At 41.3% G+C, this 72089-nt stretch overlaps 5 protein-coding genes and 2 long non-coding RNA genes across 7 annotated transcripts in view; 4 read left to right on the top strand and 3 right to left on the bottom strand.

Moving 5' to 3' along the window:
* The window catches only part of LOC119661024 (adult cuticle protein 1-like), a 693-nt gene extending 512 nt beyond the window's left edge, over positions 1-181 (top strand). The window contains exon 2 of the mRNA XM_038070181.1: positions 1-181. This exon is cut by the window's left edge and continues 283 nt beyond it. Coding sequence (XP_037926109.1) covers positions 1-59 — 59 coding nt within the window. The 3' untranslated portion in view covers positions 60-181.
* A 2683-nt stretch (positions 182-2864) lies between these two features.
* Positions 2865-3859, top strand: LOC119661221 (adult cuticle protein 1-like). Its single transcript, XM_038070446.1, has 2 exons — positions 2865-2907; positions 2973-3859. Exons 1-2 carry the CDS (start codon positions 2902-2904, stop codon positions 3759-3761), a joined length of 795 nt encoding a protein of 264 aa, XP_037926374.1. The 5' UTR covers positions 2865-2901; the 3' UTR covers positions 3762-3859.
* A 12660-nt stretch (positions 3860-16519) lies between these two features.
* LOC119646128 (adult cuticle protein 1-like) lies at positions 16520-17076 on the bottom strand. Its single transcript, XM_038046478.1, has 2 exons — positions 16953-17076; positions 16520-16835 (listed from the first exon to the last, which is right to left on the bottom strand). Exons 1-2 carry the CDS (start codon positions 16956-16958, stop codon positions 16587-16589), a joined length of 255 nt encoding a protein of 84 aa, XP_037902406.1. The 5' UTR covers positions 16959-17076; the 3' UTR covers positions 16520-16586.
* Positions 17077-29567: 12491 nt separating this feature from the next.
* Positions 29568-30159, top strand: LOC119661240 (adult cuticle protein 1-like). The gene is made up of 2 exons (XM_038070469.1): positions 29568-29727; positions 29845-30159. The coding sequence occupies exons 1-2, from the start codon at positions 29722-29724 to the stop codon at positions 30031-30033; spliced, it is 195 nt and encodes a 64-aa protein (XP_037926397.1). The 5' UTR covers positions 29568-29721; the 3' UTR covers positions 30034-30159.
* A 15691-nt stretch (positions 30160-45850) lies between these two features.
* LOC119661591 lies at positions 45851-46413 on the bottom strand. The gene is made up of 2 exons (XM_038070994.1): positions 46262-46413; positions 45851-46203 (listed from the first exon to the last, which is right to left on the bottom strand). The coding sequence occupies exons 1-2, from the start codon at positions 46265-46267 to the stop codon at positions 45967-45969; spliced, it is 243 nt and encodes an 80-aa protein (XP_037926922.1). The 5' UTR covers positions 46268-46413; the 3' UTR covers positions 45851-45966.
* Positions 46414-57681: 11268 nt separating this feature from the next.
* On the bottom strand, positions 57682-58272 carry LOC119661169. Its single transcript, XR_005250560.1, has 2 exons — positions 58125-58272; positions 57682-58047 (listed from the first exon to the last, which is right to left on the bottom strand). It is a non-coding gene; the product is annotated as an uncharacterized LOC119661169 (long non-coding RNA).
* Positions 58273-66755: 8483 nt separating this feature from the next.
* Positions 66756-67686, top strand: LOC119661545. The gene is made up of 2 exons (XR_005250590.1): positions 66756-67378; positions 67441-67686. It is a non-coding gene; the product is annotated as an uncharacterized LOC119661545 (long non-coding RNA).
* The last annotated feature ends 4403 nt before the right edge of the window (positions 67687-72089 follow it).

Here is a 72089-nt window from a genome sequence, read left to right as displayed (position 1 = left end):
CAGGACACCTCAACTCTGCCGCTTCAGTCAACTTGGAACCCGCACCAGGAACCTTGTAAATATTTGCCAGAGACTTGATGAATGGTTGATACCAAATATGTACAATATTGCTGCCTGCCTTCTTTAAATTCGGTATTCCGATATTCTGTGTTTGTGAAATAAAGATGTCTTCAACTGAAAAGAACGCAATTTGATTTAGAGAACTGCTAATACCTGACAGGTTTTTGCGGCATCTAAAAAAATCACTTTAATTTGTCATTACTGAAATAATCTTTGTTAATTTCTTATGAGTTTTGTCAAAAATTATTTTATTTATTGTTTTTTCCAATGGCAAAATCTTCGGCAAATTAGAACTCGTCTGAAGAAGACCAAGGTGCTTCAGGTAAGCACAGAAGGATCAGGTGAAGACAATTGTGTTTGTCCATACCAAAAATACTGAAACTATGAATAGTGAGTTTCTAAGTAATAAGAATAGAAAGATAGACTTCAAATCTATCTGTGACTTAAAGAGTTCAAGTCCTGGTCGAGGCACGGGTTTTATTCCCCTATGGAGAAGTCTGTGAAAGGTACCATATACTCTCCAATTCAGAAAGCTTGCATTTACTGCTTAAGGCGCAATAAGCCTATAAGGACATTGCAGCAACTCCCATAATGATAGGAACTGTAAACCTGACAATCACCAGTCTGTCCCTGACATTGTTCCAAGAAACGGAAGAGGATGGTCTGGTCCTTTTGGAATGCTACCATGAGCCCACCGACCAAGATTATGTGTCCTAATATCAAAGTTGGTAGAGGAACCACGCTCTTAGTTGTCCAAGTTGTCTGGTGAAACCAGGAATTAAAAAAAACACAAAAGGTCAACCCGACGATTTCTGCACTGCGCTTATTAAAGTATTAACAAGTCGGGAAACCGGAAGCTGGACGCTTCAGGTACGAAAGGTTTTGTGTATTTCTTAGTATGTAGCACGTAATATATCCATATATTATGTGAGAGTATCCACTTTCGGGTGATATTGACATTCATAGTCTTCAATTTTCAAAGAAGGAACAAATTTGAGGTATTATAACTTTGTTAGTAATAGTGCGATTTCCACCAAACTTGGTAAGATCATGCTCTATATTATAGCCTATATCACTGCAAAATTTCATTTTTGACGGAAGAGATGCGAAGATTATATAACTGAACAGCACGCAGTGACCATAATCGAGGACGGAAAGAGAGAACGTGCGCTTCGTCCTGAATCTCTAAACGAATACGGGAACTCGAAGCATATACGCTTCGTATGTTCGTGATTTGCAAATAAGAGGGAACAGATTCAACTTCTTTTGACGAGACACTTTCAAGTGGAGACAATCGTTCCGCAAATGCTCGAATCCCAAGAAGTGTGGAATGTAGTTAGGGGCACCATAAGTTATATTCAAGGGAAGCTTCGAAGGTTAGAGCGCTTACGAGAAGGGAGGGAACAATTCTCGCCGTAGAAGTACGCCGGTAGGGCTTTAACCGCGCCACAATGTAATATCCCTAGGTTTTCCGTGGCGCTATACCCCACGGAACTCCCTAGAGATGTTGCATCGTACACCTCCACGATGAGGGGAGATGGTTTTAGTAAGCTAGTAGTAGAATATAATATTGGGTATATTCAACGTATATGCACTACGAGCTATGTGTGTATAAATGGAACCATCGTGTACCCAAATATTCTTAGATCAAAGGTCAGGAAGACCTTTAATACCTGAAGCTCCGAGCTTCCTACTACCGACTTGCTTAATATACAATCAATGACCAATTGTGGTGATTATTTACTTCTTTCAGGGATAGTTCCGAGAAATTACCGCTTTAATTGACCTGCAGACCACCTACTATTTTTTGAGTTTCCCAATAAAAGGTCTAATTTCTACTCCCTAGTTCCTGAACGAAATTTCCAGTTCAAGATTATTGAATCATAGGACCTCTAAATGAAGTTTCAGAGAGCAGTAGGCAGTGTGCAGAACTAAAGTACGAGTATATCATAGAGACGTAATGATAAGCCGAGCCGACCCCGCTTGTGAACGGGACAAAGGCTGAAGAAAAAGAAGAAGAGACGTAATGATAAGTGTGTTGAAAACATTAAATTGGTACTCAAGACATCAATGTTCGGATGAACAGCATTCGCTTCAAGGTTTAGGGGATATTAAAGACGTTTGAAATATTTTTTATGTAAATGGTTAAAAACCTTACATTGCCCTTAATCGCATGATTTACTTCTTATAGGAAAAACCTTCCAGGATGTTAAATGTAATCCTTATATTTGAATGAATTCAATATAATTGCCTAATTTTAACAATCTATTTCTAAAAAACTTCCGCTCAATCAATCACTATTAACTATTTGAATATGTACACACCGTAAAATAACTTCACTCAAAGCTGCTGGCGGGTGGTAAGGTCAATGTCTGCAAAATTGCAAAAGTGTTATCAGCATACATAATAACGAGTTGGGTGCAATATGTTGCAAACTATGACTAACAAGTTTCAAATTCCTAACAAGGCCGTTGCGCCGCATTTGATTGACTCCAAACAAGCTGTTTGGGTACACATTATTACGTACGTGAACGCGCACCTCAAAATTGTGAGCACGCATGACTTAAGCACGGAAAACGGGTTCTGATCAATCAGTTGATTAGATATGTAGACGCACATATTCTCTTGAACTTGCACCGAAACATGTTAAATTATGATTAAAAAATTGCAAGCATTGCGAATTGAAAGCCTCTCGACAAATAATGCATATTTCGTGAATGAAGGTTAGGAGCCGGTACTCCCAAATTTTTGCGCCGCTAATTTTGATATAAAAACGTACTCCACGTTTCAGTAATTATCATTCACATCACAGTCGTGGAGTAATTTACTAACTCAAGCAACATGAAGGTGAGTTTTCCATTCGAACCCCTTATAAATAAGAAACTCTAAAAACGTGTCATCTTTTCAATTAGTTCGCCGTTGTCGTAGTCGTGTTGGGCCTAGCCGCTGGTATTCAATCACATGCCTTGCCATGGGCTGTTCCCGCCGTTCCAGTCGAAGGTAGCTATGTTGCCAAAACCCAAGGTGCCGTTCACGTAGCGCCATTGTCTGGACATGCAAACTCCGCTGCTGCCATCAATCTTGAATCTGCTCCTGGTACTGTTTCCGCCCATGAGCTCCAAGGAGAATATGTTGCCAAAACTCAAGGAGCGGTTCATGTCGCTCCTCTTGCAGGACATGCCAAATCGGTGATTGCTGATAACGATCGTGCTGCTCCTGGCACTGCTGGTCAATGGATCGCCCCAGCTGTTGTCCCAGCATATACCCCAGCTGTAGCTCATACTCCAGTTATTGCTCCTGTTGTTCAAGCTGAGGGAGAATATGTTGCCAAAACCCAAGGTGCGGTTCATGTAGCTCCACTTGCAGGTCACGCCAAATCGGTCGCTTCAATCAATGATGACGCTGCTCCAGGTACCATCCATGGATGGGCTGCTCCTGTCGTTCCTGCTGTAGCTCCAGTTTATACTCCAGCCGTTGCTCCAGTTCATACTCCAATTATTGCTCCTGCATACACTCCAGCTGTAGCATATTCCTCAATTGCTACTCACCCTGCCGTAGTTCCCCATGCTGCAGTCTTACCATCTGTTGAAGGAAGTTATGTAGCTCAAACTCGTGGAGCCGCTCATATTGCTCCATTGGCAGGACACGCTCACTCTGCTGCTTCTATTAACTTGCAACCAGCTCCAGGAACTGTTTACTAAATTATTTGGGAGTAGTTAATTTATTTAAATTATTTTGTATGTATTGACACTGATTTTGAATTATGATAACGAAATAGTAAAATGCATCAAAGAACATATATTGAATCTTTATTTTGACACCTTGATTGGCGTCGTATTACATAGGAGCTAAGGGTCCGAAGTCGATGATAACCTTCCGTGTTCTCCTTTACTTTGTTCATCAATAGTACTTTGAAAGAAAAGATCGCTATCTATGGTGTCGCATTTAAAATCTTTTTGCTTGTACCATTGTAATGAAAGATACCTTATTTGATGCATTTGCAATGATTGACATTTTTTGAAATTCGTAATCCTTGCTCGAAGCAATGATAAATATTTGGCTTTTCAGTACGAACGAAATACCGAGAAACCGGTATTGATTGCCATATAGCAACATATTATTCTTAACTAATAAATTATTGCTAGATCTTTTTTCTTTTTCTTCAGCCTTTGTCCTGTGCACAAGCGGGGACGGCTTGTCGTGATCGGTTTTGCCATTAGGCTCTATCGAATGCCTGATCTGGGTGCAATTTCGAGGCTTTTAAATCTCCATCTAGCGTATCAAGCCACCGTTGTTTTGGCCGGCCTTTTGGTTGCATACCATCGACCTCGATGTTCAGACCAATCTTGGGAAGTGAATTCTCGTTAGCGCGAATTATGTGACCATTCCCTCAAAGACGCTTCTCTCGCAGTTTTTCCACGATCGTTGCGTTCATGCGTGAAAAAATTTCATAACACAGTTCTCCATTGGCTGATAACCTTGGCCCGAGATATTTAAATCGTTCACTTATGGGCAGGTGACTGCCGCTAACAGTGATTGTGCCCGTTTCGTGGGGATCGGTCGTCAAAAACTCACTTTTATTCAGATTCAATCTGAGACCGTGTTGCATAAGGCGATCATTTTTGGACAAGTTGCTCAATATCATGTTTGCTATTAGATGCTAGGAAAACATCATCTGCATAAAGCAGTGTATATTGCGCTAGACGTTTGATGTCCGTGTGACGGTGTCAATAACAAGAACAAAGAGGAGTGGTGAGAGAGCGCTTCCTTGATGAACACCAACAGAGACAGGAAGTGGTTTTGATACACCCGCCACACTTCAAACTTTACTTTTCGGAACATGGTAGAGCAGTTGGAGCTAGCGCATGAGTTCTTCAGGCACTAAGTGTTGTCGCAGAACATACTAGATGAGTTCGTGTGGCACAAGGTCAAATGTTTTCTCCAGATCCAGAAATGCAATGTAAAGAGAGCGATGCTTTTAACGGTGTTTCTCGTTGAGTGTATTGCGTCAGTAGTTTCGCAGTTCTTGACAAATCCAGCCTGATTCACGGTTATTTCAATGATTTTGCGAATACGGTTGTCATGAATGTGTTCAAAAATTTTCAAGGTATGGCATATTCCATATTGGAACTGTGGTACTTTCTTACCCATCAAATGGTGTTCTACCTTCCTGAATACCCCGATTAATGAATTCACTGAGCCGCAGTGTTGGGTACCAACTCTTCGCTTTCCAGAGCTCAGATGCGATGTCGTCAAATCCTACGGCTTTTCCCGATTTCATTCGTTTTATTGCTTCCTCGACTTCAGTTGCGCTGGAAGTGGAGGATGAACAAATTCCTCAGTTGAAATCTTCTCGATCTTATCATTAATGCAACAGAAGCGTTCGATTTCCTGTGTGCGTTAGTTTGGGTTTTTGGCAAGTCGATACATGTCAATCTCTCTGGCCATCGCTGGAAGCGTTTTTTCCACGGGCCTTTATTTCAACATCGTCATTCCAAAGTCAAATATCTTAATTAATGTGCCGCTTATCTGGCTTGGTGACCCCGAGGGTTACAGAGGCCGCTTTGTGGATCGTGGATTTCATTTGGTTCCACGATTCTTCCATATTCGTAATGGTTGTCAGTCGCGGGGTAAGCGAAATCATTTCTGCTTTCTTCTCACGAAATCGCCACCATTTCTTAATGTGCGGCGGGCCAGTACATTTTGCATACTGTTTCATCGGTGGCTTAATTCGCATGACGGCAATCAACCGCCGATGTTGAGGTGCGGTGGTCTCATGGGGAACAGCTTTGCAATCAAGGACGGTGGTAAATGTCGGCGTCTTATGAGTATATAATCTACATATTTGCGTTTTACTATTTCCACTATAAAATGTAGGAAGATGAGACAATCGTTTGAGGACCCATATATTGATAAGTACAAGGTCATGGGTGTCCGCAAATTCGATTACACGCTTGCCACCCTTATTGCGCGCTCCAAACCTCTTGCCTCCATGATACCTGTTACCGTTTGCCTTTTCACCCACATGACCATTAAGGTCGCCACGATGGCGGCAATGATTATATAGTCGTAATCAGGCACGCGACAAGTCTTTTCATCGAGATACGTTCATGTTCGCGTTTTATGTCGTAGCTTCTGGCACCAGACCATCGGGTTTCTTGCAAAGCAGAGATATCAATGCGCCTTTTCCGAAGAGCTCTTGCGAGTTGCTCGGTCTTTCCAGTTAGGGTGCTAACATTTAGTGTGCAGACACGTATTTGTTTTGCTTTTTCTCGGACTAACTTACTTACGTCCTGACGCCGTCCATGCATCAAGAACCCTTGCCCATCTCTCTTTCCCTGATCTCACCATTTTATTTTTGATTTACTAAGGATAGTACAAGTACGTTGCCTCAAATCCTCCTTCTTTACCTGGGCTTGGAGTCAGCATACTATGTTAATATAATAGCATGGCGGAATTTAATAAATTATTGCTAGATGAACCCTGAAAAACATTAATCTAAGCACTGACTCAAGGTAAAGCCATCGTTCGGGTTTGTACTCGAGCCTGTAGTCGGATGCCGTTCCAAAACCAGAGTTCAGCGCCATCTGAAAAGTCGAGCTATCATGTAACTGGGTCTTTGTGCTGGTACTTTTGTCGTCGGCCTTTACCTCGGTATGTTCTATGCTGATTTATACGACGCGGATCATGTTAATTGCGTCCTAGCCCTTTCCAGGTCCGCTTTAAAAGCCGGATACCATCACGAACCCCAAATATGTGCAAGGCTCACACTAACCTACTACGATCGGTGCAGGGAAAACAGCCTTTTTCATCTTCGCATGCATCTACGGAATACAGTTCTCTTGTCAGATCCCTGTCAGGTTGTAAACGTGCTCATATTCTGAACACCTGTAATGCTTTGTAAGGTTTGGCTGCAGTCGTATTTTATCTATAATATTACCCTACCAATCCTGATTTAAGAAAACTGTTAAGAAGTTTCCTCCCGATTCTAGATAAGGAACTAGAGCCCTCCTTCTTAGTAGACATTCCCTTTGCAAATCTTTCCTTATGTCAACTTGAATATGGCTTGTACTACTTGTTTAAACTCTACTGGTCTAAATCACCGTGGTTACACTTTCATATCTGAACCGTGTCTGTCTTCAATTTTCAAGTCGACAGATCTATATAGGTTATAAAGACGTTGCAACTGAATGAAACCTTCAAACATTTCTGGTTTAAAATATGTTTTATTCGGCTGCGCAATCATCACGTAATTAAGAGGTATCTACATTTTATTTACCTATTTATTTCTTTATTTAAAAAGGAAATTATATAGAGAGAATTCAATGTTTAAAATTATTTCATAATTGGAAGAGGTGTATAACGAACCAAAGTGTAGTGTGCTATAATATGGATATGTCTTCGAAATCATACAGTGGGAATTGAGTTCGAGTTTCGCAAAGGATACTCTAGAAGTTTCTTATTTATATATACTATACAAAGTTGTGTAGTGGGTGAACTAACTAAAGGCAACCTGATCCCGTGGCATCTAACGCTACAAGTGTTTAAGATTTGAAGGCGGAGGTTTCTCGAGTGAAATACCACTCTACCGATAACATGAGTAAAAACCCAAAGAAAGAAGAGTTAAAGGCAGACCACTGGACGACAAAAACGGGAATAACAGCCCCGCATTTGTTCAAGCGGAACGGCAGCAGTAGCCACTCCAGGATCAAGTGAAAGACATTTAAGAAAAGCTTGTCCACTATTAGATTTCCATTAATGCCAAAGATCGTAAAAGGTGAAGCCAATGAATGGCTCAGGTGAAGGACTATATAAAGACAGTCCGTCGTTATTCATGAAAGCAAACGCTCTCATCCGGAGGGATTATCCTTTATCCATTTTAGAGCGAAAATAATTGAGCTGGCTGAGTTTGTGAAGGACAAGCGGAACGTGGACCAAACTATAAAAGCTATGGTAAAGGCTATTAGGGTCTTCTACATATAACAGAAAAAAGAAGGAAATTTCAAAGACCAACCGAAATCTATTGCGCCAACAGTGTGACAAGCGACCAAATGTCATGAACCTGCTACCAAACTAGAGAGTACAGGGAAAAGATGTGGATCCTATAGGAAATCAGCGGCTACCTAAAAGGAAAAAAAGGAATACTATCAGCGCTGAAAATGGAATTAAAAGTGCGGAAGGGAAAAAGCGAGCTCTAGCAATCGAAGCGAAATCCAAGGAGAACGAAAATCGTTTATGAACCAAGATCACAAATTACAAAAAGGCAAAGAAGGAAGCAAAGGAAAGAATTCACCCTGAGGCAATTGTGATCTGCAGAAAGCGCAATCTATCCTAGACGGAGATATTGGAAAAGATCCCAAACTAAAAGATGTAGGTCGAAACATCAACAAAATCCAGAAGAGTGACGCCATGTTTGAGCTGAAAAAGTCCAGTCAGGCAAAACAGATGGCTTGTGCAACCAAATTAAGAACTTACTAGAGAAGGATGCCACAGAAGATTCCTAAAAACATAAAATCTATATATAGTACAGCATCTCGACGAAGTGGCATCGAAAGGTGAAATTTGCACCGCATTGAAGGAACAATTCAAGTTGGAGGACCTTGCCGACTACTGTCATAAATCCGACCGATGCATCCAACCAACAACAGACCTATATGTATTTGGTATACTGTGATGAAAATGGTAAAGCGTGTTATCTACGATAGGTTATTCCCGCTTCTTGAGAATCAAGTAGCCCTCTTATATCGTCAGGATGGATTCCGTAAAGTCCAATTATTGATACTATCAAATTGGTTGATGGGTTGCCTATATATGCAATTCGCGGAAAGGATAGTACCAGCGACTATTGCATAGTGGGACCCTGGACGTGAGATATGCTTTCGATTGGACCAACTGGAACCTAATACGGGAATCGCTGGCGAAGATTGATATTCCTGCCTATCTCGCAGCTTTCGTCAACTATTTGCAAGAGCAGAGGCTCTGGTATGACACCGATGACTGGCCTCAGAAGTACGGGGGTGGCTTGTGTCGACGATAATGTGCTGGTTTTGTTCACAGAGAGATGCTGACTTTTACTTATACGAAGCAAACAGTGCTTTTAAGGGTTGGCTAGAGAGTTCTGATCTGACGATTGCGGAGGAACAAACAGGAAGCGATTCTGATCACCAAGCGCTGGAAAAGATATTAAGCCTGTATTCAAATTGAGAATCATATCATCACTTTTAAGCCCGCCATCAAATAGGGGAGTGATGATAGACGTCTTCTATGCTCCCACCAATTTTCGCAAATGATTTCTCGTCTGCTTGAATTATATACCATCGAGGAGGCCTATCTCGTAATTTTTCCACGATGGATGCAACCCTATATCGAGAAGAGAAATTTAACCACGTGCATGATATTAGGTATTACCATAAAGTATACCAGCTAAGTTTATGTAGAACACGACTAAACGCGCTCTCTAGAAGTAGTAAAGCAACGTAGAATAGGGCATGCTTTTCATGGTGTTTTTAGATGAGAATGATTTATCCGTCGCGCGTCGTTGGTCAGTAAGAAAGGTATCATCCTTTTCTAAAACGTAAGGGAAGAAACTTAGAGTAATAAGAAGGTTACTCGCAGGTTACCACAGGCTAAATTATCATCTGAGGAAGCTATGGATATTTGCGGACACGATCTGCAGATTCTGTGCTGGGAGCGGTGAAAACTCCACACATATTCTGGGGCAATGTCCAGCTTTTGTGCAAAGTTGGTTAATGCACCTGGGAAAATACTTAATTACAGATGCCCTGCCAAAACGCTTAAAAGTAGGAAACATCGTAAAATTGATAGACAAGGATAGCTTCCTAAAAACTACAATTTTTAGTTTTCAATGTCTTGTATACATTTTATCAATCAATTTTAGGCTAGGCTACAAATACCAGACAAAAATCTTATCTTTTAGAAATCGTAAAATATTCTTTGGGTCGCGGTGACACTCTTCTCGATACTACTCACTTGATGCTGTCATTATTTCCGAGTTGTCAGCATCTCGGCAGCTGCTGCTAAGCTTCAAGCATTTCGGGGTTATTATTTGCTTACAAGTTGGCCCAATCTCGGCAGATGCCGGAGTTTACTTAATACTAGCAGTAAGTGACAGGCATTTTAGCTCGGACGACCCTACCTACTTAAAAGATAAAGGGTCGCTGGTGATGGTGGTCGGTGGTAGGCGTGTGAGAGAATCCGTCGAGAACTCTTCGCAACATCGAGCAAGTTACGTATCCGTCTGCATCTGACCCAATAGAATATGAAACCGCAATGTGCAACATTAGACAATTTCTGGAAAACGTGGGAAATGCAAAATGCACATCAGCAAATAGTTCATTCCAAAGTCCAGACGCAAGATCAGCAAATTATTTATAATAAATATAGGTGCAACGTAACCTCCGGTGACCAGTCTCTAAAATCCATTTGGATGAGTTACGTGTGGTTGAATTTAGTGTGTCAAATAAAGTTTTATAGTGTATAATAAATCTTGTGTTTTTTAAAAACCTTCCCGCTCGGTCCGAACACGTAATTAGCACGTATACAGAATGGTGTACTTTTGCTTGGTTTTGAACTATGTGAAAGTCCCAGGACATCAAAGGAAGCCGTGAGGGATTTGGTTATAATAACTGTAGTTCCCAATATTATGGGAACCACAACCAATTTTTCGAGATGACAAGTTTCTTTGGCTCATAGTTCACCTCCTTCCCTATGTATTTCCATTCAATGTTGCTATTATGGGAGATAGCAATATCAATAATGTATGCGGAGCGACCCATCTTGTCAACAAACAGCATGCCAGGCTTGTTATGTAATATGTGACGATCAGTTAGAACTTGCCGTTCCCAATACACACTGTAAGCAGAACTATCAAGTATTGCCTGTGGCTCATATCGGTAAACTGGGCATGTTCCCGTGATTAGCCCATGCTTGTATGCAAGGTTTTGGTGAATCACTTTACATACAGCATTGTACCTATTCGTATATTGCATACAGTGCATACAGAAATGAGATGGTCCAACGACGCCGCTGGACATTTTCTAGATCTGATTTCGTCCGAATGCAAAAGCCAGTGAAGGGATAGCGATCCATTCAACGCGCTTATTTTATTCTTCCTCATGCAGCACCACAACTACGTCGCACGAATTCGGACAGCAGAGCATCCTTCAGATTACTTACTTGAGCATGTGTTCTTTTCAGCAATCCTAGCTACTTGTAGAAGTTGGTCTCGATTATAACTTGGATGTGGAGATCACCAATGCTATTTCCGACATGCGGCTCGTTATGACTTTTGTGAATGGCTTGGATTCGACACTTGTTTAATACAAATTCCAGCCGAATATCACGCCCGAACATGTATACTATTCGCAACTGACTTCTAAGTTGGTAGTCAGTGCCAGCATACAACTTGATATCATCTAAGTACACCAAGTGTGTCACTTCGCACTTATCACGTAGGCCACACTTTATTGCAAAACCATGCATCATTCAGTAGCCAAGAGGTCAAGTGCCATGCAAACCAAAGGAGACTCAATGAATCCCCTGTAAGATGCCCCTCCTCGTATTCTTCTCAGGGATAGGGAAGGTAATCCCGCAGTGAGGAGAGGTGCAAAATTTCTCAGGGCAACTAATGACCTAGTTTCTACTACGTGCCAGTCAACCGTGTATACAAGTTAACCTTCTGTACCAGACCAGAGCTCTCCAGTTCTTCGAGCTGTTTATGGCTTATTGAACCTAGTGGCATGGTGGGTGCCGTCGGCGGTGATCTACTCAGCATGCTCAACATGCTGGACGGGTAACCCCCAAGGTCCACCTCAATATTATTTCGCTTCTGTTACCGAAAACTGTATTGTCTAGGAGCTCTGTTAGGATTAATTGAGTAATCTGAAAAGGCTCCGCTGATTCCTCGCGTATGTTGCAATATTTACACGTCTAAAGTAACTTTGGCCATACCGTCGTAAACGACAGCATACGACAGGAAATTTCTGTTTTAGTGAGTGCTCAAATTCCACTACGGGTATCTCACTGGAGATGGTATAGTTGCTGTAATTTTTATTGCCTTTTATTTTCCACTCGCCTGCTGGCATTACCAGTGGTGATTTGAATCAGCCTAGCAGTTATTCAAACAAATAACGCAAAAGCTAACCTTCTGACCGTGCAATCTGAAATTCGCAACTGCACCACAATACACAAGTGATTGCCGTTGCCGCAGCGACAATATCATTATTAAGTTGAGATAGAATTCTCGGAGTTGCTGGGAATGCATCGAGCCTGGAATACCTGGTTTATGCAAAGGATCCATTTCCAAGAGTTTTATGCACACTTTTTGGAATTCGTCCCAAACCTCAGCGGGGACTACAGTCGGACGGTGAACGAGGGTGCTTCGGCGAATAATAAAACTGTTTCCTACAGTGCGGCGTGGTGTTGTTAATGCAACGGCCGGGATTGTGTTGCTGCGGGTAACGAAGTGGTACTGGCTTGCGCTCCACTGCATAGTCAGGTGCAATAATGGAACCAGACTGTGCGAAAGTCCCAGGACATCAAGGGAAGTCGTGAGGGATTTAGGTACAATACCTATAGTTGACAATATTATGCGAACTACAACCACCCGTTCGAGATGCCAAATTTCGTTGATTTCCCGAGTCAGTGGCTAATAGTTTACATTCTTCTCCATGTATTTCCATTCAATGCTGCTATTAACAGTAGTCTTGTCAACTAACAGTACGTCAGGCTTGTCACCAATGCTATGTCCGGCATGCAGCTCGTGATGACCTTTGCGGATTGCTTTGATTCGACTTTTGTCTAATCCAAACTCCATCCGAATATCACGGCTGAACATGGCTATTATCCGCAATAGACTTCTAAGAGAGTCGTCATTACCAGCATGCAACTTGATGTCATCTAAGTACATCAAGTGTGTCAGTTCGCACTTAGCACGTAGGCCATACTTTATTGTAAAACCATGCCCTCTAGCTTCATTCAGTAGCCATGAAAGGGGGTTCGGTGCCATACAAAACCAAAGGGGACTCAACGAATTCCCTTGGAAGATGCCCCTCCGTATACGGATGGGCTCTGAGATATTAGCACCCTCAGATGTGATAACGTGGTATGCTACCCTTCCATGACTGTCGCCAAAAACTTTATTAGTTTCGGATCAATGCGATACAGATGTAGGATATCGATTAGCTAGGTATGCGGGACGATATCAAAAGCCTTGGCATAATCGATATAGCAACTGAAGAGGTTTCTTTGCCCTTTAGTTGCTTGTCCTACAACTAACGAGTCGATAATGGGTTGCTCATTGCATCCCCTTGAACCAACTCGGCAGCCCTTCTGCTCTGCGTTATGAATTTGTAGAGGGTTGGTAAGCAAGTAATCGGTCTTGTGTCTGCAGGGTCCTGCACCATCTCCTTCTTCGGCATAAGGTAAGTAATCCCCGCAGTGAGGAAGGGTGAAATTCCTCTGGTCGACTCTTGACCTGATTTACACTGTTTCCCAACCGTAACTGTAAATTTACGCTGGTAAATTTCTTATACCAGAAATTCTGCACCCGATCCAGATCTGAGCCTCTCCAGTTCTTCGAGCTGTTTATGGCTCGTCGAACTTCCTTCTCGGTAACATCGTCCCGAACCTCAGCGGAAACATCGGCTGGACGGTGGAGAAGGGTGCTTCGGCGAGTATTGAAACTATTGCCTGCAGTGCGGCGGGGTGTTGTTGGTGTCACCGCCTCTGCCCCCATCGACTCTCGATCACTAGTTTTCCCGATGACCTCAAGTCGAAAACGCTCTCTAATGGTGGCCAGGGTTGTGTCACTGCGAGTAATAAAGCGGCACTGGTCTGCGACTCGCTGCACAGTCACGTGCGCAAATTGCAGGAAACGCTCGATGAGTCTCTGGTGCAACAAAAAGCGGTAAGATGTTGTACCCGCCAACGCCGTTATTTCGTAGTAGAAGCGGATGATGAAGAAGTTCATTTCTTCAGTCCACTTCATCCGCTGGCTACGCGAACCTGCTGAAGTGGTCGCCATAGATTGTGGCGAAACAGCTGCAGCAGGCAAAGCAATGCTCCTGGTCGTCGTGGCGCCTAGGTGTCGAACCGCCCCACGAATAGCGGTTTCCCAGTCACCAAGTCAGACGACTCCCGCCGGTTATCCGTACCGGACCTCAAATTTCTTCTTCTTCTCAATTTTGGTGGTGCATTTTATCCCAAGCTGCCAAATGTGGGGATAGCTTCCTTAGTGAGTAATCTGCAAGACTGTAAAGTTCCTGCACTTTCCTCACCTACCCTCTGAGAGACACTGCGGTGGCGTACAGTGTTTCAGACTGAAGCCATCCATCCCTCCTCCTTTCACAACTGGGCTTGGGACCGACTACGGCGTAGTTATTACTATTATTATTTTATTCCACTGTTGAAAATCCATTCGGAAAACTGCCTGGAGAAAAAGTTTAGGGTAGCAAGTAAGGGTAAGTGAGGAGAGAAGGAAGGTCAGTGATGGTCGTTATGGTACGCTGGAATAGAATATACCAGCATCAAAATAAGGAAGAAGGCTGTACATAAAATGAGTGAGAGATAATGTTAAGTAACGCGAATGGGGGCAGAAATGTCATGTGATTTAAAAGGTCAAAGGAAGTTTCACGTAAAAAGCATTACCCTCGACAATTTTGTTACCTAATATGAGCTTTGCTATTTTAGAGCAATTGTAAAGTTTCGCCATCAAAACTAGCTCTTAAAGCTAGTGGAGGATATGGACGCGGCTATCAATCTCGAAAACCCTGATGATCGTTCAATCACCTAAAAACCAGCTATTTTCCTAAAAACATAAGAACGAAAACCGCTGCTATTGGAAGCAAAACCTGCAATGCATACATTCATGTGACATCGAAAAGGGTTCTCTTGTGATGATTAGAATAGAGTATCTTGTCTCTAGGAAGAATGTGGACATCATTAGGCAAATTAGACGTATCGAGTGATTTGGAGAGTGGAATGTCTGAAAGAAATTCATGCAAATAAGGTGTCCTTCATATCGAGATTCTAGAGATTCGGCCCTGAACTTGAACTGATTGCCGCTTTCGTGTGTAGAGATGGTGCGGGCCTCTTTCCAGAGGTGATCGGTCTTCAACAAAAAGGGGTTAGGGAGAGTATCGGCTGTCAAAGTTTATCGAAGATATAGGTGTTGAATTAAGGACACCCAGCCGTGGGGAGACGAAGAATAAGAAGAGCAGTTGCCTATGAAGGAAAAAAAATTCCAGAGTAAGTCTCCCGATAATTGAGGAGAAAAGCTTTTGTAGTTTAAGCTTGGTGTCTTTTCATGTCTTCCCTAAGACCAGTCCTTACTTGACCCCCATTTCGATATTTGCACAGGAGTTTCAAATGACTTGATGCATACTATCTTAGCTGCTCTCCATCTCACCTCAAAAAGTGGAAACGTCTATATTCGCTTCTCATGAATGGAAAGGGTCGAACATAAAGAGTTGGTGAAATATTCTGAAACTTTGTAGCAGAAGTGGAGTGATTTGAAGCGATGTAAAAACATAGCTTCTATTTATGGATGAAGAAAACGATCAATTTTAGAGAACCAGATCAAAGGCGGTCTGTCGTTTTGAAGCAAATACCAAGTCCAAATAAAGCTATTTTACCATTCTATCCGTACTACTTATAAAATTTACCGCTTTCACCTGAGGGTATTTCGTTGTTAAACGTAAATATTGTTTCGCTTTTGTTATCCTGTGTTATCCTTGTCCGGCGGTAGAGCTATCTCGATTATTGATGTTAATATTGCCAATTTTGTGTCCACTGCTATCTTAGTTCCGTTAATTTCATTGACCAGTAAGTAAGGCTGAATCGTTACACATTTCAGCTCCCCTCTAGGCTTTCTTCTTTTCCCGCACTGCTCCACATATCTCTAGGACTGCTCACTCGCCGACCATCCTGACATATTGGACTCAACAGCATGCCATATAGCGCAATAGAGCTGTCAACCACTTTTTAAGGTTTGCAATTCCACTATCATCTTCTATTCAACACGTCTACGGATATCTTGGCTGCACACGGCGTTACCTTCGGTTCAAAATTATGCCAGACTAGAGAACCTTAATGACAGGGGAAGTATTGGCGACGGTTTGACACGGTCAAATAGCAACGGAGTTAATTTTCTATATACGGCTTTTATTTGCCAGCGCAAAGAAAACATTGGCTGGAAACGACCGCAATGCGATGTTGATGCTGAGAAACCTACCTGTGGAAAATAAGGTTAGAAGCAAGTCAATATTTCCTCTACGCTATAAAGGATATTAATGAAATTTTAAGACCGACTATGATTTTGTTACCAATTCTTTTGGAACATACTAAGTGTGTAAGCAAATAAGCTTGCCCTACGCCCCGTGGGAGCTGAGTGATGAATTGAGAAGCTTTATCGTGGAAGTAAGTTGAAAGCCATAAAATGATTGCAATATTCATTTTATTTCAAATAAGAACATTCTCGATGTAATTAACACGAAAATCCCCATATCTTACTTGGTTCCTGGAGCTGGCTCCAAATTTACTGAGGCTGCCGAATTAACATGACCTTCTAACGGGGCGACATGTACAGCTCCACGTGTTTGAGCTACATACGTTCCTTGGGCAGCAACAATGGTTATGGGAGGAGCAGCAACAACCGTGGGACCACTCACTGCAGTATAAGAAAGTGACGGTACAATTGGGAGTACCAACGATTCCGAATGCATTACCAGGAGTGCAAGAACAGTAACAATGATAAGCTGTAAGAATTGGGAATGTATTTATATAACACTTCGAAAAAAATTGTTATTTAAATAAAGCAGTTTCGCGGCCCTCGAAGGTTCTACCCAAACAAAAAGTAGATAGCATCTTCATACCTTCATCTTCGCTGTTGGATACTGAGGCTCTATCTAAACTGTTTACTTCTAACATCATTTTCCAATCGTGCTCCTTTTATATACATAGGTTTATGTTGCTACGAGCTACATCAATCAATACTCATCCATTAAATAAAGCAATAAAGCAAAAGAATGCAGTCTTCGCGCTAATTAAATCACCAGGTTCCATTTTCTGGTATGTAGGCAGACATTTATGCACCAAATGAGGATCATTGATTGAAAGAACAAAAAAACTCAGTAATTGAATTGTAAATTTTTTAACGATAGAACAAAGCAACCTACTCGATAGCGTATTTGTAATTCATGGTAATTAATAATAATAGTTACCTGGACAGCTATATCAAGTGGCGAATTATGTACTTATGCGAATACAATGGAATAATTACCACTTGCTAGGTGTGAACCCTTTTATTTAATTCTTTCATGATAGTTTTGATTCACTCATTCGTTATTCTTTTAAAATTAGGCTTCCTTGGAATAAACACGAGAATTTATTTTTTGCAGGAGACGCCGCGAATTAGCCTCTATACGTGGATGAAATAAAATCTTAAATGGAGAATAGTGCTCCAAATATGTATGTCTAAAGTTACGGCCGGTAGCCTAGGTTCCTTATCAAAAGCTTTTGAAAATTGCTCTGTTAATGCAACTTCTAACTAATCTACCTAATGAAGGCCAATGTTCCTGAAAGCAACTAAACATCGATATTACGGTCAGTATATTGTTGTGTTAACAATTAAATCTTTACTAAAAATAAAACTTCCTGGATAAATTCGAACCTTCCACCCCCAAATACTAAGCGACTCCGGAAGTTTGATTGCCTACATTTGGTGAAAAAAAAATTCTATCTCCTACTTTAACTCAACCTAGAACGATGATATTCACTGCTTTTGTGTTCATAACCTTCTCACCGAATTCCTTGTCGATAGATGCAATTGATTTTAAAGAAACTGCATTTGACAGACAGACAGGCGGATAGTAAACCGATTTTAATCAGGTTTTCTTTACATAAATGTGTTACCTCGAATGAGACCAATATTATTAGGTGAGAGCGAAAACGGGAGCCAACCAAAACAGAGGCCTCCGAACAATTATAACGGGGATGGATAAGGTAAGAACCGCAGCTAACAGAGGTACTGGAGATAAAGCATCAACAAATGATCTTCACATTCACCTGAAGATCGTTATCATTGATACGGCTACAAGCACACTTGAGCTAAGCAGCAACAATTTTGGAACGGCTGGTTCAACGATGATTGTAAGCTAGGAACAGAACGGGAAAGGGCTCCATACCTCCCAAAGAACGCCGACACGCGCTGATACCTATCATGGACTCGTCGTTGAGTGGTTTTCCGAGACTTCCATCTTTTTTCTCTGAAGTCGCTTCTCCAACTTCAGAGAAAAAAGATGGAACTCTCGGAGAACCAACAAGTCTGTAAATTCGAAAAGAACAGGGAGCAACCGAAGCAGACGCAGAAGCTTTACTAACAAGTCATCATCTTGCCCAACCAAAGAGGGAAATTTTGTTTCCGATCGTATGGTCATATTGGAGCGATGGGTTGAGTACTTTGATGAAATAGTCAACAACCAAAATATCGACGAGTTGGTGGTCCCGCCTGAAGATGACGGACAAATGCTGCCACCGCCAAGCATGGAAGAAACAGTCAGTGCAATTCATCGGTTTAAAAACCATAAGTCGCCAGGAGCCGATGGAATTATAGCCGAAATTAAATATTGCGGCGATCATTATCAACAGAGGTTCAAGGTATAGGACTGCGAATCAATGCCAGACGAGATATCACGCAGTGCCAGGGTAAAATTGTATATGGCCATGAGAGACTTCCGTAAGACTGACTAGGCTGATCCTCCTCAATGTGCGAGGTCATACAAACGCAGCAACATATCTTTTGTGGCCATTCAACATCAACAACGGTCTAAGACAAGGGGATGGCCTATCAATGCGTCCCAATGCTACCCCAAAAGTACCTGGCTCGACATAGAGATGACAGTAGTTGTTAGAAAAATGTCACTATATCAAAAAGGACATAATATCCATACATATGTTCCAAGTTTTAAGACGCCACGTTGTTTAGTGTTTTTTTGACAACCAACAATAATGCATGTCATCAGTCAATTTGTGAAATGAAGAAAATTGGTCATCGTTGTGTGACACAATTCTCTTATTTGAAAACATAAAACATAAAACATTGGTTAGCAGAATTTAGAGTAGACCGTACGAGCCCCCAAGATAAGGACCGCAATTGCCGATCAACTAATGTGATGATTACAGAAATGGCGAAGAAAATCCACGAAGCGGTACCGGATGATCGTCGACTGAAAGTGCACGAGTTAGTTGACATAGTAGACATTTCAAAAAATGCGATACATCGCATATTATCTGAAAATTTGGACAAGAAAAAGTTGTGTGCATGATGCAAGGAGACTATAGACAGGAAGAGCAACTTCAACGGCAAAGGGGTACGGAATCTCATCGTGCAGCTTTCGGGTAGGGACGAGGCTGGTAAGTGGTATTGGTGTATCGATGTCGCCTAGATGGTTTTTTTGTGAATCTTCCTTCATCCCATCCCAGCAGGAAACGGAAGCATTCCAAAGATTAATCTTGGATGCATCTATTTATTTCTTCTCCACTTTTTAGGAGAGCAAAGGGATCCTTTGCCGAGAATATTGCGGTTGTTTGCTTCCACCAAACTTACCACAAGGGAATTTTGAAGCGTGATCCATCAAGATCCATTACCATTAATTTTTGGTTCCGTTGGGATGTGGCAAGCCATAATCAGCATTACAATGCCCGTTGTTATAAAAAATTCAGCCACGTGCTCGGAACAACTCGTAGCCAGGTGTTCGCAACCATTTGGGCGAATACCAATGCCCTGTATCACATACACGATACTGAAACCAGCCCTTATGGTGGCGCAACTTCCATCGAGGACGAACTTCCAAGACTTTTTCGTTTCCATACAATTTCAAAGAATGTACTGGGTGTTGAATCTCCTGCGTATAGTTTTTTTGGCAAAATGGTTCCCGCGTTTTCTCGAACTTTAAAAAGAAAGTCCGGTTTCACCGGGACAAAGCACCAGCTGACGAATCCGTTATTGCAGTAGTCAAAATGAATGAGTTGATGATTGAATTGCTTTCTCATGCACAAAATTCACCCGATTTGGCCCCTTCGGATTATTTTAGATCAGTGGTCAAACGATGAAGAAGTGCTGCCGGTTAATGGCTATTTTGAGGAGCAATGCAGTTCGTATTATAAAAAGGGCATCGAACTTTATGAACATCGCTGGGGAAAGTGCATAAAGCTAAAAGTATATGACGTTGAAAAATAAATAATTTCTTTCTCAAAAGTTTTGTGTTTTCTCTGTTAGGCCGGGTACTTTTGAGACAACCGCCTATTCCTCGGAAAACTGGGTTCTTCTTAGAAAAATTGTAAACTTTCGACGTGTTCGAGAACATTTCGTAGCCGCTACAACGATGCAATTTATGAACAATATTATGACCGCCTAGTTGGTGTTGCGGCTCAATAGGTTGCGGTGCACGGGTCACCGTAACCGTGTGAGTGAGGATGATCCAGGTGAGAAAGTTTATAAGAGTCTATCTGCGGTAGAAAACGAAGAAGTGGCAGAGCCTTCTTCAGATGGAGTGAATGCGTAGGCCAGCACGCCAGGCAGCTTTTAGAGATATTGAATTAGTGGACCTCGGAACAAAATTGGTATTACTGAAATGTCTTACTAAGGCAAACGTAAATCACATGCCGGTTGTTGGGCCGTTCATAATGACGATGAATCTTATTACACATACTTTATTATTTTTCAACTTCTATTTGGAATCTAAAGTTAAGTGCTTGTTTAATATACTCCGCCATAGACCTCCCTAAGTCCATTTCAGAGAGAGAAGGGGGAAAGTCACTAACGTTTGAATAGCTTTGTAACAGCTAGGCGTCTCAAGGAGTAGGTTAACTCCGATGAGAGCTGGGCTTTAAGAATGCACTCAGATTGTTTCCTTTTTTTTACAAAAGGCAACAAAAAAGGATAAGAATTTGTGATTTTTTTACTACAGAAACGTTAACAGCGGCTCAGGTAGAGACTAAACTATAGACTACAACTTTTGACCCTAGTCGCGGCGAGATAGAGGGCTTGTGGAGAGTTTCACTCTTCTTTTTTCGCCTCACTGTGCCTTTGCACTCAATAAGCCTGTTGGGCTTCTGACATACACCGTAAGGCGTACTCACTTGACTTGCGAACCGCTTTGTACAGGGTCTTCATTCATTCTTCGTGCGATATATATAACAAACACGTTTTCATTGGGCACCTGTACGCAGTAAAATTTTGAAAAGTGAGCTCTAAAAACATTTTGCCCGATCGTGTGACGGGAAGGAAGGATCCTGGTGATCCTAACGACAACATTGAAAGGTTTATAGATTTCTGGAACCTTCATCGTCTCGGAATCGGACGCAAATTCTTCAGAACAGGGTTTGAAACATAGTTAATTGGGAATCCGCTAACCATTGTATCAACTACATCGCGATCAGCAGTAGGAGTGAAGATGCATAAGAAAAATAATGCTAACATTGATCAAGAGAGGGGCAATATTTCGATAGCTCCATACTTTCTCTTACGTGTCACTACAGTTTGTGCGCGCCTCGAAAATTAAGTACGAGCCGTTTCGTGAATCGGATATCGACCAGCAGTAGGAGAATTTGCTTATTGCGGAAATGGTGCAAGTTTGAACTGATCAGCCCTTCATCCTTGTCGCAGCTAAGGTTATGGTTATATATAAAACCTGGCTGACTTCGGAAAGGTGGAGACGAACCAATGGACGTGCATTGATGCTGCATTGATGACAGCGAACGGGGGTAAATGTAAGGCGCTGGAGCTAGTCTACCAAGTGAAGACACGGGTAGTACAGCGTAGTGTACACGACTACAAAAGGAATTCTACCATTGGGCTGTTCGTAAATAGCAACGAAGTGTATACCACATTACGAAAGAACTTGCAGATAGTCGTAAGTTTTTCGATTGCAATGTGAAAACATTTAAGGCGGCTTCTCATCTGCAATGGTGGGCGGATTTAAGATAAGCATTTCACCTGATTCTTAATTGTATAACTACTCCTGAAGTTGAACTTCCTGCGGATGTTATGGCGAGCGTATGCAAATTACTCCTTCAAACATAAGCGAAATTATGTTTGCTATCAACGTGTCCAAGCGGTGTAAAGCCCCCGGCTTTGGTGGTCTCCCTGTGAAACTATTCAGCGCACCCACTATTATCTCTTCTGAGTTGATTCTTCGTAAATCCAGAGAAACTGCGTGTTTTTCTGGTGAGTTGATGAAGGGGACTATCATTAAGGTTCCCCTACTTGTACTAAATACAGGGATATTTTTAAACTTTCCGAAACACTAACATTCAATTAAATATTCCTAATGGTAACAAAGAAATTTTCAAATATTTCAAACATGATCACTAACCTTTTTTGTTGTTTCCACCATAGACCTGATAATCCGTGTGTCCGGATAGCTCAGTGGTTAGAGCACTAGGCTGTCATACGGAAGCTCGCGGTTCAAATCTCACTGGTGGCAGTAGAATTTGCATCGTGATTTGACGTCGGATACCAGTCGACTCAGCTGTGAATGAGTACCTGAGTCAAATCAGGGTAATAATCTCGGGCGAGCGCAATGCTGACCACATTGCCTCCTACAGTGTACCGTTACGGTCTTGAATGAAGTGCTCTAACACACTTCAAGGCCCTGATCCAATATGGATTGTTGCGCCAACGATTATTATTATTATTATATATTAATAAATGCATTCCTAGCGTTTGGTTCACGTTAAGGCGAAATGCTATGCAGGAAAATGGAAATGCAATTGCGAGGATTTTGCTTTTGTAAAGCGTTCGGTAGAACAGTTCAACGCAAAATATAAAGAATTGAAAAATAAACAAAAGATATTATGTGTGCACTATCAAACTCACCAAATTTCTAATGGTATTGGGGAAGCTCTCTAGTCGTTCAAACCAGTCCTCATTACAACCACATCAGGAAACATGTTGAAAGTTTAATCATCAAAGAGAAAACTGGCATCGTTCAGGATCCACCTGCATCAACCACATCAACAACCTTCGGATCATTATGGAGGAGTGTGAGTCAGTTAAAGCCAAGCTTCACCTGCTTTCCATCAATTTCGGGAAGACTTTTGGCAGCGTGAATAGGGATCATCTCTGGAAAGTTCAGTGGTAGGGGCGCTACGGACGAATTGATAGTTTTCATCAGAGCGAAGTACAACGTCGTGCCACATCGAGACAAAATTTCAACGGAATTTGTACTACAAAGTGGAAATCGGAGTGATTACGCTGGTGACGTTCATCATGTCATAGCCGGAGAATGTGTTGTAGACGTCCATCAACATTTTATAAGCGGATGGCATCGAACTTGTTTTCGCGTGAGACATTAACAGCGCTAGATCCGCTTCCATTACCCTGTTCAAAGCCTGGAAATGAAGTTATCTCAACAGCAGGATCAGTATTCTCCACTAAATTTTTTTCCGCGTTGCTATATGGCGGACGCAAAAGTGCCAAGACTTCGTCAACACTTGTCTGCAATGTGCCATCTGGGCTCACTGGCCTGATACTATTTTGAACCCATTAAGCAGGGGCGAGAGTACCACTACTGGCTGCACCATGCAGTTGAATGCACTCTCCCAAGATCATAAAGGGATGAATTGCAGTACATATATGACTATGGGTATTTCAGTACAATTTCCGTAATGAGACGTCTTCAATATTGTTTTCAATTCCGTCCAGTGAAATTTAGGTTTAGGATTAAATCATAGATATTTATTCCTAACATTCCATCTATCCATTGATCTAGCTGGTTGGAGGTGGATATATGTTGCTAAATCCAAATTGCGATATACTGTGGTTCCATAAACGTGCTAACATAAAAGGGAGAAACCGACCGACAGTTTATCATATCGTCGTTGAATTCCCTCCATAACGTGGGGAAGTATCTTGACTTCCACGCCTTTTTTCAGTAATTTGACCCATGAATAACGCGATTTTTTCCGACCATAATCCAAACATGACTTGAAATTGAACTTTTCGTCAATTAGCACCTCTAAGTACCTGGTGTTGCCACCAAAATTTAAATACTAACCAAAGAGTAAATCGAGAAACCGGAAGCTAGACGTTTCAGGTATGAAAGCTTTTGTGTATTTTTTTATAAAGAGATCTGAGTGTGCACTTGTCCAATTAGTACGTAGCACTTTCAAGTGATATTGACATTCAAAGTCTTGAATTTGCTCAGAAGCGACAGCTTTGACCTATTATAACTTTATTAGTAATAGTCCGATTTTCACCAAATTTGGTAGGATCATCCTCTATGCTGTAGCCTATTAGGTCTAGGATGAACCTAAGGGGCCAATTACTAAAAATTATAGTAATGCACTAGTATTAACTTTACTTAAACAGATATCATTATGTAGGGTATTTCCGAGCCTAGGCACCATATAATGGCAGCCGTTTGTTTTTTTTTTCAGATTTTTCGGTTGGGTAGTTTCTGACAATGGGTCCATTAAAAAAATGATCAGTTTCAACCCCCCGAACTCCCTACTTTTCCAACTCCTACTTTTCTTAGCTCCGTTAAATATGCCACTAACCTGAGATCAATTATCCCCGATTCGTTCGTAGATTTCGTCAAGGTTCCCGCCATATTATCGCCTTGCACTTACACTTTCCGTCTAGATACCAGTGCTGTTATTCCGGCATTGTCCTCATAGATCGTTGGGAAAGTAGGATCTATACTGCTGCAAACGACAACTGACGATGCCTTTATACTCCTTAAATATGTGACTTTTTTTTCAAATTTGCTGTGCCTTTCAGATCTGTCGCAGACGTTGGTGCATATTAACACCTGCTCATTGAATCAAACGACCTAGCTTAGTTTTACCTTATTCACAGGGGCATTTAAAATTTTTGTGAGAAGATAGCTGAGCATCAATCTCATTGCCCTCAGTTCGATTCTCGGTTTGTCATAAAAGTTTGTGTCCGTGTTTGTGTTTCCCCGCTGGTGTAGACTTATCTCCTGCGTAATATTTATTGGTGAATGGAAATAGATTTCGAGCTTCGCGGAGAGCACGTTGGAAATCTCTGCGTTGCGTGTATTGTAAGAAGTGGCACGGCAATTGAAGTTATTAAAGGTGGAGCAATCCATCAGACCCGTTAAAAGTTTGGAAGATGCACGTAAATCCAGATAGGTTCTACGCGTGGTAGCAAGGGGCGGTTAAGAGAGCGCAGGCCGGAGAGGGGAGGAATAGTTTGCACGGGGAAAGGGCAGAAAGAGGAAAGGGGTGAATTTACGTGCTCCTTTTCAAGGTCAAGACAATTACAGTTAGGGGAGCGTGATCAGATCACAGAGCAGTACTCGAGAATATCTCTAACGAAAGAGTTAAATACAGCCAACGAGAATTGGATGGGGTCAAAGGAGGAGCGAAGTATAATGCTCGACAATTTTGTGGCCCGATGAGTGACTGCGAGGTAGGTGTTGGGTATCAAAGCGGAACTTATTGTCGAAAGTGACTCCGAGGTCTTGAGTGTAGTTCTGATTTCATAAGGGATATCCATCAAGAGAGTAAAAAAGGAAGAGGGTGAGGATTTGAGCGAGTATGGAGTGGCATTTTCTACCTAACTAGAATGTTGAGGTTTGACTGATGGGGGACAGAATCCATAGGCGACGATAAAGAGGAAAAGAACTTACGATCGTTGGCAAAGAGCCGCTAATGGAGGTAAGGAATCTTTTCATTGAAAACTGAGGTTGGTTGGGCAAAAGGTGGTTTGTCCACGTCGGAGCTTTGGCCCTCTCTCTCGCTTTCTATCTAGATCTTCTTATATATAGCGGTTTCCTGTCAGCTCTACTAACCTGGATATTGCACTGCCGAGATAGTCTCAACCTGTCCACTATAAGCCTACTGACAATAAATTATGTCAAAATATCGCACTTCCAGGTTGTAATGGTAATTAAGGCCAATATTTTACTCTAAAACGAGAGCGTCTACGTTTCTTCCTATTGCATTAGTATTATTGTGGTGTATCCAAATACAGATTTTCAATGATACTTCATAAAGCGGGTCTAAATACATGGTTAATTTTCGGTGTCTTTTTGCGCCAGGTATAGAATACCTTCTCGGAAGCTAATGAACTTCCTCAGAAAACGTAGTTTAGTTAAATTTTAGTCTTGATATGACTTGATTGTTCTAGATTCTTCCACATATTGGATGTGAATGTCGCTAGCAACTGCTTTCGATTCGGACCCTTAACATTTTAAAATAAACTTGGAAATCACACCTTAAATAATTTTATTGATATAAAGTTAAGGAATAATTAGCAAGACTCTCAAAGTTAAGGAATAATTAGCGAGACTCTCTCAGTCGAAAAATTTTACAACTTAGCTTGACTGAAAATTCATTGTCACCTCACCTTATTAAACTCCAATTATTTTTCACATTTAATTTCCAAGCCTACTCCGCCACGGAGAACACCGGTGGTGGCATCTGATAGTCGAATTAACAACATTCGAAATAAATTTATAAAAGAATGCTGTTAACCCTGCTGTGTCACCAAATTATAAAGCTAGTGGAGTCCTATGTGAAAAGAATTGGATGAAATGTATGCTTCTTTGTAGGTCATGTCATTATGAGGAAGACGGGAGAACCATTTATGAATGAAAGTAGGAATTTTTGATTATCAAATAGGGTGAACCAGAAATCTAGCAATTAAACCCAATGCTATTTAGTGTTTAAGGTTGGTATATTATAGATTCAAAAAATCAGGGAAGAAGACGACTTAGGGTTTCGTCCCCGCTCTTCTTTTATACATTATTGCAAATAATAGCAGGCGTAAATCTGCCATATTTCAAGGTAAGTTTGCCCCGAGATAGATTGTTTCTTTGAAGGTTGAGGGGTCCTAAGTTCGCATCCACTTGATGGCCGACCGGAATAAATGGAGAGCAACTTATTTCCATCTGTTGTGGTCCACGGACTTTTCGTTCTTAGTACCTAAAGTTAAAAAAAAATCAGGGATGAAGGCAGCTTACGGTTTCGTCCAGGGCATTGGGTGGCATTGATTTGATTTGGTCCGAGATCAAGTAGAAGCGGACTTAAGACTCCTTAATCTTCAAGCCAAAAATCGCATGTAGGTCGTTGATTATGTTAAGTAGTGATAGCACAAGAACTGCATTTTATGGATAAACCAGAGTTGCAGTTATCGAAGGAAGGTAAAATTTTCCATGAATTTAATAAAATCCTTTAATAAAATTCATCTACCCTGGTTTGTCGGCGTTATAGTATAGCGTGGTAATGACCGTCGAACATGGCCTTTGTTGCTTAGCCAGGGAAAAATGCCATCTAACCTCCGTCTCTTTTATTATTTACTGTTATGTTGTGACCACATTGGGCGCCATTTGAAGTATTTTTGTAACCATTAAAAAACTTCATCTACTGCTCGTTGGAGTTCTATGTATAACTCGTTGTTGGTGGTTGGTAATGGTGGTTCAGCGTAAAAGCCGAGGTATAATATGCTGTGATATAATTTAATATGAGTACGAGCCAACTTTGCCTCTAGTTAGATGAGTTAACTTACTTTAGGAGTCAAAGTCTTAACCTTTGTTTAAATCAGATAGTTTCCTTTACGGGCTAATAGAAACGTAAAATATATATAAATAGGTATTCCACGGACCAACTATTCCCTTCCCCAGTGTTTTACCGCATGAAAACTTTTCCATCTGATTTGGGTTTTTAAAGCTGTTCCAGTAATTGTCGTATCCTAATTTTTCTAATTTTTTTCTAGCTTTTCTACCAAAGTAGAAAAGTTGTTAAACATGTCGTCGTTTAGTGTTTTTTCGAAGGAATTTTTGGAAATATGTAGGTTGTCGTATGGGTCCAGTTTCCTATCGTCGTTTCCGTCCTTCGATATTTCGGCATCACCAACGACGAATGATGTCCTTGCTCTATTATATGTTTGGCAACCGTGGACTTTACGTGTGGGTTGCCACTTTTTCTTGCGGATTTGACCTTCTTTATGTGTTCAAACCCCCGGTTGTAGACTAGCCGTTTTGTCTGCCCTACCTTAATGATGTCGCAGTCTGGGTAGGAAATCTTGTATATGCCGACTTTTTCGGTACACTCTTTTTTACACATAACCGATTGTATCCGAGTCCTCCGTAAGTATCGTCTACTGGTTGAGGTAACCCGGAATTCACGTTTATGTAGTGAACTTATGGTATTTTATATCAGCCCTGAATAGGTTACTGATGCCCATTGACTTCGTTCTGTATTTGGCTCCTGGTGTCGAAAATAGTTACCTTGAGGCCTGGCGTAGTTTTTTTGTTGGATCCGATTTACGATGATATCCCTGTTGTATACGTTTTTCATGGCAGTGTCGAGCATGTAGTGCGTTTCCTTTTTTCTTCTCAGCTCTTTGAACGTGTTGCGTCCATCCTGTGGATTATAAAGTGGTATGCCGACATCTTGTGATGGAAATCATAGCTTGAGGTGTATGGGATGCCTGTTTTCTATTTTTAGGCCTAATATTTTCACTTCCAGGAGCCACTTCGCAATATGCAACTCGGTGAGTTTATTGCTGCTATTATCTCTCTGACGTCATTGCCTTCCCTATGTACTTTGGGGAGCTATTTGAGTCCAGATAGAGATGGATTAGGCATTTTCTGCCGGAGCCTTTTCTAATTTTTTAACGGAGTCTGACAGAGGATCCTTCCTGATGAAATAAAACTTACCCTCTGTTAACTTTGTTCATACTAAGTCGTTGTATGCTTGTTTTTCCGTGATGAACATTACGCTTCGTTTACCTACTGGCAAGTAGAAAACGAAGTTCTCTTTCAACTCCTTAATGGTTTTGTAGTGGTTGGGCGATATCCTTCCCCTTGTTGCCATTCGTGTGATGCGGGCTAGTAATTGCCGAATTTCGTCTCGAATGCCTATTAGTCAATAAAGGAAACTATCTTCGAAATCAATCTTTTACTTAGTACTTGGGAGTTCTTTAAAAGCTTTGCATTTAAAAAAAATCAAATGGAAGCCTTGAGCAAACTGGTGCAAAGATCGTCGGAAGCGAACTTAGATTGTTACCCTGAACAATAAACTTAAAACCTGTCGATCTCTCCCAGAACAAATTTTCGATTGAGGGATGTTACCGAAGAAGAAAACAAATGCCAAGCTATCTGTTTACATTCTTTATAAGAAGCGTCGCTTAAAAACTAACGATGAAAATTAGAGTAACATACTTTTTCCCAAAAATGCTGATGCTGATATCGCTTAAACTGTTTACTTAGGTGAGGATCAGCTTAATTTTCATCATTCGAATAAGGGATAAAATGAAAGTTCTTGCTATATTCTTACAAACCGCAAAAAGAAGAATTCTTTCACATTCCACACTTACTAACCTACGTAAGTTTTCGTTCCCTGTTCCCTGACCCTTTGTTCTTACGCCGACTACCAATTAATTCTTGAAATTAGTCGGATTCAATTACAATTTCCTTATATCTATTAGTAAATCTGAAACGACTGAGTAAGCGAACGCTGCATATTGCATGAGATTCAAGATTCTACACAAGTTGCCGGCTTTGAATATGTAAAAAGGTGTCGATATTTCAATCTATAAAAGGTCTGATATTAATCCAGAACGTTGTCAGAAACTCGTTTATTGTCGCAGAGTTCAAATCAATTTCAATCATGAAGGTATGTTTTTAATTTATTAGATATCTTCTTAAATATAAAGATTTTTAATGGAATAATAAACTCTTAAACTTTTTAAATTTAAAATTGTTTACTACACATTTTTTATATATTTTTCAGGCTGTAATCATTGTCGTTATGTTAGCGTTGGCATTTGGAAGTGAAGCTAGCGTCGTCCCACTGGTTGCCAGTCCATCTCTCGTGGTTGGACCAACAGTTGTCGCAGGACCAGCTGTCGTTCCAGCTCCTTTGTGGCCAGCACCGGTTAAATTGGTTGTACCAAACGGCGCTATCGATTTATCAGGTTAAAACAACCTTATCCTGCCCATTCCAAAGGAGTAACGGCCACAGATAAATGCTCTAAAATAATTTTCTTTGTTACAATAAATATCTAATGCACCTAATAAAACATTAATAAATGGTTTTATTGTTAAAGTACTTGATTATACCTACATACAAAAATTTGTCGCCAACTCATCAAATTCTTCTTCTCTCTACAATAAGGGTTAGATACTAAACTATTCCTGTGTGGATCATTATTTAGGCCGGAAATTAAAATGCATCTATAATATAAAAGTATAGTATACATTTTTCTGTCTCCAAAGCAAAATAAATGGAGGACTGAGATCGTGTTTATTACTGGAAGCATAGAACTTTCAATTGCAGTAAATTTAAAGATTCATTAACTTTAATTGAGTATCCAGGAGAGCGTGGATTAATTTAAGGGAGCAAACATAAACTGCAGGATTTAATATCCACTGAACTTACGAAAACTTCTTTTAAGGCTTCGTACCTACGAACTCTGAGTAAACTCTCCCTCTCTTCCTCTGATAAAAATGATAAAGAATACCTGAAAGAAACAAATGAAGAAAGCGATAAAAACGTTGGATTAGCGAGGATAACACAAAAGGCATCTTCTCCTTTTTCTTCTTCAGCATTTGTCCCGTTCACAAGCGGGGTCGGATCGTTGTGATTGGTTTCGCCATTTTATTTTATCAAATGTCTGATCTGGATGTAATCGTGAGGCTTTTCAATTTCCATCTAGCGTATCAACTCACAGTTGGTTTGGTCTACCTTTTGGTCGTGTCACGCCACTAGTCCAACATCGTCGCCTCCATTACCGCAAGACGCGGCAGAACGGACGACATTGCGGTGAATTTTATATTTGAGATGTTTGTTGATACGTCAGTCTCAAAGAACACCAATTGTGAAACGCCACTTCATCTAGGTTGCGTTAATGCGTGAAGCAATTTCATAACGCAATTCTCCATTGGCTTACAGCATTGACCCGAAATATTTAAATCGCTCAGCTCTGGGCAGGTCACTGCCGCTGACAATGATTGTGCCTGTTTTATGGGGATCGATCGTCAAAAATTCAGGTCTATTCAGACTTAACAATCTGAGACCGTGTTGTATGAGACGATAATTCCATTTTTGGACAAGTTGCTCGAGATCACTTTTGCTATAAGAGAAGACGGTTTTCAAGAATTCAAGATTCAAAAATCTTCATGGTATGGGAAAGTAACCGAATCGGACAGTAATTTGAACATTCTGCTGGACTACCTTTCTTTTTCCGTATTCGAACTGTGGTATCTGCTCGAAATATTCCCGCCATCAATCCGTCGCGGCTCGACGGTTGGTAAGCAAAGTACCGTTCTTGTCATTAACGCAATATGGATATCCTATGTGCATTCGTTTTGGCTTTTGGCGAGTTGATACAGATCTCTCTCACCATTCCGAGTGTCCAGTTTATTGTAAAGATTTTGTAATGAACAGCTCGGATGACAGCTAACGCTTTCTTTGCTTCATGATTGACATGCTTATAAATTTGTCATTTGGCGAGCGTTTTCTCGTCGAGAAACTTGGGATAGAGGCGTTTCTTTGCACGCACTTTCATTTCAACATCGTCAATTCAAAACCAAGTATCTCAGTTGATGTACCGTTTATCTGGCTTGGTGACCCCGAGGGTATCAGAGGCCGCTTTGTGAATCGTGTCTTTCATTTGATTCCACGATTCTTCCACATAGCGTTCCTCACGCTGTTTTATCAGTGGCTTAATTCGCAGGACGGGAATCAACGGCCGACGTTCAGGTGCGATGATCTCATAGGGGCTCTGCACTAATTGACGATGGTAAAAGGTTGGCGTCTTATGAGGATATAGTCGATTTACGTTTTACTATTCCCACTAAAAAATATAGGAAAATGTTTGATGAATTGATAAATACAAGGTCGATTTTGCGGGCACCCAGTCCGCAAAATTGATTATACGCTCGCCACCATGGCACCTGTTACTGTTTGCCTTTTCACCCACATGACCATTAAGGTCACCGCTAATGATGATATAGTCATTCTGCAGGCACGTTACAAGTCTTTTCATCGAAAAGTTACCATAAGGCAACTTGCTTGGCATCAGGTCGACCTGTCTGTGGTGCATATGTGGTGAAGAAGAGAAAAGTGCGATCAGCTGATATAATGGTGAGTTGCATCAGCCGATCATCAAATCGTTCGACTCCTTTAATGGCATCTCGGAAACCCTGTGATGTGGCAATGTTAACACCATATTGAGTGTGTAGGCGGTCTATGTGCCAGCTTATGACATTAGACCATTGGGTTTCTTTAAAGCGCCTTTTCCGAAAGGCTCTTGCGTGTTCCTCGGTCTTTCCAGATAGCGTGCTGTGCTTGCTCAGACTAACTTACTTACGTCCTGACACCGTCCATGTGTCAAAAGCCCTTATCCATTTCTCCACAGGACCGGGGCCTGCCCTGGCCCGCCGACTGACGTAGACGCCCTAGCATTTTTCCGAGGCTTGTTACTCGATCTGATCATCTTATTTCTAACGACTTTGGATGCATTTTCTTGGTCGGCCTGTCGCGAGACCTGTCACCAAGAGGAAGCGAGTAGGATTTAGCATAGTTGAATAACACCAACTATACTTTATTTATCTATTTCCCTGATCTCAGCATTTTATCATTGTTTTATTGGGGATTGTACCTGAAACCCCTCTCCTTTACCAGGGCTTGATATCAGCATACAATGTTAATAGCATGGCGGAGTTTATAACACGAAAGGCTTGATTTAATGATTTAATGAAATATCCGACTGTTTCCATTCAGCAAGATAAGGGCTAAACAAACTGCTTCCAGTGCTATCTTAAGCTCTATTCATACTGTCTCGCACTAACATATCAGACACAAAACAATTCTTCCATATATTTTCAATCAGTGTGTTCGTACTATTCAACAGTCGTGCACTGAACGTGTTAGACGAAAAAGATTTTTCGCATACATTTACTATGAGAGCATTCATATTATCCAGCAGCAGGCATCCTGGATACGCTAGCTGCTGGGTAGTATGAATAAAGCTTTATGCTAGTTCAGTGTTAATAATCGCTGGTCATTGAAAGGTCGGTGGTCGTGTGTAGCACCAAATCGGATATCATTTTGTCAGTAGTATTGCATAGAGCAGGGAACCATTAACTATTAAAAATCCTCCAAAAAGGATCATACTAACCATTTATATTCGCCTTGATTTGGGAAACGTGTTCTTTCATCTGTGGTGCTTCTCTACCATGAGAGATGTGCCACACTAGCGGATCATATTGGTAAAACGAAGGACAAAAGAGCTCACATCGTAAAGGATGTTCACCTTTCTGGGGCACAAATAAAAGGACTGCATACGGTAAGAGTGTCCGGATAGCTGCGTGGTTAGAGAACAAGGCTGTAGTACGGAAGGTCGCAGTTCGAATGTCACTGGTGTAGTGTAGTGTACCGTTACGGTCTTGAATCAAGTGCTGTAACACAATTCAAGGCCCTGATCCAATATGGATTGTTGCGCCAGCGAATATTATTATACGTTGAGAATAATACCTGCCTAGATTGAGTGCTAATCAAACAATTTCTATATGATCCTTATTGACAAGGGATCTGTGCCTAGATAATAGTGAACAAACTTGTGTATTTCCAAAAGTTCGATGAAATTATTCTAATATGAATTAGCAAAAAAAGCCTAGACTTTCCGCAGAGGAGCCTCGGAAAACACAGTTTCTAGCCCGAGTTTGCTCCGGTCCTTGGGTATTTGCAAAATAATCAAAGAACATTGACCTGGTCCAATTTTTATTACTTTCACGAAAACGTCGCTAGTGGAACAGTTGACAAATATTTAGTTAACGAAACGCCAAACGGCCGGACGTATATAATAGACAAAAAGTCAATGCGGTCAATCAAATGTAGATTCACACTTGAAAACTTTGAGAAACAATGAAGGTTGATCTCCTATCGTTGAAATAAAAATGGCTCGCTCAGTTTACATCTAAAATCAAGTTTACTGATTTCTTACAGAAGCGAGAAAACTACACTTCGGTGAGGTTTGGCCAAAGAAGAAGCTTCCTGTTCTTAGTTAGTTAGTTTAGTTAAATGGGGGGAGCCGCAGCTCCGAGCACTCAGGCCATTATTAGGCCCATTGTACTATCCCCGTAAGTTGCCTATTCAATGGCTTCCCGCCTACGGTATTCGCAGGCTTTAGCGAATCTGAGAACATTCTCAAGAGGCAGAGAGTGTGCAGATTCTTCATTGAAGAAAACCTTGCCAAGGTGTCTTCGTCTGAGATCTGAGGATGCCGGGCAGCTGCATAAAAAGTGCAGGGCAGTCTCCTCCTCCTCCTCACATTGGCTGCACACAGCCGAAACCTCTACCCCAATCTTTTCCATATGGTAGTTTAAGGGGCAGTGTCCCGTCAAAAGCCCTACTAGGGTTTTCATGTCCCACTTCTTAAGGGACAACAAAAATGCCGCTCTAGTGGCCCTAGGCTCCTTCACAAGGATTTTCGCTTGCCGGCAAGAGTCCAAATTGCTCCACTCGGTTGCGTGAATCCTTGCAATTTCACCTTTCAGAGTAGACTTGGCAGTAGATGGTCGGATTCCAAGAGCTGGTTCTGGGCCCACCATTGTGGATCCAGACCCTCGGCGAGCCAGTCTATCAGCCCCCTCATTACCGGCGATGTTAGAGTGCCCCGGCACCCACATCAGGAATGTTTCGTTCAGTCGGCCAAGCTTCAGCAGCACCTGATGACAACTCCACACCAACTGGCTTGATATGTTGTTGCCATCTAGTGCTGATAATGCCGCCCGACTGTCGGAACAGATTCGAATGGTGCGACCCTTCCATTTTTGTCGCAGACATTCTTCTGCTGGCAATGAAATGGCATATATCTCCGCCTGGAATATGATCGTCATTTTTCCGGGGCCAGTTCTATAATCGGATTCTCCGAGAACACGCCTGCACCCGATCCATCCTCCGTGACTGACCCGTCGGTGAAGATTATTAGGTCTGTAATCTGAAAAGACTCATGGCCACTTGTCGACCATTCTTCTCTTTCGGTGATTACGACAGTGTATGTCTTTTCAAAGACGAATCTGGAAACCATATGATCGGTCGGCATCAGGGCTACCGGATGTTTTTCAAGGAATTTCCATATAGACGCATGCCCGTTGGATTGGCCGCCTTTCCACGCCCCAATGGTATCGAGCCTATATGCGACGTTGGCTGCTTTCCGTTTCACCTCCAAGTGGATGGGGGGTAAATTTAGGATGGCTTCAAGTGCCGCAGTCGGCGTAGTACTCATTGCTCCAGTAGTACTTAGGCAACCAAGTCTCTGAATCTGCGTTAGCAGCTTCCTGCTGTTAGCAAAGTTCAGTCTTGGCCACCAGACGATGCATGCATACATCAAAATGGGTTTTATTATGGATGTATACATCCAATATATCCGTTTAGGTGAAAGTCCCCAGGTCTTACCTATCGCATTCCTACAGCACCAGAGCAATCTGCAGGATTTCTGGTATTGTTCCTGGATATGATGCTTCCACATTAACTTGGAGTCGAAATGTACTCCTAAGTACTTGACTGTTTGTGCCAGCTGGATTTCCGCCCCTGCTAAGGTGGGTAGCGTATAGCTGCCCCACCTGACGTTCCTAGTGAACATAACTAGTCTAGTCTTTCTAGCGTTCACCGTGAGTCCATTGCGGAGGCACCAGCTGTGGATTACATGCAGAGTTGCATTCAAGCGGTCACATACTGTGTCCACAAACTTGCCGGTAATTATTACAGCTAGGTCGTCCGCAAATGCTTGCGCGAAGACTTTTTTGTCCTCCAGGAGCCACAGCAGGGTATCCATCACCAAGAGCCATAACAGTGGAGAGAGAACCCCTCCCTGTGGGCAGCCCATGAGGCATCCTGCTTCAATAGACTTCTGGCCGACCGATGTGTGGATTTTTCTCCACTCTAGCATGTGGAGGATCCAACTGATTAGCAGCGGTTCGATTCCATGCTGTCTTGCCGCATTACAAATTGCCGCAAATGAGGCATAATTGAAGGCACCTTCGATGTCCCTGAATGCGCCTAAAGCGTATTCTTTATCGAACATCGCCTTGTCAATTTTTGCCGTAAGTTCATGGAGTGCTGTCTCCGTGGATTTGCCTTTCTGGTAGGTGTGTTGCCTATGGTGAAGTGGCCATTTAGGAATGTGTGTATCCCTTATGAACCGATCTACTAATCTTTCTAGTCCTTTTAGCAGAAAGAACGTTAGGCTGATCGGTCGAAAGCTTTTTGGAATTGGAATATAAGCGTGTGCTAGGCATGCGCGATATATATTCCGAATGTGTCGACCCAGGGCATCCATTCCTTCTATTACTAGCGCAGGAATGATGCCATCCGGACCTGCAGATTTATATCTGTGGAACGAGTTATATGCCCATTTCACTCGCTCCAGTGATACTACTTTGCATGCCAAATTCCAATCTCTCGGTTGAGGGCTGTATGCACCTGTTGGCCCCGAGATTAGATTTTGGATGCTGCCTGGGAAGTGTACTTCAAGCAAATGATTTGCTGTTTCTTCATTGCTTTCTGTGTACTTCTCATTCTGTAAATGTAAGTAACCCAGTTTCTGGCTACGTTCTTTGACCAGAATCCGCTTCAACTTTGAGGTTGCCTCAAGAGAGTTAGTCTCTTCGCAAAAGCGTCTCCAAGATGATCGTTTAGCCGATCTTATGCTCTTCTTTAGAGCCTTCTGTGCCTCTTTATAGCGATTCCAGCTAGTGCTTGATTCGCCCTACAGAGCACGATTAAGGAGCATCCTTGTCGTTCTCCTCTGTTTTGCCAAATCCGAGTTCCACCATGGTGTTTTACCCTTCTTTTGCATCTTGAGTGGACAGCTTTCTTCGAAAGCTTCTCTCATGCTAGTGATGTCGATGACCTCTCGCCTGACCACGTTGAAGAAGGTGGGTTCATTACCCACATTTAGGATCTGCAAATCGGTTCCTACTAGATACTCCAGTAGTCTCGATCCTCTTGCATTGATGTTCGAACTTCCCCAGCATATGTGGTGAGCGTTGACATCACATCCAGCCATTACCCCCATGCCTCTACTTTTAGCATATTGGATAGCTCTGATGAATGTTCCACTGGGAACGTCTTCCGCGTCGTAGGGGAAGTATGCAGAGCACCATAGTATCTTTTTATCTCCCTGTTGACTTTTTATGGTTAGCTTAGCCGATGTGGTGTCGTCATCACATAGATCGTTAACCAGGTTAGCCTGGAAGTCTTTGGAGACTACCATGCAGGTGCGGAGTCGATCGCTTCCATTGGCATACAATAGATCAGCATGTTGGAAGTTCAGGCCCCTGACTGCCCCACCAACAACCCACGGTTCTTGTATGAGGTATATAAATGTCTTGCAGCTATTGATCCGACGACTGGTAAGTGCAGTCGCCGCTTTACAATGCTGCAAATTTACTTGGGAAATGTGGCACCTCATTTACCTTTCAGATGTAGATGCCGGGAGCTGCATGTCCCCTTCAATGGTTTTAGGAGCCGACACTTGTAACGTGACGATCCCCAGCCCATAGTAGAGCCGGCAACCCGATTTTTCCCGAACTTTCTTAACATAAGGTTCGGGAACGCCGATAGTGAGAAAAGTTCCCGGCCTATCGGTTCTCTCCCCTGTTTTGCTGCCTAGCAGCAACCAGGTGGAAGTGTTAAGGTTGTTCTGTACACCAAGTTGTTCCAGAACCCCGACACCATTTCGCTCTTCTTCTAGAAGCCAGAGAAAGGACTTTTTGATCGATGGCGGCTCAGAGACCCTTTTCAAGGTTAGTCGCGCACCCTCCCACACATCGTTAAGGGAGGAGCAGTACTGCCTGAGCCACTCGTTCGTGTCTTCGTCGGCAAAGTTCAGCCGTAACATTTTACGGTATACACCTACCGACTCAAAGCAAAGCTTAATGCCTTGCGCGGACGCAGTCCTTACAGCTAGGAGGAGTTTCCTCCTAAGCTGTTCGAACTGCTCAGTATCGTAGCCGGATGGATTAGAGTCGTCAGGACCCATCCATCGGCTTCGATAGCCTTGACTGCAAATGAAGGCCTAGCCGTTGCCGGCCGAGCCCTCTTTGCCGCCATTTGTGTCGAAGAGTTAGGATCGCCCGAGGACCGCTGCCGCTTCGGTTTCCCCTTAGCCGCAGGTGCCCCGAACGCTCCTTTCCCCTCAACCTTGGCACAGCTCTTTGGTTGCGCGTTGCCCGGAGGCGATTTTTTCGAAGGCGGTTTGCCCGAAGGCGGTTTGCCCGGAGGCTGTTTGCCCGAAGGCGGTTTGCCCGAAGGCGGTTTGCCCGAAGGCAGTTTGCTGTCCGTGGACAGGTGCTTACCCATGGGCAAGACTTTAGCCTCAGCAGGTGGCGCCGATTGAAGCCTGGGGTCAGGAGTACTGACAGAAGGGGCCTGCTTCGGCTCATCCGTTAAGGACTGGGCCCCAATTGAATTGGTTTCCACTTGAATAAGTGGGGAATCTGAGTCTAGACTCAGGTTCTCCATCGATGAGCTCAGGGTTGCCCCTTCACTCGAGGTTGGATCGTCACGATCGAAGTTTAATTGTGTTTGCTTAGTAGGTTTGTGTTTTTGTTTTTTTGTTTTTTCATAGTTGGCTGCCATGGCCTCAATTTTTCCGGGGAAAGTAAGTCGATCTCGGCAGAGCCCCTTTTTGCCGAGACAAGGCTAGTTGAAACTGGAGGTCGCCTGGTACCCAGAGTTCACCGTTTACGGCCACATCTTAACCTGTGACCATTCAGCCCTCGGCACGGTAGTCACACCTTGGCTTGGGGTTTTGATTACCGCTTGGCTTCAGGTGTCACCTCCCGTTTCCTGAAGGATCTTCCTTACTGAGCTCCCTCACCACGTCAAGGTAGGTAATCGTCGAGGGAGAGCTTCCTGTTCTAATATTGATATGAAGCGAAGCCTCCTTCCGCTAAAGCCAAGAATGATGACCGTTTTTCCAAAGAAAAGGAGATACCCCAAATTGATTCAAATATACGACAGACATCGATATTAAAATTAGCTTGGGACTTTTGAAAAAACTCTAATATATATGACAACGTACCCATCCATCGGAAAGTATAGTATATTGAACTGAAAATTGTAGGCAATCAGAAACTTGTACACTATCATCCATCCGATTTTGAAAGCTGAGTACATTTTCATTCAATTGAACGATATAAAACTCTTTTGCTGTCATCTATATCACGAACATCTACCTACCTTCTGTTAATCGACAGCAACTTTGGTCGTACCCTATCGCTCAATATTCCTATGCATAGACTAGAGCAGCCTTAATACGCAATTTGCAGCGCAGCGAAATTTCTACCAATGCGGTAATATTGAAAGGTTTCTATTCTCTAGAGACAGCTTAGACGCCGTAATGCTAATTGCTTGGATAAAAACGACAATTTTTTCCACCTGCGGGGATAAATCCCAGAGTAATTTAATTGACTCTCAAGGTTATAAGCAATTACTCCGAAGGATACCCACTCCATAAAGGACAGGATCATTCAAAAGTTGGTTTACAGACCATGAGATATGCAAGCATGCTATCAAATCAACGAGTGGGTAAACATGTAGATCTAATTTGAAAACCTTTTGGTTTTTGAATGTCCGCCATACTTGAAGAAAGGTAGTAACGTTAATCACAGCTCAGTAGATGCTTGCTACCTGTGGATTTCCTCTGACTCTCTCGTAAAATTTATTTCAGCTCATAGGTGCTGAATTCAAAATATTTCTGCTTAGAGTCGGGGAAAAATATTACAACCTCATCACATCCTGTCATCCTGCTATGGACAGGCAGGCTAAGCAAAGTGTTCTAGTTTCCCTCATAAACACGTCCTCCAAAATCTTGGGAACTGTTATCCACGCAGTTATCGTTACACACACATTTGAACACAACCTCATCCGATCTTTCTAATTTGCGAACAACAAGGCATTGCACTACCGCATCCTCAGAACGGGCCTTTACAAAAACCTCATCACAACATCTTAAAAACCGTTTGTCTACTCAACATACAGGAGGCACGGAGGTTTGATTTACAAAGTGTCTCACACCTATAATTTCCACACCCACCTTAGTAGATTCACCCGATCTACCTCTCCAAAATTCAACCAATACTCCTCACGCCATTAAATCAATCCAATACGCTGATAACCTGATCCTGCATATCTCCTCCCGGAGCAACCAACCTGTCAAAAATGGACTTAACGACTCTATCCAATCCTTAAAGTCGTTCCTCACGTCTTGCAAATTACTTCTAAACCCCTCTGAAGGCGTAACTATCGTATTTCGAGGCAAAGAATCCGCAAGATGCTAGCTAACTCCCGCTGTCTCAGTATCAAAGTCGGGGCAGCCAAGATCCCCACAGTCTTCGCTACAAAATACCTAAGTAAATTCCCATTTATTACGTATTCTACATGTAAACTCCATCCTCTTCAATATCATGAACGGTCTTAAAACACTATGGCCAATTTTCAAAGAGGAATCCACAATCCGTCGCGGGGTAAAATTACACAGTTTATTCAGCATCTAATCACATACGACTTTGTTGGCTGGTGCGATCGGTCACCTGCTCAAATGAAACGCCTGGAAACTAGAGAAAGGAGATTCTTCCGAATATGCTAACTTCAATCCTGTTCACGCTCGAACCAAAGCGTCTATAATGAAGTAAAAACTATTCGCTGAGACGTTTTTCTTGTCAGATCCCTTAAACTTGGAACACTAAAATTTTAGCAAAGTTCTTAACATCAGTCTGGAAAAAGGTAAATTGAGATTTGATATATATATGAGTAAAATATTGGGCAAAAAATTCAACAGACTTGGCGAAAATCTGAGGTCAATATATCCTTAAATTGACACTGTTCCAGCATGGGAATACCCAGTCACTCTGGATATAGCCATGTTAGGGAAAATGAATGAAACTCACATACACACACGACCTAAATTTATCTGAACATCCAATAGCTTTTGCGCATACTCCTCCGACCCCCGGAAAGTTTTTCACTAGCAAATTTCGACGATGGTCAGAAAATTGACCGATTATCTTCAGTGATCGAATTGTCAGTTGGGCCTGAGCGATTTCGTAACTTGGAACAATAACTAACAAGTCACGAAACCGACAGCTATAAGCTTCAGGTATGAAAAGTTTTGTTTATTTCTTTCATAAAAACATTTGAGTGGAGATTTGTCCCATTAGTAAATAGCACGTAATATATGCACATATTATCTGAGAATATCCACTTTCGGGTGATACTGACTTTCAAAGCTTCGAATTCGCACAATATGTTAGTAATAGTGCGATATCCACCAACCACTCGCTAGGATCATGTTCTGTGTTATTGCCTTTATTACTGCAAAATTTCATGATTCTAGGGTGAACTTAAGGGGACTTTTGAAGTCTATTACTAAAAATTATAGTAATTTACTATTACTACACTATTGTTAACTTTGTTTGAACAGATATCGGTATGGAAGATACTTCGTGGGCACTATATAGTGGTAGCTTCTTCATTTTTTCTGGATTCTTCGGTGTGGTAGTTTCTGAGAACGGGTCTGTGAAAGAAATGATCATTTTCTGCTCCCCGCAGTCTACACCTTTCCTTTCCTTCCCTTTCTAACCGGGAACTTTCATTTGATACCCCACATGACTATATTTGGTGAAAATAAATTTACACTCCTCTTTTGCATGTATGGGGAGCCCCCCTAAATTCGAGGTAGAAAGATGTAACTCACTGTATGCGTGGACGTTCTCAGTTCTCACCTGTCCTCCAAATTTGGTGTCAATCGTTTCCGAGAAAAATGCGTATGACAGACAAACAGACGCGTCTTTTGCTCTAACCGCTCAGCTATTGGAACATACAGGTTTCTTAGTCAATCAAAAAATGAAACTAGTTATTATCGGCTTTGAAAATATAAGCGAAAGGCTATAGACTCTGCATTTGCGAGGCAAATATACACCTCATAAACGTTTAGAGGAAACTACCTTCTACGAGGCAGTAGAACGAACCCTCGCAGCATATCCCAGATATGATATCAAAATCGTAATTGGAGATTTTAATAGACAAGTAGGGACGGAGCCCGCATTCAGGCGATACGTGCGCTTCCATAGGTCACATCAAAATACAAATGACAACGGACTGCGGATTATTCAATTAACAGTGTCACACGAAATGGTTGTTGGAAGTACTTGATTTGCGCGGAAAGTGGTCCACTAAAAAACGTGGGCCTCCCCAGACGGGACCACTTTCCAACAAATTTACCACGTGCTGATTGAACGCCGCCACCTCTCAGACTTGATCAATGTCAGAACATATTGGGGGGCCAATATAGGCTCGGATCCAAGTCGCGTTGGCTTAGTGCTCCGTTCTCGAATTATGACACCACTGACTTTCCCTTCTGGCAGTCAGGTGAGAGTGAATACTGAAGCCATCCACAACACAGATCCCCATGAAACCTATAAGAGGGAAATGGCTGGCCCAGTAACCGCAGCTTACAGATGTCCTGCAGATGAAACATCAAAAAATGATCTTCACAATCACCTGAAGAACGTTATCATTGATACGGCCACAAAGATACTGGCCCCAGCCGCAAGATAAATTGGAACGGCTGGTTCGACGTATTGTTGAATTCTCAAAGAACCTGGGCACGCGCAGAAAATTATCAGGAACTCCGTCAAGCGAAGAAGCGACTTCACAGATGGAAAAGGAAGCCTAGGAGAACCAACAAATCTAGGAACTAGAAAAGTACAGGGAGCAATCTCACCAGGCGCGGAAGTTTTACCAATAAGTCAGCAGAATGAAGTCTTATACACCTCAATGCTCATCCTGCCGAGGCAAAGAGGGAAATCTGATTTCCGAGGGAATGAGCATATCGAGGCGATAGGTTGAATATTTTGATGAACTGGTGAACAACTAAAATTTCGGCAAGTTGGAGGTCCCACCAACTAAAGGCGACAGACAAACGCTGCCACCACCAAGCATAGAATCAATGTTTGACGACTGGCAAAGAGACATTATCTGTCCCATACATAAAAAGGGAGATATCACACAGTGCGGCAATTATAAAAGCATCACGTTGCTGAGTAGCATCTATAAAATAGTCTCCGCTACCTTGCTAGGCCGGATAGCCCTATACGCTCAGAACATCATTGGCCCATACCAAAGAGGCTTCACTCCAGGCAAATCAGCAACAGATCAGATTTTCTCGCTTCGGCAAGCGATGGAAAAACTGTAATAATATGACCATCAGTTCCACCATCTTTTCACCGACTTTAAAGCCGCCTATGGTAGCATAGCCAGGGTAAAGCTGTGCACGCCATGGGAGAATTCGGTATCCCGACGAAATTGATAATACTGGCAGCGCTAAAACAAAAAGAACGAACAACAATCGCACTGGTCAAACGAAAATGATGAAGATAGGAGAATACAACTTTGAAACCGTTGAAAATTTTCTCTCGAAAATCACAACGAACAACAACTGTGACGATGAAATCCGCGCCCGGTTGTTGGCAGCCAACAGAGCCTATTTCAGCTTACAAAAACTGTTTCGCCCGAAACGTCCCACCATAGGGTCAAAGCTCTTACTGTACCGGACAATGAACTTGCCTGTCTTCATGTATTCCTCGGAGACTTGGGTTCTTAGCAAGAAAAATTGCGAACTCTTGACCTCCTTTGAGAGAAAAATCCTCCGAAGAATTCTTGCCCCCTAAATGATGATGGAAAATTCCGTAGCCTACATTAGGACAAAATTTATAAGTGATACCATGACCGTCCGATTGTGGATAAAATCCGGCTCAATAGGAGGTGGGCGGGTCACTTAATCCATATGGATAAGGATGATCCAGCCCTGTAAGGGCAATATCTATGGTACAAAAAGAAGACTGAAGACTGTTTAATGGAACGATGGCATAGGTCAGGACGCCAGACAGCTTTTAAGCATTTCGAATTGGTGGACCTCGGCGCAAAACCGGGATGTCTGGAGTTCCTTATTAAGGCAGGCCTAGACCGGATACTGGTTGTTGCGCCGTTGATGATGATTATGATGTCTCAATGTTTGTACATATGTATACTTTTGTGCATGAAGTAAACCGTAAATATATGTACGATCAATTTAGAAGAAGTTTCTCAAATATTGTAAGATGAATACAAAACCTTTATACCCAAAGCACGAACTTCCGGTATTCCGACTTGCTTTTTATAAAGTCACGATCCTGTTATTTTAACTAGCACAAACATCCCTTCTACAAATCCGTCTGAAGCTATGGAATTATGCTCTGGGGTTCGTCGTGCACATTCAATATCGTTAAGAGGAAAGCAATAATAAACTTTTCGCAACGCCATAAATAACATATCTCGAATTAATTCTCGACAAATTTAGCCACACCTGAAAAATGCTAGCTACTGTGACCCCAAAGTTAGTGAAGACGCTCGCAAAATAAGTAGGTTGAATTATAACCACTGCTTATTTGTAAGTATGAGTGGTTGCAAACTGTGCAGTGTCAGTGTACTGTAAATGGATTCAAACTGCAAGTAAAAGTTCTGTCTTCGAATATGCTGAATTATGGAGCATGATCTGGCCCATGTCTTGTTTGACGATCAATAAGCTACTGAATAATTAGTCAACAAAAATTCAATAAACTAACGGGCCGAATGCAGCCGAATCTATCTGCCAGATAACGTGAGAGAAAACTGAAATATGGTCTGACTCAACTTGCAAGGAACCATAACACCACCGTTGCAGAACAATTTCAAGGATTTAAGTAGAATAGATCAAGATGTATTTTCAGAGATTGCAGAAAGCAAGTTCCTTAGATACGTTTAAAGACAGATAGGAAATGTTGACATAGAGCTAGGACATCGTGGAATAGCGAGCGACCTCGTAGAATATATCCTGGATTTAAATGCAGTGCTGAAGGGCAAATGCAAAAATGAAATGAACACAACATGGACAGAAACAATATGAAACCGACCACAAGGATATGAAACCAATTACAACAATTGTTGTGTGATAGTAACAGGACGTGAACGTGACGAGGACCATTGAAATAATGAAAAAAGTTTAAGAACAGTTGTCTGCAGGGAATTTAAGAATGGGACATTTGCATCTATGTTTAATTTACTCCACAAAAAGAAAGGGTAGTGGATTGATCAGTTTTGACCTAAAGAATTAGGCATGTGATTTTATACATCTAGTTATCTGATATAGACGCCTTAGTGGTTTCATATGGATAAGGAGGAAATGTTAATATATACATACATTATGCTGGAGTAGAAGATATTTAAGTGGTGGTAATTATAGGAAATGTATCTGATATTCAAAAAAGTGATTGACGGTTTCATCCAGAGGCAACTCATCAGACGCTGCCACATCTCTGCTCTAGGAGCAGCATGACCGGAAGTGGCTACAGGTGGTAATCGATCCTTTATGTATATCCGCAAACCGACATGAGGGCTAATTATATCCAAGTGAAATCCTTCTTATACATTCAGACCCAAACTATGCCGAAGCGAAATTAATTTTTTTGGATACGCTCAATCCTAAACAAAAATGCATCTGATACCCTGTTAAGGGTGAATCAGGTGAACTAAGATTTTTAGCCAAATAATATAATGTAAATCCTCTAAAATAAATACTCGGAATTAACGCAGCGTAAAGTCTGTAAGTATTTAAATGAATACTAAAATGGTACTATACCAAAATTTATAAGGAATATTCAAGCTAGCGATATGCTAACTGCTAAGAGAATGAAAAAAGAAAACAACGAAATTGCACATTACCTTATTTGCATTTACCCGGAAATTTCAAATATGTACAATTTGAACACAAAATTATATTATACTGGATCCTCTATTTAAAAAGCGTCGCTGATGCGTCTGTACCGGTCATGCAGTCCCCGGCGCTGGGGCTACATTCAAAGAAAGTGCGGATAGACTATGTCCTGGCAAAGGGGCTGAATGTTCACCACCACGATTTCTTGCCAAATACCATGCGGGTGCCCCTTGAGTTGGTGATATATATGTTCCATCTGGTCCGAGTGCAAGGTTCGGCCAACAAGGGTATGAGAAGTATTGACATTCAACACCTATCGCCAAAGCCAATAGGGCAGTGAGGATTATGACCTGAAAATTGGACAAAAGAAATAACAAACTGTCTACTACGATGATAGCAATTACCTACCTTCATAGTTTTGTTTGGCTGCTTAACTCAAGAACTGGAGAGATGTCTTTGATATTCAATTTGATGCTACCATAACTTTTATACTTCTTTCCATTGCGGATTCTCATTGAAACTAACGGTTTATGACTATATTAATATGTGGAAATTCAACATTTTATACTATTTTATGTAAAGTAGTATAATTTATAAGATTCATAATACATGAATTATGGTATGTGTAACAGTTAATAAATAAAATTACATTACTCTGATTGGACGGTAATCTCCATTTAAAAACATGTGCTTCTTGGGTGTATTCTTTGAATGTTTCTATAATTTTAATATTCCAAATACTTGCAAGCCTTGAGGTACAAATTATGTTAGATGTGTACATGCATATATTACAGTACGAGGTATACCACTGCTAATCGAAATCCGGTAAAAAAAATGCTGCATCCTCTTTTTGCAGATATTGGAACTCCCGCTTAAATTCAACGTAGAACGTAGACGGTTACAAGCTGAACTATTGTACATATACAAAAAGATGTGACGTAGTGATCTGCGTGACGTAATTCGAGCACATGCGCTAGGGGCGAAAGGGCCCAGTGCTGAAAATGCAAGCGCACCATGGTCACTCGGCAGTGAACTGCCAAATGACCTTGCGATGTGTAAACTGCGGGAAAGGCCATGCCGGAGCCGAATGTTTGCTGACTAAAGGTAACTGCGGAAACGAAGGTATCCGGCTTCGTACCGTGGACGTCCCGCATACTGCAATGTTAAGGTCATATGGCAGCAGGCGCCGAGATCAGCCCAAAAGACGAATGTGTCTGCGGTGTTGGACGATATCGACTACTTGTCCCGGGGAAATCCCAAATCCGTTTTCCTCAAACTTGGACAAATCAATACCAGATTGAGAATAAATGCGAATTATTCTGGTCAGATAGTCCTTGAGCAAATTCCTATCTGGATTTGTGCGTTGCTGACGCACGCCTGAACTTTAATTTTAAGAATCCTCAACGGAACCTACAGACTTTTTCTTACGACAGCGGCCATTACGCTATTCTTATTGAGGTTCTGTTCGATGGACGAGGAGTTCGGCCTCTGCCGATGGACAGCGGCGTCCACTGGCTAAACTTTGAACAAACAAATTGGAAGAAATTCTAACAGAGGTCTTTTCGGAGATATCGTGAGGAAAGCCTAACTTTTGATAGGGACAATGATGGTAGGATTGCGCCAGATGACAAGAACTTCAGCAACGAGAAAATACTTCAGTACCTTCTCAAGCTGGGGAACTTGACGTTGGATACAAGTTAACAAGTCGTCCATAAGATTAAAACTCGGAATAATATGAAAATATATGATACTTGAGCTTATGGCTCAAAAAGGTGAAAAGGCTTCTGCTTACTCGCGTCAACAAAATCTATCGAAGATATGGGGACTACCATCATCGACAAGACCTTTCTAACTCTAGAACTGGACGAACTCCTTGGCATGCAAACACTTTGCTAGAGTCATCTGTTAACAATTATTCTAACTAAATCCCTACTTTTATACAAATTTGATGTCCTGGCTGATTGTCATTATTACGATTTAAATTGACGTTACACATAATCTTCCCAAAGTTACTTTCGTAACAATATGTTATTCCGGAAGAAGTTACGAGTAACTGTGCCCGGGAACCAAAGTCGGTAATAGCAAAATGCAACAATACTTCAGTATAAACACTTATAGTGTAACTGGTGATGCGTAAGGCAATTACATTATGATGTATGATATTCTCGAACTCGAGCTTAAAGGAGAGCACTTTAGGTCGGTGCATCGGCCAAGAATGGACTTAGGACCAATGTGACTTTCGGAAATCGTGGAATGAGATGTCCATCATTTCAAAAGTAGCCTAAACGGCAGTACAGTACTCCAGCTCAGCCCTGCGATGTAAGCTCTCTCATACAAGCGATAATCTGATTGATTACTTTGTCTCATGTGGAGAATTAACCTCCATTTGGTATTTAGACGGGTAAACAATATGAGATCATCCAGTATAGATGGCATTCCCACCGTAGTTCTCAGGCATTTACTGGATATTGCTATTCGGAATTATTGCATATGTTTAATAATTTATTGAACAATTCCTTCTTTCCAAGCCAATGGAAAATAGCCCGGGTGTTCTCGATCAGTTTGCTAGCTTACATCGGCAAGGTGCCTGCAAGGTTTTGGTATTGAAAGCCTTGAACAGGCATATTAAGAGGAAGGAATTATTGTCGAATGGACAACTCGAATTTCGATTTGGACATTCGACAATACATGCAATAACGAAGGTAACGTCTGATATTAACTGGCCGATTAACAATGGTGAGTGCGTAGTCGCTTGCCTTATAGACATGGAGAAGGCCTTTGATACCATCTGGCTAGATGGCCGGATCTTCAAACTTTTGAAGAACGAGTTTTCAATCACTTCGCAGGGATAATGCATGCTGTACGGCAAATTCTTTTTTATCACAAATGGAGATCTCACTACTAATAGAGAATTTAATGTTCTGAATAGATTACAATATTGCAGTATTTGCCGGAGAATTACTTAAATTTTATGAGTTTAATAAATCTCCGTTGGTTTCCTTCGCTGATTTGGTAGAAGGTACCTGAAGTGCAGGTAAACTCCAAAAGCTGTTCAATGACATTTAGTTCTTCACGAACAGCTGGCGGATGAAAATCAAAGCGCAAAAATGTGAACCGCTTCGTACGGCAGTAAGAACTTGAAAAGGATTTGGCAGGAGATTTCCACATTGTCGCGAATGAAGATGATTCTAAGCATATTCGTCATAAGCAGTGCGTTGAATACCTGGTTGGGCGTCTTGACGAACGTCTTCAATTTAACGAGCAACTTTAACGTTGAAGTTGCGCTGGAGAACGCTCGTAAGGCATTCATGTCCCTTCGAAGACTATTTTATACTCCACATTTTAGCCGAATGGTTGAAATCATTTGCTACCTTACTTTTGAGTGCTAGCCAGATGGAGATAAGAATAAGGATCTTTGAAAGGAAATGTTTCCACGCTTACACAGGACTTAACAGGACTATTTCGTCAAATTATGAACATTATGAGGTGATGTATGTAGCTGCTGCTGTGCCGAAAACCAACACAGTTATTGTTAGATTGATTCGGAATCATATAGTGCGATCCGCTTTATATGGTGAAAACCCTTGGGTTTCACAGCCGTTCTACCCAAATGACGGATATCTCGGGAAAACTTTCACGACAGGCTTCATTTCTCCCGAAGCTTTCGTGTGCCTGGATAGGAGCGGCTTAGGTCTTGATACTGCCGGTGAATGGTTTATGTTTCATATATATAGGCGAGTCGTCGACAAGAAAATAGAATATCCCCGGGACTTGACTGCGGGGTCACCGGGATTCGACTGGGGATACTCCAGATCGATGCTAATGTTAAGCGGGATGAGAAGAAAAAATCCAGCGGGCGGGCACAGTTCTCCCACTTATCTTATTGTGGTTGTATGTAAATAATGTAAATATTATAAGGGCGTTACTTTACTTTCACGTCTGGTCCTAATCAATTAGATATTCCATTATATTGTTGTGTACCCAATTCGCTCTTCATTCATCAAAAAGAAGAAAAAACTTTTAAAATACAAAAATAATCATATCTTTGGATACACGTGTTATTCAGTTTATTAGCTTCAAGGTGAATAAGAAGATACAGATAAAAATAAATAAACTTAAATTTAAGGTTATAATGAAAAGAAAACAAATTTAATTTTTTAAATGCCTAATAGTGACTTTTTCTGTTCCTCCTATACCGGTATTTCGAGGACCAATTATCCTCTTCCCCAGTGAGTTTTTGTCTGAACTGCAGCTTGTCCTTAAATACCTAAATCCAGACCTTAATTGCTAGCTAATTTGACCTGACTATCCCAAAAAGCCAACTGTTGACGTTTCCTAAATCACTGTTAATCCTTTTTTCAAATTTTCGCAGTCATTAACCTCCTTAGTTACCCTGAGGCTATCCTTCGTTATTGTATGTTTCTGCTTTTTGCTTTGCCAGATTTGCTCCCTTATATGTTCGTTGGACCTCTTCTAGCTTGCCCTATATATGATTTTTCACAATCTGTGCAGGTGATGGGATAGATCCGCTTTTCTCGTTGCCTTCCTTGGGGTCCTTTACGCTTCCTAATCGTGTCTTCAGGTGATGTGGTCTGCTGGTGGATATTACTTCAATGTCGCGTTTCCTTAGGATGTTTCCACCTGGTAGCTAATTTAGGAATGGATGGTAGGAACTCGACGTTTTTTAAATGGCCCCGTTTGGGTAAAAAATGTCATCAGGTTATTCCTTTCCATTTTCGTCATTTTTTTACTGACTAATGCTTCTATGGTCTTTGTGCTGAACCCATTCTTTTTCGCAGTTTCAATAATGTAGCGTTTCTCATTGTTTAAACGTTCCCCTGATAAAGGCGTGGTTAGCATGCGATGGAGCATTCCGTTGCGATTTTTTGTGAGAAGGAGTGTTGTGATGTTGCTGGGATGGTTTTCTCCTTGGATGTTGGTTTTCGATAAACGTTGAATTCGATTTCTCCGCTGTTGTTGATGATGAGTAAGTCCAAGAAGAGTAGCTGGTGGTTGTATTCGACTTCCATGGTGAATGTAATGCTCATGTGGATCGTATTCAATTTGTTGAGTAGGGGTTGATTTCGTTTCCCAGTTGCACAAATGTCGTCAACATATATGTCACAGAATCTTGCTCCATAAAGATATCGCTGCTAAGTGGTGATACCGTATTACCCATATTGATGTCCCCTATGGGTTTGAACTATCAATTCCTGAACGCGAAGTAGCTTTCACTTATACAAAGGGTAGCTAACTTCATATATTATCGTACCTTCGTTCTTCATTCCCATAATGATTCGTCTATATTAACTAGTTTCCCTCTAACTATGCTAGGTATACTAGGGCAGAGGGCTTTAATGTCAAATGAAACCATACCTTCCTCATCCAAAAGTGTTTCCGTGTTTCGAAATTTTTCAAAGAGTACTTCCCTGCTCCTTACAGTTCGTTTTCCTTTTGATACCCCTAGTTCATTGAATTCTAGCAATAGCCATCATGCTATCTTCTGTGTTGGAAAATTTATCGCCGCTATGACTTCACGCATCTCTTTACCTGATTTGTATATTTTTGGTAAACATCTGATCCGAAGGAGAGATGGGTTTGTTGTCGTGAGCACTACTGGGTTCTCTATTACGATTGAGCATTTTGTAGCGTTTTTCAATTCATTTTTTGGAGTCCGTTAGTGGGTTTGTCCTTGATTCGTGGAAGTTTCTGTTTTCCAGTTTTTCCCTGACCGCTTTGTCGTTATCATTTCTGTTCATGAAAACATGTTGTTTCCTTTATCGGCTTGGAGATAATAAACAGGTTTGCCCTTCAATTCTTTCTTCCATGCTCCTTCCCTTCCTTTTTACTGCTTTTCTATTATTCTCGGTACTGGTTTTCGTATCCCTTCCTTTTCCTTTTCGTATTTTATGGCAGTTTCAATGTCGATCATGATCTCTTCCCTTGGAATTTTATTGTTGCGGATTACATAGTTGAGGCCATTATTAAGGAGCAGTAGTTGTACGTGATTTCTACTGGCTTTTTGTATCTTAAAAGCGTTTTCTCGTTAGTATCACTCGTTTACTTCGCTTTTCACATTCCTCTATAGTTCCTTTCTGTCCTGAAAATTGTTTACTTTTTTATAACAATTATTTAAGTTTTCCTAGCATCAGTTTTTGGCGTTTTTCTTCGTCACCAAGACACAGTTATTTTTCAATTTAATGTATTTTGTTATATTAATTATAGTTTGGTATTTATTAGCATGGTGTTCCGAGGTCGAATAACAACACCACCCAGAATCCTCTCTGATAATCAGGTGAGAGTTAACACTGAAGCCATCCACAGCACAGCCGTTCGCAACACCCTATAAGAGTGAAATGGATGCCGCAATAACCCCAGTTAACAGAGATCCTGGAGATGAAGCATCAACAAATGATCTTCACAATCACCTGAAGAACGTTATCAAAAATACGGCCACAAACATACTTGACCTCAGCCGCAAAAAGAGTCGGGATGGGTGGGGGGGGGATTTGGACCACCACCTTTCATACGACAGCCTTGTGCTCTAACCACTCAGCTACTCGGACACAAAGATGCATTGATAACATAAATAAATCAGGTTTTGATTTAATAAAAAAATATGCTTTTATTTAAAAAATTCATGCTTCAATTTGAATAGAAACAAATAATAGCAATTTTCAAAAATATGAAGCGAAATTGGCTTAGCTAGAATTAATTTTCAAAATACCGAAATGTGATTGACAGTTTTGAGAATTTTGAGTTTCTAAAAAGTAGTTCGGCCACCACTTTTGTTAATTTTTTTAAATATTCAGTTTTGCAGTAAATGAATTAACTTTCTAGGTATCTTCATGCCCGAATCCCACCACCCTTCTAAAATTGCTATTTTTAAGTTCGTTACTGATAAATATTGCCAACTATTAGCTCTTGCTCAAATTCCCTAAACTTTTTCGATTAGGTTAGGACCTAAACTTCTGGCTTTCCAATAAAAAAATTATTTTGAACCAAACGGAAAATTTCTTTGATGTTTTTGCTACATGAATAGTATCATTAACTTGCTGATATATGAATTCTATGTTATTAGTGGATCATGTTCTAGTCCAAACTTTCATTAAAACTTTCAACCTACATTTTGTTTGTTATAAAATACAATTACAGCTTTCCATAATAATAACTAATGATCCACGCACTTCCGAAGGTGCAGTTCAGTTTTGAGGGATCATTTGCACGAAAATTCTACCAAAAGTTATTATGTCCGTCGGGTCCGTTCAGATTATATTTTAACTCATGTGAAATAATGACATTATACCACTTTTTCGTCCAAGCCATTTGATTTTTTAGATAATCCAATCTGGCAGCTTTATGAGAAGATGTAGGCTGGGGTTTTTGCCGATTTTTTTCCATTTGATGTTTTTATCGTTGCTTGAAATCTATTCCACTCGATGCTTTCTAGTTGAATATTTCAATTTTGGCATAGTTTGTAATGTGCTTAACATATTTTTAGTGGCTTTTTTCTTGAAAATGCTCATTTGTCGGCGGCGTACCTTCATGTCTCCTGCAAATTTGAAATGAAAATTGCCGTATTTGTCTCCCAGTTTAAAAGAATTTTGTATCATTTCCTCCAATCTATTAATTCGACGACAAATTGCACAATTTGAAAATCCAGTCCAATCAAATGAAAGGGCTTTTGTTTCACACGAAACCTTAAAAAATGTTGGAAGTTGATTTTTTTTGAAAAGCTGCAAAATTTTTTATCTTGGTATTTTTGCTCACATTCAGGTTAGCATTCTTAGAAAATAAGGTAACAATATAAAATTGACTTTCAGCTTTGAGCTTCAGATAAAAATTGATGTGGCTACACGTTCCGCAGTTGAAAAATTCTTGTTACGACCTTGAGCGGAAAAATGTCACGTAACTTTTTTATTTTTGGCCTCCATTTAAAAAAAAAAATCGAAAGTTCTTTCGAATATGAAATGCTTTAATCTGATTGAATTCCAATTAACTTTTCCTACTGAAAAAAATCCCAGAAATATACGTGAAATATAATTTCCCCCTTAAGATAACAACAAAAAGAAAAAAATGAAAAATTTGCCATCCGTCGCTGGCAAGAAAATTAATCAAAGTGCATTGTTGAAGGATGCCAATACTGAACCCGAAGCCATAAATAAGTTTGGTACAATGATCGCAAAACCTTATGGAGTATGTCAAGGCTCGACATAAGTGGACCATCCTATTAAAGATCAGGTGTGTGACATTGCGGTTGTGTAAATAGAAGTACGTGACGGAATGAAGATATCTAAAGAAGGACGAAAACCAGCAGAAACTGCAGAGGTTCAACTAACGCTAAAAGCACTCTTATCTAGGGGAAGCTCCAGGATCCTTTTAAATGCATCAATGCAAATTACATCAGGTAGAAAAGAAACTCCGTAGTCCCGTAAAAAATGAGAGACTCTTAAGGTACGACCCCATCTACGCTACGCGACGCAACGTGGCCACAAACTGCACTGGCCGTCAAAATATCTTTATATATTTTGTAGGCTGGAATACACATTTGGGCGACACTGCACGACGCAACATTCAGCCAAGCGAGGAGAAGCGACCAAGTTGCCTGACAAAGAATATTTTGCAGCGCCGCATGTCATTTCCTTATAATGAACTCAGGTTGACTGCTATGATTTTTCAGTTTTGGTTTGTATCCACCTATTAAAATGTCAAAATATGTAGTTGTTGGTAGTTGGCTGCCGCGCTAGGAATGCCGCGGTAGTTGTGGTGAATATAATGTCGCATCACGTAGCGTATCTCCGCAATGAAGCCGAGAAAATGAATGGAAAAAGCTTCTGGGTAAAGCATGATAGTTGTCCAATAGAAGACTATCAGCTCTCACGGCAAAAGACGACAAGGGCATTGAAGGTTTCACTTAGACTAAAGTCAACACAAAAGAAAGCTGTAGCAGAGAAGCCGATCCGATGCGCTTATCATAACGAAGAAAAGTGATCTGTCATGCGCCGATATTCTGCGCATGGTCTAGATCGACACCTCGTTGACGGGTCCTAAGTGAAAGTGTGAACCGTATAAGGCAAACAAAGAAAGTCGACTTACTGCTTAAATTTAAACCAAGCAAAAAATAAAAAGACCTGCAGAAAATTGTGTCATCACTGGGGAAACGGCAGAAATCAAACTGAGTAAAAATCAAGTAGTCACTGAATGTAAGAACTTTGACGACATTACTACGAAGCAGGGAATTTGCCAAACTCTACGGTCCCAGCTAGGTATACAATCAATTCAGAAGGCTGATATTCTACGACTATGGAAGGCATATGGCAGCACGCGAATTGCGTCGATAAGTCTACCTACTTTATCTCCCGATCGGCTGGGTCCTCTGCAGGTTACAAGAGCAGATTTCACGGAAAAGATGCTTTAGGTGTCTAGAGTTTTAGTATATAGCCGAAAACTGTACAAGTGTACACGATAATTCCGAGCTGCGCCGATTTCTGTTCGGCAAGCAAATAAATGACATCCACAGGGCACACATCACAGACAGAAGCATATTTCCGGTGTTTAAAAAAGTGTCCAACACTATGCGCAAATGAGGTTCTTAAATCCAAATTTGAACCTGCCCTCCCAGACGATAATTGAAAGTAAAATCGACATCGTCATTGTCTGCGAACAGTACAAAGGACCTACACAATCGAATTTGTTTCTGTCAACAGTTTCCGAAGAACGGAAATGCGGCCGGCGGTAGATGGCACATTTGTTAGTGATACTATAGCCAAAGATCTCCAGTGGCAGCTTAGTGAAAGTTACACACACAGTGACCATCACGGCGGCCAAATGATTTCTCTTCTTGGAGGAATAGTCCTTATCTGCATGTTACGAACTAGCCAGATTTGCAAACACATGCAAGATCTTTCGTAATGCAGTATTCACTCCTGAAATCATTGCGAACTGCCGCATCTTCCACTTCTCTGACCACCGCAATAGCAAATTCCCCCTTGTTGCGGCGTACACTAGGCTGGACTTCTCGGGAAATCGCTCGGTATCCGAGTTCGAGCTCGTCACGTCCGCTGTCACTTGCAGTAGTCAGTAGAGCCTGCAACCCTCCCCTCTCAGTTTATTTATCCGCTTCCACGATTCTACAGTCAGCCAGATCTATGACACCCCTTCGGGACGTGTGCAGCACCTGAGTATTGATGGCGGCCCAATGCTCATCGGTATTCTCATGTGGGTTACCCAGTAGATCTGCCGTTCAATCAGTAAAATAGCTCTTCCACTGTCGAGCGACAGCTGGGTCGTATAAGCGGTCGACGTTGTACTTAAGGCTCCCCAACCCTGCGATCACTCATCACTATCTGAATATCACTTGTAGTAAGTTTCCCCTGAATCGCGTTTAATTGTTCGTAGAGAGCATCCTTGTTCACTATACCAGAAGTCTCTGTTGGTGCCTAACATTGTACAATTGTGATGCTCCTTAAAGTGGATCGAAATCTTGCAGTTAGAATGTCAAAAACTGGCTTCCAGGTCAAGAGCGGTAGCCGTCAGAAGTAACCCGACACCGGATTCGTGTATGTTACCACTTGGCTTTCCCGGGTACAATAGCAAATTTCCATTAGTTTGACAAGAGTGAGGGGGAGTACTCTCCACTGTCCCTCCATCTTACTTCGCTTAGGCCCAGAATTTCTAGTTTATATCGTTGGTATTACCGCTCCAACTTGAACATTCTGAAGATGCTGGCTACCGTTGTCAAGGAACGTTCTCACATTCCAGAAACCAATCGTTTTCGGTGGCGAAAGGTTGTTGCCGTGAGGTCAGTTCCTACCCGAGACGTTGTTGACGTTAATTACTTGCGAAAAAATGTCCATCCCTCTAGTCCTCTTTTACAACAACCAGGGCAGAATCTTAACAATGAAGAAAAGAAATTTTTAGAATCGGTAAACAATGCGACAATTTATTTTTCCGAGAAAGGGATAAGTTTTCTTTTATGGATTAACAAATGCGCTGTCCGCTTGTAACGTGTGATGGACAATGTATGTATGTACGGATAGCGTATTAAGACGACATAACTTTTTTTTCGCATCATTGAAGGAACTTGTCGGTTTTTTAAAAAAGGTTTCGCGATAAACTAAGAGAGCGACCCTCAAAATCGAGGTCGACAAATCAAAATTTTTGTATAGGAAGATGCGGTCAAATTTCCGGTTTTATTATTCTATTTCCAGTTTTTTAGCTTTTAAGGAATTCTATCTTCCGAGAATGTATCGGTTTCTATCCCCTATGTCGTTTAGTTTCCTCACTAAGTAGTGGAATAGATCACAAGTTGCTTCTCTACATATCGCATCAGGCATGTAGAAGGAGAATCTTTTAGTGGTGAAAATGTGGTCTAGTTTAGATGTCGCCTTTTATGACTGTGCTTGTGTAGGAAGTACGCCGATTTTATAACTAGATTTCTACTGCTTAAGATGTCAATAAGGATGAATATCGTCACGACTTCTTGTCGTTATTTGAAGCCTTTCGTCGTCCATAACTTTCCTATCGCCGAACAATATTTCGGAAACATCCAGAAGGAATGTATCCTCCTTAGGCTGCTGTAAGAATGTTTTTTCTTTCTAACGGTCATGCAAAAAGTAGATATTCAGATGTTCTAAGGTAAAGCGGAATGTGGATGGCCCTTTCAGATATTTTATTGACCCATCTGTAGCTAAGTATTGATAATTTCATTGAAGTTAGATAATGGACAATTATTTAGGGAGCGCTAAGGGAGGTCTTGCAGGTATTTAACTGAAACCCATAAAACATTATACCAGTTATACAAAGGATAAACAGTTATAACAACAATGATTGCCGGTAATAGCTAGACTTTATTTTATAAATATTGTATCATATGCCAGGTGTCTATTCCTAATTCCATTTCCATTCCGAATTCAAGATTTACATAGTTCCGGGTGCTGGGTCCATATTCATGGCAACAGCTGACTTCAAATGTCCTGGCATAGGAGCAACATGTTCAACTCCTGGCGTTTTTGCCATATATTTCGCTTCCATCCCTTTCATCATCATTGGAGCCATCATCATTGATCCGCCATGGAAAGACCTTGCCCTCCTGCCCCGGTGTAAGTTGCAAAGGGAAACATGAAATTAGGAGTCATGAACATTTGACATTCAATGCCCACGAAAAGTGCCAAAAAAGTGAGGACAACGATGAACTGAAATTGGATAAAGGACATATGTTAGCTAGTAAATTTGTAGTGATAAATGCATAAATTGTTGTTTTATAATTTACCTTCATTGCTTTGACGATAGAAAGATAGCTTTGAGTTGGAGAGAAGCGAACTGAATCTGATGCTTTTTCCAGAAATTGACTGCGTTTATATAGAACTTACTTTTCGCTCAATGGAAAGGAGAAGGTTTTAAAAAACTGGAGCAGTAAAAATCTACACCCAGCGAAATAATTATATGTGCAAACAATTATTTTGAAATTGATAACAAAAGTGGTTTTATTTGATTTTGTTTATATTTTTATTGAAACAGGTTTAATATAAGAATACAAAAAATAGATTGCCCTTTTTATTCTGTTGGCTCTTTTAGTCAATATAAAGTGAAAAAATTAAGCTCCGAAGGAAATATTTATATGTGCAAAAGTAATTAGATTATAAAAAAAATAAGAAAGATAAGCTATAAAAACAAGAATTGATATTTTAGTATTTAGTATGGTCTCCATTATTATAAACCACTTGACTTAATCTAAATGGCATAGAATTAATTAAGGAATGGAGCGTAGAATCGTCGATTTTGGCCCATTCTTCCTTGAGGTCCTTGAGGGTGTCAAATTGGCGGCCATTTTATAGACTTGCTGAGAAAGAATACTCCACAAATTCTCCACTGGATTTAAGTCTGGACTGACATCAGGCCACTCCAATAAAGGCACATTTTTGGAAGCAAAGAATTGCTTTGTAAACTTAGCAGAATGTATTGAAGCGTTGTCCTGCTGAAAAGTCCAGGACTCACCATAAATATCTTCAGCAAAGTCTAACAATACATCGTTAAGGAGTTCCACGTACATCTGCGCGTTGACTTTATGCGAAATAAAGCAAATTGGTGTCTTTCCATGGTACCCGAAACCTGCCCATACCATCAGAGATCCGCCGCTGAAATTGCGAGAGTAGCGCGTCTGTCGTGGTTGTCTGGAATCTCGCCAATACTTTTGGGAACCATCTGGTCTATCCAGATTAAAGTTTTTCTCATCGCTGAAGATGACATTTCGCCACTCTTCGTGCCAAAATTATATTTTTCAGCGAACTGGAGACGTGCCTTCTTATGGTGAGGGAAGAGTCTGGGTTTGGCACTGCGGTTTTCATATCGAATGTTACTGCTTTCATGTAAAATTGTTGAATACGACGCCTAATCACTTGCAGATCCAGTTCTGCTTTAATTTGTCCAGCACTCATGTTTTTGGACACAGCTAGGCGACCGATTTCCCGTTTGGTCCTATCACAAACCATGGGTTTTCTTCCACTTCGCTTGATTTTGGCATAATTTTCAGAGTCGTCCAGAAAGTTTCTAATCGTATTCCGATGGCGATTAGCTCTTGCAGCAATTTCCCCAATTTTCATACCAGATTCATGAAGACCAATTACGATCCCACGCTCATTTTCCGTCAGAGTGGTTCCACGTGGCATAGTGCTTTAAAAAAAATTTTTCTGTTCGAAAAATAACTATTTAATCTATAAATATAAATTTACCTTCTTCTTGAATTTCCTTACTGATTAAATACTCACAAAACGTAATTACTTTCACACTGCGCGCTTCAAAACACTATCGCTATTGAAATGCACATATAAATATTTCCTTCAACAGACAGACGCCGCCGCAGGTTTTTGTTAAATAACCGTACCGCAACAGAGCGAAAATGAAAAAAACCGATTGTGTTAAGAAACTACACACATACACGAAGTTATCTGCGTACTCAATGAATAATAACAATTATTATAAAAAGAAATCATACCAAATATATTTTGCACATATAATTCTTTCGCTGGGTGTAGTATAACATCTTTATGAAGATTACAATTGTTTTAAAATTAATAATTCATAAAGCTTAATAACGCAGTTATACATGCATATGTAAGCTATCAAAGCTGATTTGCTTAATCAAATCGTTTCTGTGCATGCGTCCAGCCCAATAAGTTGGATTCAGATGTTCAAGTGCTAGTTGATGTCCGCACCATGAACAGATTGCTACATTGAATGGTATCTACTTTGATTAGTGTAATGAGTTATGTCAACTAGTTTTCATCAACGGAAAACAGAAATCTGAATAGAAAAGTAACAATTTTCAACTTCTGACTGATTTAATACGGTTAAACTACACAACTACAAATCAACACTTTTTATTTAATAATTATAATTAACATTAAAATTATGACTAACTCAGCGGCTACTTTAAAGTAGACACTAAACTTAACCGAAGATATACCCTAAGGACTAAACCAATTCATTATTAAGGGTATAGATAGAAAGAAATGTGACAAAAGAAACCTCCCCCACATGGGTGGGAGCAAGGATAGGATAGGAACCAAGGTTGGATGAGGATGAGGGTCGAAGAGGCTTTTTTGTGATTCAACGAAAAAAGTTCTCATGGATGGTCTGAATCTGCATACAGGGCCAGGGTAATAAGCGGGTTGGGGTAGATGTGACATTTGGTTAAGAAGTTAACGGTGCATCAGGAGGGCGTCGATGCGAGGAGTTTCTTTGCTCTTATATATATATCAGAGAATCGGTCAAGGATCTTCTACTAAACAAAGTTTTTTATTCAGGACGGCGAACAATTGAATCAAAATATCAAGCCGAAAAAGCAGAGGTTTTGTCAGTTATTTGTAACGGAACAAATTAATTTTCGTGGATATTCGGGCCTGTATTACAGGAGATAGTACAGGGATTTGGAATATGGGACACATGGAAAAGACCGGAGTTCATTACCAGCCTCAGGTTAATGATTTCAGTCAGGAGTGCGGGTGGAATTTGAGGGTAGAAAGTTCAAAATCGAGTCCATAGTACCATATAGGGTCGAAATTTTTTCTTAGGTGTTGGAACGCAGGCCACTTTTGGAGCTTCCTAGTTGACATCAAGCAGAATGTTCATTTTCATGGGGTCGCATGCCCAACCCAGAATTCATTTCGACACTGAGGAAGATAAGATGAAGATAAGCCTGCAGATAACGGGGATACAAAGGTTTCCCCTTTATTTGGGATAGGTCGTTATACATGGAAGTATTCTGTGCCGAAACAATATGAAACGGAGAAATTGGTCAGCTTGCCCGCGGGCATGTTGTTCAGGAAGCAGAAGTGCAGTGGATAGGTGAAAGTGCAGACGTGGATTGGTGGAACTGATTTGTTAAGGAGATCGCCCTTTCCGACTAGGAATTGTTTTCAGGTAAGACCGCGGTTTTCTGGGTTATTCGCCCGGATGAGAAAATATTTTTATATTCTCCTAAATATGCCAGGCTTTAGTTCAATGTTAGAGATGTGTTTGTAGAGATAGTCAGTATGTAGGGTTAAAATTCCTCCTGATCAATCTATATTGCATATTTCTTGACTGGGGTGGGAGGACTGGAAAGAACAACGTTTTGTATGTGGGGTATGGTCCTTTGTATGTGATATGGTCGAGAATATAATTGGCGAATGAAATCAGGTTACGGTATATTTCAGGTTACGGTAGTTAAGGAGGCGACCCGAAATTATTTCAGTGCATTGTCGGATTGCCTAATCGATGCTGTAGTGGGATCCATGTTGTTGGATGAGAACAGGAGCGAATTTAGAGTGGATTTTAAGGATTAACTTTCTGCAACTGCGAAACTGAGGGTGGTGTCAGAAAGTTTGATATTAAAGAATACAGTACGATATTACTTATGTCAGAAACTGCTGATGATAGGTTGGTCCATATATACAATTATTGCAATCCAATATTAAACCCAAAACTGTGAAAAGCGGTGATTCTAAATACAGGGAGATAACCAAAATTAATAGTTTATGCATAGTCAGTAATAATACGGCTTTAAGCTAAGTTATACTATAGTATGTCGATCGAGCCATAACCGACAGAAATTTTGTGATTTCAAGGTGTTTCAGCCTAGCAACTGGTATTAATATTCTTGAACCTACTTGAAGGTGTCATCACTCTCTTAATATAGTGAATAATCTCTCTATGACCCTAAGGCTCTTCATTTTGAAGCTTAAGCAGTCCACGTCTCGATCTTTAGCGAATCCTCCTTAATATTCAGCTGGTCCACTTCCCTGTTCGATCCTACCCTTTTGGCGTCTATGGTCTCCTGGATGCTCCTGCTGTAGCTTTTTCAATTTAATACCAAGTGATGCTGCGGGATCGTTACAACAATACGGTGATGTACGCCAATCGCTTCTATTTTTCACCTGTTTAGGAATTCATCGTTAGGTTTTATGTTGAAACGAGTCATTAACAAATTCAAAGGTTGTTATAGTTTAATAGATCCGAAGCTTACTTTCGCTATAAACTTTTCTACTGTTTATCCTTTTAAAGACCGATTGGTAAATATTTTTTGATGGCATTGCTTTTCACTAAATCCAGTTCTTCTTACAGCAATTGTTACCACTCCATATTCGAAGAGTATTTGTTTTGAATTATCGCGATAATTCGCTTAGTACATCCACTTGACAATCCGTAATTTACGCATACTAGTAATATTGTTAAAGAAAGCGCACTGTGTCTTAAAAGAATTTGTATGCCTTTTTACTGATTATAGTATATCTATTAACAATAACCGACAGGAATTTTATTATATTCCTCACTTCCGAGGGTGTCAATCTGGTATCTCGTATAAAGTATTCCCTCAGGTACCTCAACCTACTTTCACAAAGGCCGGATACTATTCCAGAAGTTGGAAGTTTAATCACTATCCTTACATAATCTATGAAAAAGTGATAATTTAGCCGGTAGTGATCAGTGAGCATTACTATTAGGATCAGGCTTTTTTTACTAAGGTTTGAACAATTTTTGGGCGCTTGAGTTCATATCCCCATGAGCACCCTGAAATTTTCATTTCTAGTAAGTTTGCTCACCCGTTTTTGTCCGTTTTGAGTGTGTTCGCCATGAACCAATTTGTGACTCCACAGAATAGCACTGGTCCGTGTAGCGGCATCTCTGCTCTTCTGCTTGCCAGCCTCATTACCTTCTAACTGAATGTGGCCTACAACCGAGAGTATCCAGACCCAATTGAGCGAGTCGAGCGTGTTCAATCTGTTATAGCATTCTTATACCAGTTAGGAATTTACCTGATTGGACCTAAGTTCCTTGATAGTCGCTTGACTATAGGTTGGAATACCAATGTACAGGTCCCTGCAACTCCTTTCAAGGCTGAGGATGAATATTTATCTATCGCACGTACTTCAGCCTGTAATATGCTAGTGCGTTACCCATTAGTTCAAGTGCATTTTCTTGTACCAATGACCCCGGCGACTGCTCCCTCGACTGTAACGGATTTGTAAGGGTACTACCACGGTTTCCCAGTTTGCCCTGTTGCTCTAACGTATTTAGAACTTCTTATCGAAATCAAACCTTGTTGTCATTGTATCCTTGGTATGAATAATTCGAGGTACCGCCTAGAAAAATATCAATCTTTCTTCGATTTAGGCAGCTCCTCGCCTCACTGGTACCTCCGGATATTGTTTGAAGATTGTGTAACTGTTTGGCTGTTGTGGTGAGTTCAGTTCAATCTGCTAAGATTACCGACCCATTGGTAACAATTGATCTTATTATCTTGCACCAATTACAGTGATTCGTAGCCCAACTTGTATGACATACAATATGGTATCCTCATATTTACTTCTGAAGATTAGAACAATGTCACCAGCGTAACCCTGGACCTGACGGATTGTTAGCTCTCCCAGGAGTTTATCTGGTTCATTAATTACCATGCTCCACAGTAGCAATGATAATACCCCACTCTGTTGGCAACCTTGAGTAATGTTCAGTTATAGAATTTTTATTTGCCTACTCTAGTATTCTGGGCCATTTAGAAGGCCAGGATGTTTGCCATGGGAGAGCACATGTCATATCTCGTTTGTTATCGAACCCTGCTTCGATGTCCACAATCAATCACAGTTCTACATCGGTTAGCTTGATCATCCTGTCCGTGAGTGTGCTGATATGGATGTCGGGGATTGCGTATTAAAACGTTAGTTCGAATTTGGTTGTTTATGCCCACCGTTTGAGTACAAATAATTTCAAGCAAATTGGTCTGAAAATTACCATGGAAGGTATTCTTTTTACTCCTTTTCTTAATGAAGTCCATTTTTACCCATATCCATGTTCTTGGTATATATTTCGATTATCTCCCTTAGAAAAGGTCATAAGCTGATTTCTAGGCCCCCCTGGATAGCGCTGGGAAAACAGTTTAAAGGTTCCCACTACCTATCTGACTCTAACTTCCGAACATAACCTTTTTCATCATCAGTGGCGTAAAAACCGGTATCCAGTCCAGACCTGCCTTAGTAAGGAACTCCAGCCATTCCGATTTTGTCCGAGGTTCAGCTTTTTTGCTAATTTCTAGTTCACCTTTGATGGCAGGTAGAAAACAATAGGCTTTCGTGAAGAGTTAGGTCCGAGGGGAAATGAGTTTTCAGGAGCGGATGTACTCTGTCCTCTAAATAGATAGAAATATTGCTTTGGTTTTGGCTATATTTCTATATAACCTGAGTGTTTCTGTTGTTTCTGCAATCCCCTCACATAATTAGCAAATACTGTTCCGTTTTGCTTCCCTAATGGCGTCGCTATACTTTTTCAGTGCTCTTTGTACCACTACTAGTCCCCGATTTGGTTCGCCTGTTTGAAGGGCTTTGGGGCCTCTGTTATTACCTTGACGAGGTTCCCTTTCCCCTAGAGTACGTCCCTTGATGATTTGACAATATTAGCCAGAGCGTGCATCGATAATAACCCTGTTTGAGCTCCTCCTCCTATGTTTCTAGCTCTATTTCACTTCTGATGTTGCCTGGGATGACTGTTCTTCTAAGATTCCTATTCTATTTGCTTCATAGCCGCTCTCAATGTCGAATCTAATGATTCTGTGATCCTACATAGTGAGCTCATCCGATAATTCTTGGCCAAGCCACTGATCAGAGTTTTCTTTTCAGTTAATACCCTTTGCATGTTGTTGGTTGCGAATACTGTTCTCTACCTTATGTATTTCTAAAATATTGCAAGGATGAATTTAAAAAGGTACTCATCTCCCTCTCCGGTTTCGCGACTTGTTTTTTGGTTGCGATTCAAATTTTCCGCCCGACAAAGGCAAAAATTTCGAGCTACAATTTCCTCAAGCACCATTTCGCTGATTGAAAAAGGGAAAATTGCGGAAAACCAAAAGCAATCCTCTGGTTGATGTGAATCCATTGCGAAAATCCCACGTTCTATTTTTCACCGTGTCATCCCTTGAAATCCGAGAGACTCAATTTCACAGAGGATGATGACCCAACCGCCTCCCAGCGATCCGAACAAAATCTCCTTTTACGGTAACTTAGCGCGTTTCCGGACAATGTTTAACGAATTTCCCCAATTCTTCACCTCTTCGTGAGCCATTTAAGAAATATTAGATATTTACAGAATAGAAACAAAAGAGAAAATGAACCCGAAATAGCAATCTCACAACAAAATCTCCGACTTTGATTCACCGCGATCTAAAATCCTCCCTCTAAGTTGGTAGCACGAAAAGCAGAACTGTCAGTTACTTGGTACACGATCTGAATCTCAACCAAAATGATCTTTTCTCCCCATCAGCCGTCTCCCTATCAGCTGGTCCCGCAAAATTTGTTTTTGAACTTCTCGAGTTCACCTTCCCAGCAATATGCGCAGCGGCGTTGACGGATGTGGCAAAATATCCCCTTTATCACAATCATTCGCCCGATTGCATTCAATAATGTGCAATGTTCACCTAGGATGCATTATTAACAATAAAATCCCACTTCCGTCACGAAGCCGCGGCCGCTACACTTTTTAAGAATGATGCAAGCTCTTTTTCTTTGCAAAAGGAATTTCAAATTACCTGCATGCCTTCTCCTTGCGGATGACTGGCGTACCCAGGGTTTTTTCAACCAGTAATATTCCAATGTTATCCTTGGATCTGCCCTTGCAACTACTGTAGATGCAACTTTTGCATGGTGGGGTTTACCAGGAATACTTACTACTGACTAATGTTTCGAGCTCCATCATTTCCTTTCCCATGACACTTTGGAATATCCAGGTCTAAGTCGTCCAGCTTCTCCCCTTCTGTGTGTAGCAAGTCTTTGCTCTGTTCTACCTTTCAGTCTCTATGGGATTTGCGATTCGTTCGAGGATCTGCCACCCTTCTTGCTTGTAAAAACTCTCAATAATACCGAATAGAAATCCATGTTTTGAGTGATGAGTAGGCATGGAAATTTTCTCCGTGCCAATCACTGTGGATTTGGGAGGGTAGACTGTCGCCATGTGTGTCTCTAATATTTTACCATATGTCGACAGCTCTGTTTCTTTCCAGTCTGGCTATTTAGGGAATATATTCCTAAGCCAATGCGTCGTACTCCATCGCGGCAGTGTACCACTATAAGACCTGATCGAAAGCATTGTCTTCTTCAGTTTCCTTCTGGTTTCCGTCTTTCCTTCAAATAGCGCAGATTCGAACTAGATGCCTGCCTCCTCCCTGACGTCTGATAAACTGACCTTAGAGATACTTTTGCCGGTCCCTGATTTGAGCAGGAACCTTTGTCGGTTGCGGTCCTCGCAGTAGCCAATGTTGATCTTGATTGCACAGCTCAACTTTCCCTCTTCTTGGTTGTAGTAATCTAGCTTTCTGTATAGAGGAGGTGAACCCCCGCCTGATGGGGCAGTTTATGGGCGGCACGGGTCTCGCTTGTTGGTTCCCTTTCGATTGTTTTGTAGGAGTACTCATGTGATTCCTATCAGTATGAGGGGTGGATTCGTCGTGACATATGCAATCGCAGCAATTTGTAAATTTGAACATCCAACAATGAATCGGATGTTTTGCACCGTACTCTCGCTATTTTTATTCTAGGATAGCTTTACCATGGGCTTACCATCTTCATAGCTCGTGTGCTACAAAAGAGTGCAAAAGATCGTTACCAAAATTAGTTTCCAACATTTTCCCAAAGGAAATTCGCAGCAGTAAATTTTCTAACAAAAAGACAAAACAAAAGAAAGATTTCTCTAAATAATACCAATAAACTGAATCGCCCTGTAAGCCGTGGGTGTAGTATGTACATACTGACATATGAGGAAATTATGAATTCGTATTTGCTGTTAATCCCATTGAGTCTGCATAATTAAGCTTTTAATTCTTTGCATTTATTAAAAGATATGTTATCAACTTCAACTATGATTTCAAGGAAAACAGGGCATCAAACTATGTAGCATGCAAATATCATCTTTGCTAAGTATAAAATCCACGGGATCCTCACTAGCAAGTAACAGATCTAATCCACATATCAGTCAGTTTACCTCCAATTTACAACTATGAAGGTAACATTTCATAATGCAATAATTTGATATATTTTCAGCTAACATTGTTTTTCGAATTTCAGTTCATCGTTGCAGTTTGCTCCTTGTTGTCATCGTAGCAGCTCATGCTCAACTTTTTGAGTATTTGCCAGGAATTAGGGCCTTCACTAGATACGATAACGATGGAAAGCTCATCGTGGACTCATTGTACCCAAAAGTTCTTAAGTCGACGATTTCGATCTGATCAAGGATAGAATTATCTTGTAAAGGATTTGATAAAATGATAATGGCGCAATTTTACAATTTTAATAAAGAATAGCATCAAACAATTCAAAATTATTTTTATCTCGAAGAAGAGAATGATTGTCCAGTCGGTTTTGTTAGTTGTTCTACAGGACTTTGAGGGTTAGAGCAAGTGGACTAATACACTGACTGCAAGCAAGCAAACAAGGGTGTTTGCTTTCTCGAAACAGAAATGTTTTGCTGAGCTGAGGAGATATTCTTAACTTCCTGTATGTACTAGATTTAGCTCTGCGATGTTGTTTACATAATATGCTGCCTCAATTTCAGATACTCTCTTTTAATACTACCCAACTCAGGTTTGTGGCGATGTATTATAATGAATACTACCCCCAGTAAATAGAAGCATATTCCAAAGAGGCGAAGAAGAGAATAATATCAGTTACCCCACTCTATTAAATCTTCCCTGATGTTAATTTCTAGGAGCTCTCGCGCCAACCAACGACCATAATCGACGTTGCAACAAAAAAGTGATCATTCGATTCAAAACGCATCGGAAAAATACAACAGCGTCCATTTGAGTAGACGGCACAGGTCCTTGCCCCAGAAATGATCAAAGGTTCTTGACGTCTCGACAGCATTAAGACAGAAGCACATTAGTTAGAAGCACTCAAATCCGTACCTACTCCACAAAATGTTGAATCTCCTCCAAGTAAGACGGAGAAGCTGATAATGGTCCTTCGCAGGAAATGCATGGATATCTTTGTTCAATAAACTCGATGGCATGGCGCCAGAACGGAAGCACGATGAAAATGGCTAAAAACTTTTCTACTTTGGTAGCCCATTTACTCAATATGGTTCCGACATTACCATCTCTGAGGATTTCCGTAACTTTATTAAAAAAGCCGATTGATGAAGCTCACTTATTGATTTTCACGGCATTCACACCACAAACAGATCAACCTGATGCCAAAAAGACGCCTTTGGCAACTAATCAGCACAGAACTGTAAAATGGCTGTCGATCATTATGGTATGTTGTTACTACCATGATCTGGCGGACTCTGCTTTTGACGTCAAAATACTCCGAGATTTCATCTCTGTGGAGCACGTGACATTTTGGTTCGTATTTTTCGCTCTGATAATAGTTATTAGTTTCTCTGGAATGCCCCTCCTACGTAAAGCACTCCATATACACTCCCTGTTCATGCTATCAGAGGCTTTCTCGAAATCCATGAAGGGTAGGTGGAGCGAAGATCTAAATTACGCACACTATTCCAACTGATCCATAGGTGTAGATGTTATCAATGCGGGAGGATGCGGAACGGAAACCGGCCCCGCTCTCTGTCGATCATGCATTCGAAATGTTCTGATGCGTTCCATCACTGTTTCAACTATTATTTTTGCAACGACAGGGAGCACGAAAATACCCCTCCAATTGTGACTCTCAAAACGGGTCCCCTTCTTTCTTTCTTAACGATCATCCCCGTCCCCCACTCCCCGAAAAAAAGTCTGCATTAACAAGATTGCCTTACGGGTCGAAGCAATAGATGAGCAGTAGCTCAAGGTGCAGCGATAAATAACTCTGCGAGACCGGCAAGCCCAGCGCCTTGCTCCGTTTGAGTGCATTGATTCCCGACACGATTTTCTCTCCAGCTTGAAGGAACAGTCCGTATCCGCATGTTATGGTGACTAGCCATTTCATTCACAAGAGGAGGAACCTCATTGTATGTGATACGTCAAGAACCGTGGTGAAATGTTCTTTCCACTTATTCAGTTGTCATCATCGTAGATGAGAAGTCGATCGTTGACGTCTTTCACAGGACCATCGAAAAATTTCGGACTACATGCAGCTCTGTTCGTGATGCGGTATACAGTTTGAAATCATTACATCTGCAGCATCCTCCGCTTCCCTGACCACCGCAATAGCAAATTACTTCTTGTCATAGCGTACACTACGCCAATTTCTCGAATTTCGCTCGGTATCGGAGTTCGAGCGCGATTCCGCAGTTGGCCAGATTTATAACGACCTGCGCAGCACCTGAGAAAAAAAGCATGGCAGCCCAAAGCTCATCGATATTCGCGTTAGGATATCAGCATATCTGCCGTCGGACTATCATATAGGTCGTCTCCCACTGTCGAGTGACAGTTGAGTCATACAAGCAGTCGATGTCGAACTTTGGGGGTCGCAGCTCCCCACGCTGCGAGAAAGTGACAGAAGCGAACGTTAGCGACCATCAGATGATGATCCCTTTCGAAGTCGATATCAGCGCCTACTGTTGTTTACGTACATCCACTGACAATTCCTAAATCTACTGCGATCACGAAGTGGTCGATCTGATTGCTCGTACGGCGTCGGTCAGTTGAAATTGACCTTATGGTAGACTCTGTGCCACCAATGACGAGGCGGTGGAAGTTGCAGAAATCCATGAATCTCCCACCATTACCGTTACGGTCGCTAAGACCATATTTTCCCATCACAGGCATCCGAGCAAAGTATTGCCAAATCCTATCTTGGCATTCAAATCATCCATCACCATCATAATTGTCACCTTTAGAAGCTTGTCCTGAATTGCGTTTAATTGCTCGTAGATAGTATCCTACTCCACTATACCAGAAATCGTCGTTGGTGCGCATCAAAATTGTGATGATCCTACCTAAACCGGAACCTAGCAGGTAGAAGTTTGTCAGAAACCGGCTCCCAGATCAACATAGCGCACCTTGCGGTAGCCACCAGAAACAACCTGACATCGGATTCGCGTGTGCTACCACGTGGCTTTCCAGAGTACAAGGGTACATTGGTATTGGTGTGGCCAAAAAGGAGGAGATTACTCTCCAGAGTTCTACTATCTTATTTCGCTTACGCCCTAGAAGTTCAATTATATTGTCGAATTCCCGCTCAAGTTGGAGAAAGCGAGCATTCGGAGCACCCTCGCTATCATTGTCGAGGAGCATGCATACATTCCAGAAACCAATCATCGTCCGGTTTCGATAGCCAAAGGTCGTAGCTGTGAAGTGTTGTTGACGTTGCGGTAGCAATAAATTTCAAAATTTCTAGGTTGCTTGCCAAAAAATTTCTACCCTTTTAGTCGCCTCTTACGACAAGGAGAGAAGACTCTGATTATATTCTTAAGCTCAAGTCACAGAGAAATCTAATGCGTTATCAATTTAGTTGGAGTGAAGCCTTGTTGGTATAGGTTGATGATGTTGTGGGCATATGCTGCTATCCGTCCTAGCAAGATAACGGAGAATATCTTATAGATGGTACCCACCACCATTAGATTTCTATAATTACGTGATTGCGTGATGTCCCCCTTTTTATGTAAGGGACAGATAAAGCCGGTCATCAAACATCAATCCATATTTCCAATGCTCATACGAAAGCAGATTTGACTCTGTCTCGGCAGGGTGAGTAACGAGGCGGCTTTCTTCTGCTGATTTGTTAGTAAAACGAAACCTGGTGCGGTTGTAGCCTGTACTTTTCGAGTTCACAGATCTGTTGGTTCTTCCAGGGTTTCCTTTTTCTGTCTGTGAAGTCACTTCTCCGCTCGATGAAGTCCTTGACACGTCGCATGCCTGCCTTCGTTGAGAGTGCAGTGCTGCTCAGCGTGCAATATTCTTCCGTTCCGTTGCTCCGTTCCATTCATCGTAGAATCAGCCATCCCGACTTTGTTTGTGGATAGGTTCAAATATGTTTGTGGCCTTACCAATGATAATGTTCTTCGAGTGGTTATAAAGACCATTTGTTTGCGGCGTCCAATTTACCCTTATAGGTATTACAGAAGGCAGTGTTGGGAATGGCTTAAATTTTCACTCTGACTTGATTATCAGAGGTGATTATTATTATTCTGTTAAGGGGAAAGTCACACCGCGTCCTTGAAGAACTATTGTGCCCCTTTTACTGGATATAGTGTACCTATTGCTCATAGTATCTCAAGCAGGCCTATAACCGTTAGGAACTTTAGTATGTTTCCCTACTTCCAGACCTTTCAGCTTTACATCTGGTATTAAGTGTTCTCCCAGATGTCTCGACCTACTTTGCACAAGTGCCGACACTGTCCCAGGACGTGTACAGAGGTTTCGTCCTCCTCCTCACAAAACCTGCAGGCAGTGTCCGTAGATCAGAGGCGATACTAGACGGTGTTGTCATTCGAGTCCGAAGGACGACCCTACAGTTTGGAATGTATTATTTGAATTGGTTGTGTGGAAATAAACAAAATGGAAACTTTTCCAATTTAAGAATCATATCTTTATGTTATTTGTTGAAGAAAGCACCATCAACACCATAATCATTCAGGAGCTCTAGTTTATCTCCTCGACCATATAAAGCAGTTCCCATTATAGTGTATTTCAAGTCCGCTTTATCATAGTGTTGGATGGCTGTTAGGTATGTGGATACGATATGCACGCTCAAACTACCGACATCCACTTTGGCGTAACACCTACTCACGTTTGATAGACTTGATAACGTTGTCCAGTTTTTCGTAAAATTCT

This window comes from Hermetia illucens, chromosome 1, assembly GCF_905115235.1.
Source record: "Hermetia illucens chromosome 1, iHerIll2.2.curated.20191125, whole genome shotgun sequence".
Taxonomy (NCBI): Eukaryota; Metazoa; Arthropoda; class Insecta; order Diptera; family Stratiomyidae; genus Hermetia; species Hermetia illucens.
The sequence above is the reverse complement of the archived record's forward strand: the minus strand, read 5'-3'. Positions and strand labels throughout refer to the sequence as shown.